The 55,614-nt window shown below is 45.9% G+C and overlaps 1 protein-coding gene across 1 annotated transcript; it reads right to left on the reverse strand.

Moving 5' to 3' along the window:
* Positions 1-237: 237 nt before the first annotated feature.
* LOC148510660 (uncharacterized) lies at positions 238-38,368 on the reverse strand. Its single transcript, XM_088442615.1, has 4 exons — positions 37,977-38,368; positions 8,570-8,806; positions 7,122-7,235; positions 238-927 (listed from the first exon to the last, which is right to left on the reverse strand). The coding sequence occupies exons 1-4, from the start codon at positions 38,062-38,064 to the stop codon at positions 911-913; spliced, it is 456 nt and encodes a 151-aa protein (XP_088298741.1). The 5' UTR covers positions 38,065-38,368; the 3' UTR covers positions 238-910.
* Positions 38,369-55,614: the final 17,246 nt, after the last annotated feature.

Raw genomic sequence — 55,614 nt, forward strand, 5'->3', positions numbered from 1 at the left:
AAACCAGTGGTTCTCAAACTTGGTACTCAGGACCCCAAACAGTTCACATTTTGCAGGTCACCAATCGGACCAACTGTCACAGGTTACCTGGAAAACATGAACTGTTTGGGGTCCTGAGGACAGAGTATGAGAGCTATTGCTTAAGACTAATGCAAATTTTCAACACACTGCATTTTTGCAGATTAGGCCATTAGAGACCTATTCATCTACAAATTGCACTGAATAGATGAAAATCATTGCAGTCATCCATTTCTGTTAAATTACAGTAACTGTTTGCTCCTGTGGTTTCGCCAGGCTATTTCATGCAGAAGTCCTATTTCAAATATCAGCAGGTATTCCAGTAAGTTGTAGAATTCAGTATAATTATTTTAATTAGGCAAAGTTTTTAAGTAGCGTTACCGGGTTACCCTATTAATCCTAGATGGTTTCTAGCTACAGATGAGAGGAGATGAGAATAATTACCCGTCTTTCATACCTAGCTGATCAAGCTTTGCTGACATCCATACTGGAGAACAGAAAATGGGAAATAGCGTTCGTATGAAGGTCTAGAAAATGACAACACATTTTTTAACTCTATATTATAATGTGATCATTACTACATCAAACCACAAGGGGGCGACATTTCTATTCATCTTGAAGAATAAGGCTTCTTAGTGCTTGAGGCTACATAGAGAATAATCTCACACAAAAAGGTTCAGTAAATCTTCCTTGAGTTGAGTTTGTACATAAGGCACAACATTGTAGTGTAGCAAAAGTATGCAGCCTGTAACTAAATGATGAAGTCTTGGCAATGTCACTTGCATCAGGAGATGAATTTGGATGAGCTTCGCTCTTGCACAGCTTGCAGATCTACATTCTTCAGTAACACTCCGTCACCTACATAAGAGTCCATGTGTATCACAGAATTCATTTACTCTTCTACATTAGCTGCATTGGAGAGAAAAAAAAAAACACAGTAAGTTAGAAATCTCCCCAAACCGATCATCTATTTAAATATGTGTGTGAGCATGTGATAGGGACCATAGATTGTAAGCTCCGCTGGGGCAGGGACTGATGTGAATGGACAAATATGGGAAAGCACTGCAGAATATGTGTGCGCTACAAATAACTGGTAATAAATAAATAATACACACACACTGTGCAAAAGTTTTAGGCAGGTTTGGTAAAAATGCTGCAAAGTATGAATGCTTTCAAAATATAAATGAAATAGTTTATTTTTATCAAATAACAAAATGCAAAGTGAATGGACAGAAGAGAAATCTAAATCAAATCAATATTTGGTGTTACCACCCTTTTACCTTCAAAACAGCATCAATTCTTCTACAGATGTGCCCCCACACATCTATCCTCCATGCGCTACAAGTCGTGCCACACAACGCAGGAGCTTAGTGTGACTCGGTAGTGCTGAGCGTCTTTTTGTGCATCTTTTTTTACCTTCAAATGCGTCTTATTTGCACAGCAATGCGACTAGATAGCACCAGCAGCTTCTGCTGATTAAAATGATATGCAGCATGCCTCTGCTCTGTAAGTGAGTGCGGGTGTTTCTGCATGCAAAACTCTACGTTACAGTGTTACTGACACAGTATTTTGGCGCTACCGAGTCACGCCACGGCATGGCACGACTAGAAGGGCTGTTTAACACGCAAGGAGGCTAGATGTATGTGGACGCATCTGTAGGTACATGTGCACAAAGGCAGGAATTTTGTAGGATTATAGTCAGGCGTATGATTAACCAATCATACCAAACAGGTGATAATGATCATCATTTTCATATGCAGGTAAAACAGTCATTAACTGAAACAAACAGCTGTGCAGGAGGCTTAAAACTGGGTGTGGAACAGCCAAACTCTGCTACAAAGACGAGGTTGAGGAAGACAGTTTCATGTCACAGGTCATACACCCTGGTAAGACTTAGCACAGCAACAAGACACAATATAGTTATACTGCATCAGGAAGGTCTCTCCCAGGCAAACATTGAAAGCAGACTGGGGTTTCAAGATGTGCTGTTCAAGCTCTTTTGAAGAAGCACAAAGAAATGGGCAAAGTTGAGGATCGTGGACGAAGTGGTCGGCCAAGGAAACAGTGCATCAGATGAAAGACACATGCTTACTTCCCTTTGAAATCGGAAGATGTCCAGCAGTGCCATCAGCTCAAAACTGGCAGAAACCAGTGGGACCCAGGTACACCCATCTACTGTTCGTAGAAGTCTGGCCAAAGTGGTCTTCATGGAAGAATGGCGGCCAACTATGCACAAAAACATAGGAACTGAGGTGCAGAAAAATGGCAGCTGGTGCTCTGGACTGATACGTCAAAATTAAGAGTTATGGTAGACTTCCCTTTTGTTAACTCAATTTCTTCGAAGTCCATAGGGTCCACAGGGATACCATGGGGTGTGTGTGATTGGAGTGATCCGGGCACCAAACAGTGAAAGCTAAAGCTACCAGGATGCAACGTTCCTCCTCCACAAATACCCCACCCGCAGCCACAGGCAGACAGTGTTGTAAACAAGCCCAAGGCAGGAGTAGGAAAGAGGAGAAGGAAGAACAGTACACTCAAGAAATACTCTCCCATAAGATTAAGGAATCAGTGATCAAGAGAAAAAATATGAGGCCAGGTGAGTCAGGGTGGGTGCCCTGTGAACCCTATGGACTTTGAAGAAATAGGGTTAACAAAGGCAAGTCTACCATAACTCTTAATTTCTTCTTCCATAGGGATCCACAGGGATACCATGGGGATGTCCCAAAGTAGTTTCCCGTAAGGGTGAAGACACTCCTGAGCAGAAAGGAGAATCCGATGCCCAAAGGAGGCATCCTAAGAGGCAAAAGTATCAAATGTGTAGATCCTGAGAAAGGTGTGGACGGAAGACCATGTGGCCGCCTTGCACAATTGTTCAGCAGAAGCGCCACGTCGAACCGCCCACGAGGGTAACACAGACAGAGTAGAATGTGCTGTAACCCTATTTGGAACAGGAAGGTTAGCTTGCTTGTAGGCCTGAGAGATTGTAATGCGGAGCCATCGAGCCAGAGTCTGTTTGTTAGCTGGCCAGCCTCGCTTGTGAAAGCTGTACAACACAAAGAGAGAATCTGATTTCCTAAAGGAATTAGTACGATCCAGGGATGAACACTGCCGCGATTGGCGGGAGATGACATTTGGCCCAGACCAGGATGTGTGCTACTTCCCACTTGGCTGCCTGACTTCGTGTGGCTCCTTGATGGTTGAGGTAGGCTACCGCAGCCACGTTGTCGGACTGGACCGGCCTGCCCCGGAGGAGATCTTGTGCCAGAGTGACCGCTCTGTACACTGCTCACAGCTCCAGAATGTTAATGGGCAAGCGACTTTCCTGGGTTGTTCACCATCCCTGAAAGGTATGGTGATCGTTTATAACACCCCATCCGCGAAGGCTGGCATCTGTAGTGAGAAGTTTCCAATTTGGAATCCAGAAGAGGCAACCCTTATCCAGATGGGACATCTGTAATCACCATGACAAGTAAAGCCAAACCTCCGTAGAGAGGAGGATCATCTGGGACCAGATCAGATGTTGAAGGGGCCTGGAGTGGAACTGTGCGTATTCCACCATATCAAAGGTGGATACCATGGACCCCAGGACCTGCATTGCTGAGTGAATGGATACCCTCCGATTGTGGAGCCAGTTGAGCACACGCAATTGCAGTGCCAAAATTTTGTACGCTGGCAGAAAGATCTTTTGTATTAGAGAATCCAGGAGTGCCCCCAGATGTACCATCCGCTGTGTTGGAGATGGTGAGGACTTTTTCCAATTGATGAGCCAGTCGTGTGTTTGTAGGCAGTCCACGGTCACCTGGAGACTGGTAAATGCGCCAAGATTAAGAGGTCATCTAGGTATGGCAGGATTCTGACTCCCTGGCGCCAGAGGTGGGCTGCCATAACTGCCATTATTTTGGTAAAGACCCGAGGAGCTGTTGGCAGACCCTAGGGCAGCGCCCAAAACTGGTAATGTTGCTGCAGGACAGCAAACCGTTGCAACCGTTGGTGGGTTGGAATAATAGGCACATGCAGGTATGCATCCTGAATGCCCAGAGAAACCATGAAATCCCCAGGCTCCAATGCCAGGACAATTGATCGTAGAGGTTCCATGTGGAACTTGGGCACTCGGATAAATTTGTTGAGAGATTTGAGATTCAGAATAGGCCGTGAGACCCATTCTGCTTCTGAATCAAAAAGAGAGTGGAATAAAAACCAATTCCTTGCTGAGCCGAAGGAACCGGTATTATCGCACCTGAACGCAGCATGGAGTGAATGGCTTCCTGGAGGCCCAGTGCCTTGATGGGGGACCTGTACAAAAAAATAGCTGGGAAGAACACCTCAGGAAGGTGAGGGCGCACCCCTGAGAGACCACTTCTTGGACCCAGGAGGCCCGCCCAATCGGGCGAAGGGTTTGTTGTCAGACTTAGAAGCTGGACGTCTGGCCGACCAAGATTGCTTGGATCGCGACTTGGTAGTCTTGTGAGAACTAGACTGCCTGGAAAAGGACTGTCCTCTTGCCTTACCCTAGGGACGATAGGACAGAGAAGAGGACGGCTTATGGGCAGCTGCTGATGGCAGAAAGGCAGATTTTGAGGCTACCACAGTAGCCACGATTTTGTCCAACTCTGCGCCGAATAGCCTGTCTCCAGAGAAATGATGTGGGACAGGTATGTGGAGGTGTAAGTGATGTGGGAAATATACGTGGAGGTGTAAATGATGTGGGTCAGGTATGTGGAGGTGTAAATGATGCGGGACAGGTACGTGGAGGTGTAAATGATGTGGGACAGGTACGTGGAGGTGTAAATGATGCGGGACAGGTAGGGGAGGTGTAAATGATGCGGGACAGGTACGTGGAGGTGTAAATGATGCGGGACAGGTACGTGGAGGTGTAAATGATGTGGGACAGGTACGTGGAGGTGTAAATGATGTGGGACAGGTACGTGGAGGTGTAAATGATGTGGGACAGGTATGTGGAGGTGAAAGTGATGTGGGACATATACGTGGAGCTGTAAATGCTGTGGGACAGGTATGTGGAGGTGTAAATGATGTGGGGCAGGTATGTGGAGGTGTAAATGATGCGGGACAGGTATGTGGAGGTGTAAATGATGCGGGACAGGTATGTGGAGATGTAAATGATGCGGGACAGGTACGTGGAGGTGTAAATGATGTGGGCCAGGTACGTGGAGGTGTAAATGATGTGGGACAGGTACGTGGAGGTGTAAATGATGTGGGACAGGTATGTGGAGGTGTAAATGAAGTGGGGTAGGTACGTGGAGATGTAAATTATGTCGGACAGGTATGGGGTGAATGTGTTCTACTATTGCATTAAATAACTCCTTTTATTTTTTTCTTAGCCAATCAATGATGAATATGCACAACTGCAAGCAGAATTTTTGTAAACTATAGCAACCAATAAGATATTAATCTATGTTAATTTAATTACTGTAGATTTCTAAAAGCTGAGTTGATAGGCTGTTGTGGGTTAGAACACGTTATTGCCTTTTATAAGCCAGTCAATTACTATTATGCACAAATAAATACAGAATTTGCTGTAACTCATAGCAACAACATTTAAATAATGGCTTTTGTCCAACTACAGCGGACTTCTAAAAGCTGTTATCTGGTTGCTGAAGGTTATAGTGTGTGATTGGTCTATGCCGTAGTGCTAGTGTAATTTGCTTCCAAGCTTCACAAATAAACTACACACACACACACACATACATATATTCACACATATACATACATACATACATACATACATACATACACATTTACATTTCATGGTCAGACTTCTTACACCTGCAGCTAGTAGCACTCATCACCCAAGATCTACCTCCAGAAGAGTATTCATTTCAATAAGGAAACTGTATGCTCTGCCTTCTCCTTCCAGGTTACCAATTAATGGAACAATGTACATCATTCACTTAAATCCGCAACCTGCCTGAGATCTTCCAAAGCTTGAAACATGTTTATAATAGCAGTGCTTAATGCCTTCTGTCTGTATATAGGCCACAACTGTATATGACGTATGCAGGAAATACTTGAAAACCAGAGACAACTGTGATTCTTTTCTTGATAATACACTTTAAAGAATATATATATGAGCAGTATCCCAAAGCGAAAATATCACATTCGTTTTGATTAAACTAGTGTAACATCAGCAGGCCTAGCCACATGGGGCTACGCAGATGCTTGGTCCAAGCGACAGCGGCCATTTCCAACATGGCTACATACAAGGGTGGCCAAGTAAAACACATCTGGCTACAGAGTGCAGACGGAGCATTTAGATCACGTATTGGCCAGTCGGCACATGACAGCATACCCTGCAAGAGGGATGCGGTCTTAATACAGACCACGGCGATTCCGGTGTTCAGAATCCCGGCGCTGGCATCCAGACCGCCAAAGGTAAGTAGCAGGCATCCCCTACCCAACCCTTGCAAGATACACAAGCAGTGCTTCTTCATGATAATAAAAGATGCCAGTATGCACCTAAAGTTCCAAAGTTTATACAAGATTAATTTTAGCTTCTATACTCTGGATAAAAGTGCAAATATATCTATTAATTTATGTATTATTTCACCGATTGTAAACCAATAAAAAAAAACACAAAACTGTGCAGGTACGATGCACCACCGCAAGAAAAGCACCGTACGCAGGTACGACTTCTGATTGCAGACACTGCTTGGTACGAGGCCACACGTGGTGAATATTCTCATACCGCTGTCTCTATTGCTGAATGTGTGGCCAGTGTTAGCCCGGTGGCTCTGCATTGCAACACATTTGTGCTTACTGCATGTGGTGACTGCTGGTTTTAATCCAGGCCTCACCTGTAGTTTAAGCTGGTGACTTCGTTACCATAACGGGGTCAAGTTCACAGTCGCAAAAAAATAGGAGGCCTAAAAAGCATGACATTTTAAAGTAGAGAACATGTATGCTTGGCTCACTTGCAAGCAAACCAGTTCACATATAGACGCTGGACACGTGTAAGACCCTGTATCTCGTTACATAACTGTTAACGGGAACCAGGTAACCAAAGACCAGCAGGGACAGATCTGCTCATTGTGTCACCTGAGTAATAAAAAAAAAAAAAAAAGACATTCACTCCCCTACGGACATACTGATCTCTGGCTGTGCCGCGTCTCCTGGGTGTCCCGTTTCATTCTCTTTTGTCTCCGGTCTCTCGCTTGCTATATCTTGTCTCCTTTCGGCTCCTACAGCATCTTCAATCTCACCTGGTTACAGTCACCATAGAGATATCATTAGCAGTGTTTGGTCTATCCATAGCATGGTTGTCAGAGGCCAGTGTAACCTGACTTCTCAGAGCAAGCTACCATACCACAGACACAGGAGGGGAGAGAACCATTTCACTTTACTTCTATCTTAAAATTAAAATACAGGTAGAGTCTTGACTTTATGACGTTCTTCGTGTAGGTTTGGGAAGGTCTTTATTAAGCAATCACTTTGGGGTGAAATATATTTGAATATATTTAAAGGGGATGTCCAAACAGGATCCCTACCTCTGGCGGATCTTAGCTATAGGCGTATGATAAAACTCATTGATAAATGATGTATGACCAGTTCCCCTGTGAGTAGTTGTAGAGGAGGGTATGCAATCGGGAAGCCGACTGCCTAAATACCGGCAGCCGGCTTCCCGACAGTCATATCCCGGCAAGGGTGAAATGACGGGGGTCTAGATGTAGACGCCCGGCATTTCCCCGACGCCGGGAGACCGGCGCCAGGCATCCTGATCGTAGTGATGCCGGGCGCCGCGAGTGGACAGCCGCGGGGGGGGGGGCAGGGTTAGGTTTAGGACTCCCGGGGGGGACTTAGGGTTAGGCACCCCCCAGGAGGGTTAGGTTTAGGCTAGGGGGAGGGAGTGTCCCTGTGAAAACACTACACACACTTTTCACTTTACCCCCCCTCCCAGCGTGTGACCACGATCGCTTCCCACCACACACACTCACACTGAAGACTTTTAACATTAGTCAGCTAGTTTGTCTTTTACTAGACAGTATATTCACATTGGTTGCTCAGTCTTGTATGCTATAATCCAGAAGCAATTATGATTATCACAGAACTAGCGGGAAGTGTTCACACAGTATCGGCTGTGGAGTTTGGGATGATTATTGAACTCGGAACTGCAACCCGGCAGAAGGGTAATCTATAGTTATCTCCCCATCCAACCAGAGATTGACTTGTTACCTAGTCCATGAAAATGCACTGCGCTCACTGTAATGTCAGATTCACTAAGAGACGTTACTTTCGTCAGAAGGACCTCGTGACCCCTTGGAAGACCCTTGGGTGTTGCCCACCACTGCCTAACGTAAATATGATTATAACTGAATCGCTGCATTGCATTCATGAAGAACTGGGCTAGTTGTACACTTTTTTATTCTTGTGCAGTTGTCAAACTTTTACCAATGTATATGTGTGAACGTTACTATTAGTCTTTCTTATACAGCAACTTGTATCTTAAGTCTTTAATAATTAAATACCTCTACAGAGTACAGCATTTTAGAACAAGCATTTAAACCAAACAGGTAAGGAAAAGCAAGGAGGTGCTGACCTTCAACCACTGAGTTGTCCTGGTCAGTAATCAAAAGCGCTGGCTCCTCCGCTGGTGATGGTGCACAGGTGGTATTGCTTTCTTCTGGCGCAGGCGCCAAGGTCTCTACTCCATCGCATTCTATAGCTTCTACGGCTTCAGTCAGCTCCTCCGCTGTCGATGGCTCATTTTCTGTCAGCTTTGTCTGGTCTGGAATAGTTTCAATGTCGTCTATGATTTGGTCGCTGCCCTCAGATGCTGAAAGCACACATATGGTTCATGAGCAATTGTGTGGTTAAATAAAGTTATCATTACACAGGTGTTTTCCTAATGGTGCACACAACATCCTCCTCCACCATTTGGCCCAGGTGCGATTCCTAGTGTGGCTGAAGCCTTCTGAAATGTAATATTGCTGTCTTACAGGAGCATATTGCTGTCTTACAGGAGCATTACAATCTAACATTAAATTATCTGTTTTTGTCGAATAACATATTGAAATCTCCTTGGGCTCAATCTTATTAGGTGCGAGTTGGGTCCTGTGAGCCGTTCTCATGACGATTTTGCAGTGCAAATTCCATATGCGATCCAATTTCAAAACGCATCAATCTTTCAGAGGAAATTGCTTTTTTTTAGTGCGCACCCCCCTGAGCAGGAAAAAAGGTAAGAAAAATTGTTATTTAAAGGGGTTGGGTATGCCGCTGTTCAGAATGCCAACAGCCAGATTCCCGACACCCATAGAAAAGCAAGGTACATGTTTTCCCCACCCCTACCTAACCCTCCCTCTCCGATGCCTAAACCTACCCCCCCCTTCCTAATGCCTAAACCTAACCTCCCCCCCTAGTGCCTAAACCTAACCTCCCCCCCTAGTGCCTAAACCTAACCTCCCCCCCTAGTGCCTAAACCTAACCTCCCCCCTAGTGCCTAAACCTAACCTCCCCCCCTAGTGCCTAAACCTAACCTCCCCCCCCCGCACCATAATCCTACCCTCCCTCCCCGGTGCCTAACCCTTCCCCTAATGCCTAAACCTAACCCCGCTACCTAAGGCTAAGCTCCCCCTACACCCCGATACTTACCCTTTGAGATGCCGACGGACGGGATACTGGGATTTCGGTGCCATTATTTAAACCGTCGGCATCCCGCACGCTGGGATGCTGACTACATCCCATTTAAAGGTACAAACATCAGGACATAGAACCTCTGGTACAACCCTCCCAATGAATATTCATGCACTAGGAGGGTTTTAAATAGCATAATGTGGCCAATAAAGACATGTCAGTTTACAGTTGAATTTCTCTAAAAGAAAAAAAAAAAGCTTAATAATGGGTTAAATGATGTTGGACAGGTATGTGGAGGTGTAAATTATGTGGGACAGGTATGTGGAGGTGTAAATGATGTGGGACAGGTATGTGGAGGTGTAAATGATGTGGGACAGGTATGTGGAGGTGTAAATGATGTGGGACAGGTATGTAGAGGTGTAAATGATGGGGGACAGGCATGTGGAGGTGTAAATGATGGGGGACAGGTATGTGGAGGTGTAAATGATGGGGGCAGGTATGTGGAGGTGTAAATGATGGGGGACAGGTATGGGGAGGTGTAAATGATGTGGGACAGGCATGTGGAGGTGTAAATGATGTGGGACAGGTATGGGGAGGTGTAAATGATGTGGAACAGGTATGGGGAGGTGTAAATGATGTGGGACAGGTATGGGGAGGTGTAACTGATGTGGGACAGGTATGGGGAGGTGTAAATGACATGGGACAGGTATGTGGAGGTGTAAGTGACGTGGGAAAGGTACGTGAAGGTGTAAGTTATGTGGGACAGGTATGTGGAGGAGTAAATGATGTGGGGCAGGTATGTGGAGGTGTAAATGATGGGGGACAGGCATGTGAAGGTGTAAATGATGTGGGACAGGTATGTGCAGGTGTAAATGACGTGGGACAGGTATGTGGAGGTGTAAATGATGGGGGACAATCATGTGGAGGTGTAAATGATGATAGACAGGTATGGGGAGGTGTAAATGATGTGGGACAGGTATGGGGAGGTGTAAATGATGGGGGACAGGTATGTGTAGGTGTAAATGATGGGGGACAGGTATGAGGAGGTGTAAATGATGTGGGACAGGCATGTGGAGATGTAAATGATGTGGGACAGGTATGTGGAGGAGTAAATGATGTGGGACAGGTATGGGGAGGTGTAAATGATGTGGGACAGGCATGTGGAGATGTAAATGATGTGGGACAGGTATGTGGAGGAGTAAATGATGTGGGACAGGTATGGGGAGGTGTAAATGATGTGGGACAGGTATGTACAGGTGTAAATAATGTAGGGCAGGTATGTGGAGGTGGTGTATTGAATGGAGAGGGGTTTTTGAACTTGCACATGAGAGGTAAAAGTGTATATTCTATGAAAAATTGCTACTATTGCTGAAAAACACTTGCTGGCTATCATTTTACAACCATTAATAAAAAGTGCAAAAATCATGCTTTTGACACCTTTAAAAACCTCCAGTACTTTCCTTATGGTTACGTATAAATATGCACACCTAATGCTGAGTGCTGAGTGTATGCACTGTGATTTGATTGATGGGACAGTGAATGGCCAGTGTCCAACTGATCTAGCCAGGGAATGTAGCCATAGGTGTACAACTGATGAGACAAATTATATGCGATCTCTACTGATGGTGTATTTAAAAGACTCCGTGAGTTAGTGTAAATTCTAAAGCTGGGTATACCTTAGACGACCCGTGTACCCAGCCGACGGCAAATGTGGCAGATCTGAAGATGCGACGGATGATGCCGCGGTAGAGCAGATAGTGCGTACACACTGGACGATTTAAATGATTTGTCGTTCTGATCCGTTGGAAAACATCAAAACGTTTAAAAAATCGTCTAGTGTGTACCCGGCTTAACACTTCAGGGTTTATACAGGCTACCTTCACGACAGGCTTCGCATCTAAATTCCAGACAGCACTGTTGTTAAAAGTTAAACACACTTGGCCAGATCTCAGTCTGTCGGATCTCCTAGAACGGACGCAAATAGCGAGTGTCTGCATACAGTGCATGTGCAGAAGCGGATTTACGCATTTTTGCATATCTCCATCCTATTCCGAGTCAGGTGGAACTTGGCCGGATCTGTCTCTCTGTGAAATAGGGCGTTTCAGGGCAGGTACGGAGCAGTGACAATGCGATCGCACATAATCACCCTGACTTGAGGGAGTGTCATAGGAGTATATTAAAAGCACTGTGCGGGGAAGGGAAACTGTTTATTGTCATATCTCTTGCTCCTAGTATGGGGCTGCCGCAAGTGCCGATACTAATAATCAAATTTTCTGTGGCCACTGTAAACTCGATGTGTGCTCCAATTTATTTCCATACTCCAAAAACATACTGGCTAGTTAATTGGCTTCTGGCAAAAATTAACCCTAGAGTGAATTTATGTCCATGTATTAATGAATATAGAGAGACTGATGTGAATGACCAGAGGCGTAACTAGGGGTGTTTGACTAGTGCTGCTGTACAGAGCTATGTGGGTGGCACTGTTGTTGCTCCATGGCCCTTGCTTCCGGCCAGCAAGGTTTCTGGAATGGCACCCTGCAGCCAATAACGCTGCGGGCGGCAGTGCCTCCTTTAGACGCTACAGGCAGGCACCCTGCCATGTATACAGCTGCACGGAGCGTCTAGAAGACTGCCGCTCTTCCAAGTGCTGGCTGTGCCCACCCCCTATGTGCGACGTCATGCGCAAAGGGGGCGGGACCAGCACAGGACACAGTAAAGCCCTGGTACAGCACTGTGAATGACAAATAGCCTCTATAAAACTGCTCCATATGTGTGCACTATATAATAATCATTACTGAATAAATATTCCCAAATGGAGGGTACTGCAGCCGAGATCTATATCTTGTAGCCAACTGTCTATGAAATGTAAATAGGATGTCAACTGTCTTGATATAAGGAGACTTACTTCTAAATATCATAATATACAAAGCTGTTTTTTATATAGCAAGCAATGTGAATTTTAGGTTTAGTTATACTTGCCTACTCTCCCGGGACTGCCGGGAGCCTCCCAAAAACCGGGTGCTGCTCGCGCCCCCCCGCAAGAGTAGTCAAATCTCCTGGAATGTTAGACGGACCCCCCCCAATGGGTAGGGCCACGTTGACGTGATTGCTGCGCACTCCCCCGCAAGTAAGTATGGGTTTAGTATTCCTTTATGAGGCAAGGCTCATTTCTTATGCTGGCCATACACTGTCAGATAAAAATATCTGTCTGACCGACAGACCAATTTAAAAGCAACAGATATCTTGCCCATACACTGACAGATAAAAATATCTGTCTGACCAACAGACCAATTTAAAAGCAACAGATATCTTGCCCATACACGGACAGATATTTTAACACAACCAACAGATTTTTTCAAACAAAAATCTGCCAGGCTCTGTCATATTTTTGTTCCCTCACAGGGGAGGGACAAAAGAATTTGCACTTTAGCAACTATAAAATATGCTGACCCCATTTTCAAGAACCCCAAATTTGCTGGGCATAGTTATTTTCACCCCAAAAAATTCTAAATGCTCTTCTGCATCACTTTCTTCAAAGTCGCATTTATGCACTTTCCGCGGCAATTATAAACCACGACTTCGTTCAGTAGTTATAAATGGAGGACCCATAGTGATCCCCCATGTCTACACATCTTTAGGGGGGTCCCTAGAATATTTCCCAAAAATTCCCGTTTTTGTTGAACCTGTAAAAAAAAGTAGCAAAAATTTACAAAAAAAATGACATAAGGTCTCCCCCCAAAAGGCAAACCAGCCCCAGGCTTGCCAGCCAGTGGTGGTTTCTAAAAATACGGGGAACAAAATGTGTAGGGTTCCACCGTATTTTAGAAACCAACACCAGGCTGCAGGGACTAGTGCTGGTTTTAAATATAGGGGGCAAAAAAGACGTGGGGTACCCCCTATATTTAAGACCAGCACCAGACCCAACCGACCGGGGTGTAATGCCACAGCCCGGAGACCCAATCACCAGGGCTCCAGGTCCAAAGCATTACACCCCAAGTCGGTCAGCGCAAGCCGGTGATCTCGGGGGAGTCGGGGACCCCCCAAAAAAGGGTCCCCCCTCTCCCGAGCACCACCGGCTTACGCTGAAGCCTGGGGCTCATCCCCATACCCCTGGAGCGGTGGGTATGGGGGTAATAGGGGGGCCAAATAATGTAGCACTATTGTACTTTACAGTGGAACTACAAGTGCCAGCATGCCTGCCATTTTGCACTTGTGGAACTACAAGTGCCAGCAGACATGCGGCACGTGTAATTTCACTGTAAAATAAATAGGTAAAAAAATCCAAAACACACACACCGTGCCCAGTATAAGTTTATTACATACACCTACCCATTCACACATACTTACCTATACCAGATGTTCTGTCCCCTTCTCCACGTAGAATATCCAAAAAAAATGGACCTGCAAAGAAAGATTTCATACTCACCTACATCCAGCGCTGGTCTCCGCAGTAATCCATGGGTGTTTAAAAACAAAAAAACGTCCTTACCCGATCCACGAAACACAGCTATGTGTATGTGTGTTGTCACACATACACATAGCTCCCGAATGGCAGCTCTCGGCTCTTCACGGGGCATTGCAGTCCCGTGAGCCAATCAGCGGCAGCGCTCACTGTAGAGCGCCCGCTGATTTGCTCCGGCAACTGACAGTTCCCACGTGGGCTGAGTCACACCACGTGGGAACTGTCAGTAGCCGGAACCAATCAGCAGGCTCTCTACAGTCAGCGCGACCGCTGATTGGCTCACGGGACTGCAATGTCAGAACAGCGCTGTCTTACCATCTACTCACTGCCTAGACTTCAACTAATCTATGATGCCGGAAGTGAACAGCGGCTACCCGGAAGTTCTTCGGCTCAGCGCACAGCTCTGCAGTCGCTGGGGATAGAAAGGTGAGTACATGCACATGGAGAGAACTGGGGGAAAAGTTGGTCGCTCGGGCAGTGACCGCATACACTGCCCGATGCGGCCGACTACAAACTTGCAAATATCGCATCAGTCCGACATGCTGGTCGAATCGGCATGCCAGACCGATCGATATTTTGATATTGGTCGCCCCCACACACAGTACAATTATCGGGGCGATCCGCGGATATCGGCAGGATCGGCCCGATAATTGTATAGTGTATGGCCAGCATTAGCTGTAAGTGATTGAAGAAAGATGAAGTTTGCAATTTGTTTTGTAAAAATATAAAAAAGTAAACAAAGGTGTAGATTTACTAAAGCTTCTAAAATTGACAAATGGAGGTGTTCCCCATAGCAACCAATCAGATTCTAGCTATCATTTCTCTATTGCATCCTAGAAAATAATACACAGCATCTGATTGGTTGCTATGGGTAACACTGCTCCTATTTCATTTTTCAAAAATTTTAGTAGATCTATCCCAAAAACCGCCAAAATGGTGACACAGTTAATGGTCCATGCAACCATCCTTAAGGATTTTCAAAGAACGTTATTTAGAAAAACATCATGATATAATTAAGTCACTGGCAATATTATATTTTGCAATGATATGGGGTATCAGTAGTATAATTCTTTGATAAATCAGGTGACAAGAAAATAAAAAAATCATTGTTGTGACTCCTGAATTGAAAAAAAGAGGACAACTAAAAATGTTTTTATAAATGTGATGTGGTCCCACTGCTCCAGTTCCTGACTTCCCATGTTAAACATTTACTATCTCCTGACCTGTGCTTGTTCTGCACACAATGATGTCACGTCAGCCTTGGACACCTAATTATCCATTTACAACAAAAAAAAAATCAAATCAAACATCTAAATCACCACTTTTATAATGTACAGTATTAAAAAAGCCTAGAGGAACCTGCTTAGGTAAAAATGCTAACAATCCAACTGGCAACAGAATGCAGGTGAGAAGGCGGCCATAACAAGCCATTTTTACAAGTGTTCCCTCATATAATAAAAGCACACAAGATGACAATATTATAATAATGTTCTAGATAATATATCACAGATATTTGAATAAATATGGGTCGACAAAAGGAAACCTTTCTGCAGAACGTTCTTGTGCCTGCTCCAGACTTTCAAAAGCTGGAAGAAAATCCTGTTCCCTAGAAGTCCCACTGAATTGCCAGATTTGAGTGGCACAGTTTGTAACATTTGCCTATTGGATCAATCATTAGTTCAGTGTGCACCTTGTACATACTAAGGGGTACATTTACTAAAGTGAGAGTTTTTAGAAGTGGAGATGTTGCCCATAGTAACCAATCAGATTCTACTTCACATTTAACTAGCACCTTCTAGAAGATAATAGCTAGAATCTTATTGGTTGCTATGGGCACCATCTCTACTTATAAAAACTCTCACTTTAGTAAATGTACCCCTAATTATAGTTCACTTTGTGCTTTCTTCCAGGGAATCAGGAGGTCGGGGACAAAAAATTCCGACCTCCTAAACCGACCATTGCAAGAGCGTTTGAAACCGCTTATTAGCTAACGCTCCTACATATACAGCTCTGCAATTATTGGGCCAGATAATTGCATAGGTGTGTGCAAAGCTTTACCCTACATTAAAATGCCTGTTATGTTATTATAGATTGGCGACTTTCATAGATTAAATGGAGTTTCAACTTATTACTAACACTGTGGGTGATATGCTGCCATTTAGAAAGCTAGAATGCCATACTTGCAGACCGTGAAGAGGATCAGGATGCCTATCATTGTTTTAAATAAACATTTCTGCATATAAGGTCATATATATTTCCCAAAGTTTGATGGAACTAGATCTCCAAGAGCTGCATAAAACTTTTTATTGGATATTCTTGCTGGTCTCTTTTTCCTCCGTAAAGATCAGAACTTTACTTTGCCAAGTTATTTTTGCTGGTTTATTTGGTAAATTAGACCCAGATTTATCAATAAGTGATACTCTTGTTATCACTCGTTGCTAATCTTAAATGGTGCTCCAACCAAACAGCTCCTAACTGTCATTTTTCAAACGCATGACAGTTAGGAACTAATTGGTTGGAGCACTATTTAAGATTAGTAACAAAGTATAACAAGGATATCACTTGTTCTGGGCTTTAATCTTCTGTAATGGGAACATTCTGGGTCTCTCACAGAGTTAAATGTATGCCCACTTGCAGAGCGCATCTTTTGCATATTTGCACAGCAATGCTTCGAAAATGTCAGCACACAAGTAAGGGCGAGGCAGAGTCTATGGGCCTGATTCAGAGCCGGACGCTATTAGCGCTCGCTCGTTCAGAAAAAGGGGGTGGCTATTCAAATGAACCGTTCACTCTTTGCGGTCTGTTCCGCCTCCATGTCTGAACGAGCGAACAAAACATGCGGACGTTTATTTGAAAAATACGCCCCCTGGCCGCTCGCATCATACGTCATGTCCGCTATTTATTAGATTAATCGAGTACATCGAACAGCGTATGAACTGCTCGCTATTCTTGTGGCTGGTTTTTCCTACCATTATATTGCGAGCAGTTCTGACTATAAAACAACCAAGTGACGTGGTCAATGACGCTGCTGTATTAATTATGCACACCCATAAAACGCCCGCTTTGACTTTTAAGCACGCCTGCGTTCTGATCTCCACTCCCCGTTTTCAAGCACCTTCCCCTGTTACCACCCACATACGCCTCATTCTGTCACTCAAAATAGCAGGCATTCGCTATATAGCGAACAAACGATTTTCGGCCACACTGACTAAATCGCGCATGCGTATTAAAAACCGTACGCATGCGCAGATGGGCGAACATCGCTCAGAACGAGCGTACTGCCGCTTACGAGCGGCTCTGAATCAGGTCCTATGTCCCAAGGGATGGGACGTAAGTCTATGTTCTAGGGGGGGGGGATTGGTCTGTGTCACAGGTGGGGGGGAAGGGGGTCTATGATGGGAACTAGTAGCAAAACATGCCTAAATATAGTGGCAGTCGCATCGCAAGATGGGTACAACTCAGTATACGGGGAGCTTCCACTTTATTTTCCATATGGCGCAAAAGGGATAGGTATGAGTACACGTCTGTATTTTCTTAGTTGCTTGAAGTGTTGAAATTTTGGAGAAACAGTCTGCAGCAAGAAAATAACTTTAATACAGACATAATACAGACATAATACAGACATAATACAGACAATAATACAGACAATAAGACAAATCATCCCTGGGATCCCAATCATATTCAAGTGAAGTCAAGCAAGTTATTTCAAGTTGTTTTTTCAACACATAACCAGTAATGGCTGTGCTGAACGATGTCTGTCATGTACATGACAGATTTTGTCAAAAGCCGAGCGATGAAAGATATCGCATGACATCATTCAGGGAGTGGATTTTTTTCTCTCCAGTGCTTTGTAGCTGCTGTAAATATCGTTCGTCGTTCACCGCATATAAACTGCCAGATATTTCGAATATCTGGCAGCGATATGCGATAATTGACCAACATGTTGGAGAGACGAAAGATAAAATTTATCGGCTGCGGGAGCGCGCATCTGTCATCGTTCAGGGCCTACCCATTAGCAGATAAATTGAACGACTGAACGATATATCGTTCAGTCGTTCAATTTATCTGCTAATGGATAGGCCCCTTAAGGAGGATATCAGATGATCAGAAGAGACCACGGGCCAGACATACGGGATATAATCGGGAAACCGGCTGCCTTAATACTGACAGCCGGCTTCCCGACTGTCATATCCCGGCGAGGGTGAAATGCCGGGCGTCTAGATGTAGACGCCCGGCATTTCCCCGACGCTGGGAGACCTGCGCCCGGCATCCCCATCGTAGTGATGCTGGGCGCCGCGAGCGGACAGCCGCGGGGGGGGGAGGGTTAGGTTTAGGGCTCCCGGGGGGGACTTAGGGTTAGGCACCCCCCCGGGAGGGTTAGGTTTAGGCAGCGGGGAAGGGGGTGGTTAGGGTTAGGCCCTTAGAGTGGGGATTAGGGTTAGGCACTTGGGGGGGAGGTTAGGGTTAGGCACCCCTAAGGAGGGTTAGGTTAGACAATACTTACCTATCCATGATCGGGATTTCCAGCGCTGTCGGGCTTCCGCTGCCGGGATCTCTGCTGATGTCGGGCTGCCGCTGCCGACGTCTGACATTTTCCTGATGCCGGGCGCCGCGAGCGGACAGCCGCGGGGGGGGGGTGGGAATTAGGTTTAGGGCACCCGGGGGGGACTTACGGTTAGGCACCCCCCCGGGAGGGTTAGGCTAGGGGGAGGGAGGGTTAGGGTTAGGCACCCCGGGGGGGACTTAGGGTTAGGCAGCTGGGAAGGGGGGGGTTAGGCACTTAGAGGGGGATTAGGGTTAGGCACTTGGGGGGGATGTTAGGGTTAGGCACCCCTAAGGAGGGTTAGGGGGTTAGGTTAAGTTAGTTTATACTTACCTTAGGAATGATCGGGATTTCCAGCTTCTGTCGGCCAGTGGTATTTCATACCGATTCCAGACATACACCTTAGCTTAGAATAGCCAACTTTCCCTTCCAGATGATCTCTTTTGTATTCAAATGCCACCAGCACATAAAGCTGCTGAGACCCAACGTGGCAGCTAGTCCAAGCATTTATATACAGATGTAGGAAGTCTAGACAAAAATCAGGGTTAAGGCATAACACAGGGCATACTTGCCAACTCTCTCCGATTGTCAGGAAGACTCCCTGAAAGAGCAGCTATATCCCTGACTCCCTGAAGAGTCTAGCAAGCTCCCTGATTGTACCTTACCCCCATTATGTAGCTGTTATATGCTGGGAAAAAGAAATCAGAGATATATATACATTCAAATGGTATAATCAGTGCCATTACCCTGCATTGGTTATAGGCACAATGATCCCTTTGGCTACATGCATTTTCATATAAGGTTTCTCTTGATCACTTTTATGGAAACCCATGTTAAACGAAAATACATGAGCAAGCCCTGAAAAAGTATCAGTGTGTTTTCATCAACAAATAGATCTTACTAACTGCCTAACTGCTTTGGTGTTTGTTTACATTTGGATGTAGAGGTGCGTACACACTAGACGATATTTTGCCCGATTTCGACGCATCGAAACGACAAATCGTGTAAAATATGTTCAAATCGTGTGTGTCTACTCACGATAACGATGCACGTCCCCGCGGGTTGTACAATGCATCTTCAGATCTTGCCTACAGCAGGCAAGATCTGCCAATCTCGTTAACAAGATTAAGGTTGTTGGTCAGATCATTTGTCAGATTAGATTGAACAGTTTAAGCAAGATATGGTTTGGACATTCGTGATGCATGCATCTGTCGGTAATAAAATAAGCACAGATGCATGGATGGTTCAGTGAGAACCATCGTGCATCTGTAAAAAAAAAAATGCGTGCACCCCCCCCCCCCCCCCCAAAAAGGAGCAACCAGCCCCAGGCTTTAAGGGACCCAGTGCTGGTTGGGCAACATACGGGGGGCAAATGATGTAGGGGTCGCCCGTATGTAAGCACAACCAACACCGAGCTAGTCAGAGCCAGCCCTGGTTGCCAAAATATGGGGGACAAATGGCGTAGGGGTCCCCCAAAATTATGCGCAACCAGCACTGGGTTCTGATCCGGGCCAGGGGGAAAAAATGAGTAGGGTTCCCCTGTATTTTCCAGAACCAGCACCGGACTTTTTGTAGCGGGGGGCCTCTTTAGAAGCTTGAGATATCTCCCCCACATTCCTGCTCTTGCAGAACGAAAACAAAACAAAAAAAAACAGACAATTCTGGATTTCTAGTCATAGTTCCTTTAAGCTAAAGCGCCACTGAAAACTTTGAAATGTTGCTGCTTGAGATGAGCGTGTGGTCTGGGGGCCGCCTGCGGAGTATTCTACTAAGTGCTTTACCATACAGTATCTATGTTTTGACAATAAATGGTTAGGGAGTCACCTGGGCTTAATAAAGCATCTCTAATGTCACACATGTTTGCATTCACAGTTGATAATTGCATCAGCTAGAAAAATGAATTCCAAATACACAGCAACTGTTATGGTTCCTAAATAGGAACTGCGTAATTGCAGGGACGCCAATTAGTGTAATAACCTGTACCTTGAGAATTGGGCTTCTAGCAGTACAGGGTATTTAATTAGTAAGTTGGCTTCATTGGCTTAAGATAAGCTGAAGATATGAAGACCTTGAGTAACATGCGCTAATGTTTATTTAAATGATACAATTAATTGCTTACCAGAACAGAGAGCAACACCCCAGTCAGGAAAGAGGAACTGAATGGGCGCAGGGTGTCGAAGCCGGATGATTGGCTGAGACCAGATCTCAAGTTAATATCGGGCAACGCCATCTTATGTTGCCCCTGGCGACGCCATCTTGCGTCGTCAGCATGAAACCATTGTGTGCGATGCTAATATGCTATTATTAGCATTGTGCGTCTACATTGCTACCGCATATTGTTAAAAGTCCTACCATACCCCATACGCACATTAAATCATACATATAATATATAAGACGCACAGCGCAGTTGCGCTGTTTATCAAAGCACTCTACACATAAACGCACCACGCATATTAGCGACTACACGCAATATCCCCGCACTTACACTAAAAGGTTCCCTAGCGTTAAGGTTACTTATAGAGGTTTTATTCGTTATCAATTATGTTGAGAAATTAATGTATTTGATATCTAAGGTTTAGTACATGATAAGCAGGCCGTGTTTGGTGCTAATCTAAACCACTGTTTATTTGCAGATCTCCGGTTCCATCGGCAAGGAGATCGCAACATGCGTCTGCAAGTTATGAATTATAGAGAATTAGGTGATAGAATGTACTTTGTATGTAGAGTCTATTGATTAGTTATTCGGCGGGAGAACACACACAAAGAGCCGTTGGAGGGCTGAACCACTACTGTACAAATTGACCTATGAACTGTATCATAACAGAAGAACCAAGAGGAAGAACCAATGGGATTATGCCAACTCGTTCCTATTGTATTGCCCACTCTCTGTACAGTATATATTCAAGCGCTTTACGTCCAGTAGTTAGTCATCATTTCTTTTGACGGAGGCTTCGCCTTTGATGCCGGGAAATCTGGATCCAGAGCGCTTGCGTATGTATCGACTGTACCTTGCGAATGTATAATCTTTTGTGCAAATTGTATTTAGATCAAGGCGTGTAACTGAATTCTTTTATGTGAATAATAACTTTTTGTGCTTTGGAACCACACTCAAAGTCTGGACAGCAATTATTTCTTGTGCGACTTTCAACGCTAAATAGCATCATTTGGGTATAAAGATTATTAGGTATTCATAAGGGTACTAGAATGAACACTACATTACTGGTTACTCTATACCAAAGGTTCTCAAACTCGGTCCTCAGGACCCCAAACAGCGCATGCTTTCTAGGTCTCCTCACAGAAACACAAGTGAAATAATTACCTCCTCCTGTGGATCTTTTAAAATGTGTCAATGCGTAATAAATACACCTGTGCACCTGCTGAGTGAGCTGGAAAACGTGACGTGTGTGGGGTCTGAGAACAGAGGCCTGATTCAGACCCGCTCGCAAGCGGGTCGATGGTGGCCCAGTGCGCACGCGCGGCGTGCGCGAGCCCCGGAGTGAGCGCAAAAAGCACTTGCTCCAGGACTCACTACAAAAGGGGCGGCTGTCGATGTTGATCGACAGCTCGCCCCATTTTGTAGGCGTGGCGGGGGGTTGGCTTCACAAACGGAGGCGTTCCCATGCGAATCCCAGGCGAACGCCTGCCGTTTGTGGGCGGCCCCACTGACATCACCAGTGATGTCAGTGGGAGAGCTTCCAGCTCTATTTGAGCCAGAAGCTCTCTGGGGCTTGCGGCCACGAGACCCTACCACAAGGGTCTCCTCGCAAGCCCGATGGTCGCAATGGTCTTGACCATCGCAACCATCATCATTGCCGCTTGCTATAGCTGTGGGTGGTCTCCCACAGCTATGCGAGCGGCCAAGAGGTCGCTCCTAAAAAAAACAGCGCCCGCCCTGATTCAGAGCGAATCAGGCCCAGAGTTTGAGAACCACTGCTCTTTACTAATAGGCACCTCTGAAGTAGTTGCTGAGCGAAAACGGTCATTTCTATTCCTTTCCCCTTGACACAACCAACCTACTCTCTAATAACAATGACTGGCAGAGTATCTTACCTGCAATGTCATTATATTGCAGTCCCATGTTCATTAGAATAGCTTACATGTGCAGGCCAGGAAGCCCAAAATATGGTAGGATATCTTCTAAGACAGAGGTTCCCAAACTCTGCCACTCCAGTCTAGGTTTTAAGGATATCCATGCTTGAGCCCAGATGGTTAAATCAAATTGACTGAGGTACTAATTAAGTCACCTGAGCTCAAGCAAGGATATCCTTAAAACCTGGACTGTAATGGCGGAGTTTGGAAACCTTGTCCCAAGAGATCATAGTTCTGTATGTAGGCCTATATGCTAATAAATAACATGAAGAGTTTAATACACCCCATGATTCCTCAATACGCAATTCTCCCTACTCTTTTCCCTGAGCAACAAGTATAGGCCAACCCTACAATGGGCTCGATTCAATAGAATCGAATGCAAATTGAATAGCGCCAGAATGAGCTCCGTGGAGCTATTCAATTCAGCGCGCTATTAAGCCCGACTAAGGATTTCTTCTCGCACCCCTCCAGGGGCGAGAAGAAATCCAACAAAACTACCAGCGAGATGCTGTTTTCTGCCCTTAGTGCTGCGGAAAGAGCATTGCGCCAGGTAGTTTAGTAGGAGACTGCCCGTTCTCACGACTAAACACCATATTCAAGGCGCTAGAACCAGCATTCCCCGACATAACAACACGCTGGATTGAATACTGTAGGTCCGGGAGCTCCTTCCCAGTGCTATTCATTTCACGTTGAATTGAATCTAGCCCAATGTTATTTTACTACTGCCTGGAAGTGCGCACCTATTATTACGAGGTTCTGGGTACATCTCCTACTATACAGAACTGTCTAAGGGTCATTTATAGACGGCAAAAATTGTGGAACTACACTCTTACTCTTTTTACAGAATTGTCCAATTGTGTAAAATTGCCCCATTGTCCACCAAGCACATTTGTATTTTCAAAATGTCTGTAGACCATCCCAGTAAACTCAATCAATGCCTTAATTTGCAGGTATTCCAGGAAATGCACGTGCTGGAAACAGTGAAAATACAAAAGAAAATATAATAAATATTGTGTTATACCCCCCCCAACATAAAATCGTTCCGACGCCCCTGGAGATCACAAAGGGGAGGGGTATGCCCTTTTGTAGATGAGGTTTTTGTTGTGTAAAGGAGGCGCTGAGGATGGTAGAAATCTTCAGATAATCTACGCACAAGTGGAAGTTCCAAATGGAATTAAGATATTGTTCAAAGAGAGCTAAACAACTGAGGCTTGTGTGTGGGAAGAGGGGATTTAAAGCATAGATTATACAAGTGTAATCTATGAGGATTTGTATTGCTTCACCCCTGCTAATATGCTGCTGATCCATATATTGCACTGATGAGCTCTAAATGATTAAAATGGGTGTCATCGCTATTATCTGCATATTGGTGGCTAATGGCACACATCCACTAGAAGACAGGCAAACGACTGCACGATAACGACATTGTAATCGTGCAGTCGTTTGTCAGTGTACAAACACTGGCCCTGATTCAGAGCCGGGCGCTCTGACAGAGCGCTCGCTCTGAATCAGGGCCTCCTGGCCGCTCGCATAGCTGTGGGTAACCACCCACAGCTATAGCGAGCAGCCAAAATGATGGTCGCGATGGTCAAGAACATCACGACCGTCAGGCTTGCGACGAGACCCTTGTGGTAGGGTCTCATTGCCGCAAGCCCTGGAGTGCTTTCGGCTCTATCAGAGCCGAGAGCACTCCCACTGACATCACTTGTGATGTCAGTGGGGCCGGCTCCAGACGGTAGGCGTTCCCATGGGAACGCCTCCGTCTGGCCAGCCACGCCCACCAAAGGGGGCGTGCTGTCACTCACCATCGACAGCACGCCCCCTTTGTAGCGAGACCCGTCGCTATCCGGGTCTCGCACGTGCGCATGCACACGACGGAGCCGGCTCCCTCGTGCGCATGCGCACTGGGCTAACATCGACCCGCTTGCGAGCACTCAGCGCTCGCGTGCGGGTCTGAATCAGGCCCACTGAACGCTATGCCTACACTGAACGAGCAGTCGTTCAGTGTAGGCACATCAATCATCTGCAAACATGTTAAAGCTGACGTTATTGTCAGGTTGTACAACATATTTGTACAATGATAGATGTCTACATGACCAGCGGAAGCGCACATCGCTGGTCGTTTTAGACATTGTTTTTTAACAATATGCAAACAATTTTCAAATGGTTATTGAACAATTACGATATCGTTATCGTTCAACCGCTCAACTGAATCATCTAGTGCAGGAATGGCCAACCTGTGGCTCTCCAGCTGTTGTAAAACTACAAGTCCCAGCATGCACTGCTTCAGTTTTGCTATTAGGGAATGCTAACACTGTGGCAGGGCATGCTGGGATGTGTAGTTTCACAACAGCTGGAGCGCCACAGGTTGGCCAGGCCTGGTTTAGTGGTTGTGTGCCATAAAGGATGCATAATGGCCAATTCTGTCTTGTGAGATTATGTTATTGCAGAGATCATGCAAACAGTGGTGGTTCTAGGGGCGGGCTAACAGGGCCGTCACCTGGAGCGCCGGCCCCTAGAGGGCGCCACTGAGTCCCCGGGAGAAAAAAAAAATCACCGGTCTTCCCCCCGCTAGCCGCCGCAGGGAGGCTTCATTTGCCGGGCGCCCGCTGATATTTGTTATCAGCGGGCACCCGGCTCGCTCCCTGCAGCAGCAGATGAAAGCCGGAGCTCACTCCTGAGCTCCGTCTTCCGGCAGAAAGCACTATGGGAGGGACGTTGTGACGTCATGACGTCCCTCCCATAGATCCAAGGAGCCGGAGCTCCCACCTGAGCTCCGGCTCCCGCAGAGAGCGCTATGGGACGAACTTCGTGACGTCATGACGTCCCTCCCATAGATCCGAGAAGCCGGAGCTCCCACCTGATCTCCGGCTCCCGCAGAGAGCGCTATGGGATGAACTTCGTGACGTCATGACGTCCCTCCCATAGATCCGAGAAGCCGGAGCTCCCACCTGAGCTCCGGCTCCCGCAGAGAGCGCTATGGGATGAACTTCGTGACGTCATGACATCCCTCCCATAGATCCGTGGTGGAACCGCGGTCGGACCGGACGGCAGCGGACGGATGAGCGGAGCTTAAGGTAAGTATTGTGTTTGTTTTTTAATTGTATTTTTTTTTTCAGATGCACCAGCACTGGGGGCATGGCTATAGGGGGGATTTCTATAGGGGGCATTACTACTGGGGGCATGGCTATAGGGGGGATTTCTATAGGGGGCATTACTACTAGGGGCATGACTATAAGGGGGCATTACTACTGGGGGCATGGCTATAGGGGGGCATTACTACTAGGGGCATGACTATAAGGGGGCATTACAACAGAGGACACTACTAATGGGGGCATTACTACTGGAGGCACTACAATAGGGGGTATTACTACAATGGACACTACTAATGGGGGCATTAATATAGGTGGCATTACTACTGGAGGCACTACTATAGGGGGCATTACTAATGGAGGCATTACTACTGGGGGCACTACTAATGGGGGCATTACTATAGTGGGCATTACTAATGGGGGCATTACAACTGTGGGCACTACTATAGGGGGCATTACTACTTTGGGCACTACTATAGGGAGCACTACTAATGTGGGCATTACAACTGGGCACTATTATAGAGGCATTACCACTGTGGGCATTACCACTGCTGGCACTACTAATGAGGGCATTGCATGGGGGGCACCACTTGGGGGGCCATTGTGTAACGGGCACCACTGCTGTGGGCATTGTATAAGGGGTACTACTACTGTGGGCATTGTATTAGGGGCACTACTACTGTGGGCCTTGTGTTTAAGGGGCAGTAATGTGGGCATTGTGTAAAAGGGACACCACTGTGAGGGTTATTCAATATGAAACGTTAACTTCACTGTCGAAGTTAACATTTCATATCGGAGTTTTTACCTGCGTTAAAGTATGGTGCGCGCTCCCGCTTATCCCCGTATTCAATATAAAATTAACGAAAACGGGAAACTCCGAAGTTGGATATGCGTAAAGTTACGAATTTTTCCTTAAAATAATTATAAGACCCCCCTAAAGTTGTAAAAACATGGGGGAACACCATGGGTACCCCCGTTTTAGCCTTTAATTGAAAGTCGGGGATTTAAATAGCCGCAGCGGGTGTTTTTTCCCCGACATTGAAGAAGTGTTGCAGAAGAGCACTTAGGTTATTTTTTTCGTTTTTTTAAGTGGCCCCATCAAATTTGGGGTACATGAAAATGGGTACTAGCATATTTTGATGTCCCTAAAGTAAGTTTTTAAAAATTCTGCATTTCTGCACCTGCCGCTATAATTCTATTCTTCAAAACACCTGCCGCATACATGCAGAATAGCCCTGAACCTATTTCCCTATTTTTAAACAATTTTTTCCCATTTTTTTTTTCACCCCAATTTTTAAATTAATTATTCTTTTAAACTTTTTTTGACACAGTTCTTTTTTAAATGTCATTCCCAGGGGTGCAGGCTATTTTTTTTAAGCCTGCACCCCTAAACCCCAATTCTGCACTTTTTTTCGACACCTATTCAATGGTGAAAAGTTATCACCGTTTTTTATCAAAGACTTTTCAAAACTGCGATAAGTCTTTGATATTGAATACAGTGTAAAACTAAAACCTGCGATAATGACGTCATAGCTCCGATATTAACGAAAAACGATGTTATCGCACCCATATTGAATACCCCTGTGTGTGTCATAACATGAATAAGGGACTACTGTGTGTTATAACTTCAATTGGGGATAATGTATTATAAAGGGAAAACTGTGTGTGGCACAATGTATTATACAGGGCATTACTGCGTGTGGCATAATGTGTTATACAAGGAATTACTGCGTGTGGCATAATGTGTTATAAAGGGCATTACTGCATGTGGCATAATGTGTTATACAGGGCATTACTGCATGTGGCATAATGTGTTATAAAGGGTATTACTGCATGTTGCATAATGTGTTATACAGGGCATTACTGCATGTGGCATAATGTGTTATAAAGGGCATTACTGTATGTGGCATAATGTGTTATACAGGGCATTACTGTGCAAGACATACTGTGTAAGGCGCATTACTGCACATGGCAATTATTCGCCATGAGGGGAGAGCTTGGGGGAAGCCCAGCACCTTTGTAAGTGCCCCACAGTGTGGTGAATTGGGGGTGTTCCGCAAGGACACACCCCCATTCCGGAAGCGCGTGCACAGAGGAACGCCATCTAAAAAAAGGTTTGGGGGGGGGGTTTGGGGGGGAAGGGGGCACAACTTGGAACTTTCGCCCTGAGCTCCGTAATGTCTAGAACCGGCCCTGCATGCAAATACATACTGTTTGAAGAATTTGGTGTCATAAGAACTTAATAAGCTGTCCATTAACTTTACAGTTAATATTTAATCCATTATTTCCCAGCAGTCTGTGCTTGACACAAGATCAAATGAGAGAATATAGCAAATAAATGAGTGTAGCTTTCCAGGCATCACGCACTGAAATTAGCATCTTTTACAGGGCTTTTAAAGTGATAGTTCCAAACTCCCCATAACGTATATTTGAACACTATATACTTACTAGTAGTTTACGACCTGTCTTACAGGTCCAGGTCCGCCCATACTCTACTTCCGTACTTCGTCCTCACCCCTGTCTCTCTATACTTACCTTGAAGAGGGGCCTTCATTCGACTGTCATGTCTCTAGTGCCAGCAGTGGAAGTCGTTGTGGGGGGTTCATGCTTCCTGGCTCCCAATGCACATGTCAGAGACACAATAGCCATCCTCAATTATTATATAGATCAGGAATTGCAATATTGCACCTAGGGAGGCCAATCCCGGGATTTTGGCCTAAAAATGGCTGAGCTTGGAATTCCGATCCCAGAAATGGCCATAAAGGTTTTGTTTTTATTTTAGATGCGGGGCAGCGTTGAGCACCTCCAGCAGAGTGCTCAGACCCTTCCCGGCTCCCCCTTCCCCCGGCTGTGCACACTGCGCAGCGTGAAGTGAGGACACGGGTCATGCTGTGCAGCTCTGTGCCACCTGGAGCTCCCACCTCTCTACAGGACACCGCCGCCAAAAACCTTGCCAGCGAAAGCCCCAGCTGCCCATCGGTAAGTCACCGGGAGGCTTTTTTTTTTTTTTTAAAAACCAACCCAATGCCAGGTATCCTAGGAATCTCGGGATTTAGGGATTTTTTTTCAAGTGTTTAGGTCAAATCTCAGCAGAAGTATAGAAAATTCTGAAGGGTTCACAAACTTTCAAGCAATATATATATATATATATATATATATATATATATATATAAATTCATGCAGGATAATGTACTTGATTAATAATACACCATTGTCCTGTATAATGTTACATATGTAGAATTCAAGTGCACAGTCTGGGGCCTGATCCCTAAACGAAGGCCCTCAGGCAGTGGGGTCCACTGGCGGTTTCCCCTGTACCCCTGTGGGCCAGTCCAACCCTGCCATCAGTGGTCCACCCCTTCACTTGCACTGATACAAATCACTGCACGCTGTCTTCTTTCGTGCAAATCACAAGTGGGGCAGCCATTTTTTCTTGCACTGCAGTCACAAATGAACTGACGTAACACGTTCAAACCTGCACAGAAGTGACTGGGGAGACAGCGCCCTAGTACGAACAGCGTTGATAAGACAGTGCGGCCAACAGAAGATTTTAATATGACTGGAGTGCGGATCATTTTTGACTCACCCTCGTATATACTGCAGGCATGACATATTAACTCATTTATTAACATTATGCACGTTTTTTGTGCACATCTGGAATTCCTGACTATAAGAAATATTATATTAATAAGCAGTATATGGGTCAATACTAATAAGTGATGCTGGCAAACTGGACATGTACATTATATTGATGTACAATAACATTGGTCTATCCTATTTCTTTATTTTTTATCAAGTTATATGATCACGTTCATCTAGATCAGTGTTTCTCAACAGTTGTGAATACTATTCTAGATGAATAATTATGGGAATAAAGAATCAGGGTTTCATTTCCTGTTGCGCTGTGATTCCAATCTGTGCTGTTCCCTAAACATAACATGTAAATAAAGATTATAGTATTTGAACACAGAGATTTCCATTTACATTTTCCATCAAAATAAGGGGTTGGAACTCCCTCCTTATAACACAATAAGGACATTTATGAACCAGCAACAAACAGAGGAATGGTGGTGGCATTTGTTACTGGATGGATGGATGGATGGATGGATGGATGGATGGATGGATGGATGGATGGATGGATGGATGGATGGATGGATTTTAATTTGGAGTCAGCTGCAACTCTTCACCAAAAGACTGTCACTATATAATATAGTTAAGTATGAAGACACTGCAAAGTTGTGATTCAGCAATGAGGAGAGGGCAAACTGTATCTACACTACTACAGGCAATGAGAATATGAAAAGCAAAGTAATAATAATGAGCCAAAACATTTGATGTATTATAAACACCAGCCCACCACCAGCAAAGTATGTGACCTTCTGGACTAATCACTACTGGATTCTGTCCAATAATAATAATAAATACACATTTTTCCTGTCTGTCTTACCCTTACAGAAAACTGCACTGTGATTCCATATTACCGTTGCGCAAGTTTGGATCTGGGCTAACTCCTGCAACTGTAATGATATACTCTGTGCACCATGCAATGAAAGTTTAGTGTGACTTTGGTAACAGAATTAGAACGAGAATATTATACTATATACTGTAAAGCACCGTAGATCACAAGCTCTTTACCCAAGACATGGATCGCATATAGGGTATGCCAAGAATGCAAGGATCACATACCTCATACATGATATGAATGCAAGGCTCACATACATAAATACATGCATCCCATACGTGATCTGAATGCATTACTCACACACATCAAATAAATGCATGCATCCCATATGTTATATGAATACATGGCTCACATACATAAAAGCATTCCATGTCACATGAATGTATATCTCACATACATAACAAATGCATGCATCCCATACAGTATATGAGAATGTATGGTTGAGGCTCACATACATCCCATAAAACACCTGATTTCCATACAGGATAGAGCTGTATGGCACAAATACATCACATAAATGCCTGATTTCCATACAGGATAGAGATGTATGTCACAAATACATCACATAAATGCATGTATTCCATATAAGATATGAATATATGATGTTTCACAAAAATATGAGATATGGTAAGAACTTACCCTTGTTATCTCTATTTCTACGAAGTCCATAGGGTTCCACAGGATACCTTGGGGTATAGGTGTGACGTCAGTCGCAGGGCACCAAAGAGTTAAGCTTTCAGCCTCCCAGGATGCACTAGGTCCCCCTCCTATACCCCGCCCCCGGGCCAAGGCACCTCAGTTAGTTACCAAGCCATAGGCCGGAGGAGGAGAAGGAAGAGAGAGAACAAAGATCTGGACACATACAAGAATCACATTCTCACCAGAGGGAGACGGAAAACCGGTGACCAGAGCAAAGCCCATCTGCAGCACAGGTGCGACAGGGCGGGAGTCCTGTGGAACCCTATGGACTTCGTAGAAATAGAGATAACAAGGGTAAGTTCTTACCATATCTCATATTTTCTACTTCAGGGTCCATAGGGTATCCACAGGATACCTTGGGGATGTCCCAAAGCAGTATCCTTTAAGGGTGGGGACGCTCCTGTGCAGAAAGGAGAATCCGCCGCCCGAAGGAAGCATCCTGAGAGGCGAAGGTGTCAAACCTGTAATACCTCACGAAGGTATGGACAGAAGACCACGTAGCAGCCTTGCAGATCTGAACTGCCGAGGCACCACGTCGAGCTGCCCACGAAGGACCCACAGACCTAGTGGAATGAGCCTTCAGAGAAGGAGGGACCGGTAGGCCTTCATGAAGATAAGCTTCAGAAATAGCCATACGGATCCAGGCTGCCAAAGTTTGCTTTGAAGCAGGCCAACCCTTTTTACGGAAGCCAAAGAGGACAAACAAAGCGTCCGACTTCCTAAACGAAGAAGTGCGGTCAACATAAGTCCTTAAGGCCCGCACAACATCCAAAGAGGCCTCACCCACGGAAAGACCCGGTGAGTTAAAGGCCGGAACAACTATTTCCTCGTTAATATGAAACTGGGAAATAACTTTGGAAGAAACTCGGGCCGAGTGCGGAGCACTGCCCTGTTCCCATAAAAAACCAAGAAAGGGGGTCTACAAGAAAGAGCCCCTAACTCAGAAACACGTCTGGCCGAAGCAATGGCCAGAAGGAAAACAGTCTTAGCTGTTAGCCATTTAAGATCCACTGAGCCCAGTGGTTCAAACGGCGGTCCTTGGAGAGCCCTCAGGACCACAGCCAAATCCCAAGGCGCCACAGGTGGAACAAAGGGCGGCTGAATGCGGAGAACACCCTGCATAAAGGTGCGCACATCCGGGATTGTAGCAATCCTACGGTGAAACCAGACAGATAGGGCCGAAACCTGTACCTTCAAAGAAGCAAGGCGAAGCCCATGATCTAGTCCCGCTTGCAGGAAGGCGAGAATCCGAGACAGACGAAACTCCCGCGGTGCATAACCTCTCGGTCGACACCACTGGAAGAACGTATGCCACACGCGATGGTATATCCTCGCGGAAGACGGTTTCCGAGCTCGTAACATGGTACGCACCACAGAGCTGGAAAACCCCCGGGACCTCAGCATGGCCGTCTCAACAGCCACGCCGTCAAAGACAGCCGAGTCAGGTCCGGGTGAAGGCAAGGACCCTGAGACAGAAGGTCCGGTCGTAGCGGCAACCGCAGAGGAATGTCCACGGACAGACCCTGAAGGTCTGAGAACCAGTGCCGTCTGGGCCACGCGGGAGCTATCAACAGGAGCGTCCCTCCTTCCTGTTTGAATTTCCGGATTACCCGTGGAAGAAGGGAGACCGGAGGGAACAGGTATGCGAACCGGAACGTCCACCGGACGGACAGAGCATCCACCAGAGACGCCCCTTCGTCTCTTGTGCGAGACCCGTACACCGGCAACTTGTTGTTGTGCCGGGACGCCATGAGGTCGATTTCTGGAAGACCCCACCTGTCCACCAGTAGTTGAAAAACGTCCGGGTGCAGGGACCATTCCCCCGGATGAACGTCCTGGCGACTTAGAAAGTCCGCCTCCCAATTGAGCACTCCCGGGATGAAGACCGCTGATATGGCCGGAAGATTGCGCTCCGCCCAAACCAGGATCCGAGAGACCTCTACGAGAGCCGCCCGACTGCGAGTTCCTCCTTGCCTGTTTATGTAGGCCACGGTGGTAGCGTTGTCCGACTGGACCTGCACCGGGCGACCCTGGAGAAACCGCTGTGCCTGCTGGAGAGCATTGAAGACCGCACGGAGTTCCAAGATATTTATTGGAAGCTCCGCTTCTGTCGGCGTCCACCTGCCCTGGAACAAGTGTGGACCCGAAACTGCTCCCCAGCCCCGAAGACTGGCGTCCGTTGTCAACAGGACCCAATTTGGAACCCAGAACGGACGTCCCTTGTTGAGGTGGGTCGTCTGTAACCACCACGTAAGGGACAGGCGAACCTCCTGGGTGAGCACAATCGTCTGGGACTTCAGAGACTGAGTCAGCCCGTTCCACTTGGACAGGATCAGGTGCTGCAGAGGTCTGGAGTGAAACTGGGCGTATTCCACCATGTCGAACACCGACACCATGGAGCCCAGTAACCTCATCGCCGAGTGTAAGGACACCCGGCGGCTGTGCAGACAACTGCGCACCCTTGACTGTAAAGCAGAGATCTTGTCCTCCGTCACGAAGATCCTTTGCTGTCCCGAGTCCAATAAGGCTCCAAGATGCAGAATCCTCCGAGACGGGATTAGAGTGGACTTCTGCCAGTTGATTAGCCAGCCGTGCCGTTGCAGCAGTGCAATGGTCAGGTCCAAGTGGCGTAACAGGAGCTCTGGAGATCCTGCCACCAATAACAGGTCGTCCAAATACGGCAACATGCGGACTCCCTGCAGCCGCAGAGAAGCCGCCATGACCGCCATCACCTTGGTGAAAACACGTGGTGCTGTTGCCAGGCCAAAAGGTAACGCCCGAAACTGGAAGTGGTCGCTGCTGATTGCAAACCTGAGGAACTGTTGATGGCGCCAAAGAATAGGGACATGCAGGTAAGCGTCCTGTATGTCCAATGACACCAAGTAGTCCCCAGGTTCCAGCGCCAGAATGATGGACCGTAGGGTCTCCATCCGAAACTTCGGGACCCGCAAAGACTTGTTGAGTGCTTTGAGGTTGAGTATCGGACGATATGACCCATTGGGTTTCTGTACCAAAAATAGATTTGAATAGAAACCCTGGCCCCTCTGGGAGAATGGAACCGCCACTATAACTCCAGCCTGGAGCATAGTGTGCAATACCTTCCGCAGCTCCGTAGCCTTGTTCCGGTCTGATGGGAGACCCGTGGTGAAGAAGCGAGCCGGGGGTCTGTGCCGGAAGGAGAGGGCGTATCCGTGGGAAACCACCTCCAGAACCCAAGTGTCTGTCGTAGTGGTCGACCAACACTGGGCGAACTGTAGCAGGCGGCCTCCCACCCTGGGATCCCCCAAAGGGAGGCCCGGACCGTCAGGCCGCAGGCTTGTCATCTGGCTTGGGGGCCGGACGTCTGGTACTCCATGCCTGCTTCCGGGGCTTGACCGATTTCTTAGGGCCAGCCTGTCGAGGAAACGACTGTGGTTTGGGCCTGCCCTGGGCCCTAGATGACCGAAAGGACGATGGTCCCGAACCAGAAGGAGCAGCGGCCGACGGGAGACAGGCAGATTTGGCTGCCGCCAGCGTGGCCACAATCTTATCCAGATCCGGACCGAAGAGAACTTCTCCGGTAAACGGCAACGCTTCCAGACCTTTCTTGGAATCTGCGTCCGCCTTCCAGGATCGCAGCCACAAGGTGCGACGAGCAGCTACCGCTGCTGAAGAAATTCTAGACACCAGAGTACTAATGTCTAGAGCCGCCTCGTTGATGTAGGTGGCCGAATCACGGAGATTGCCAATCAACTCCGCCTGATCGGCCGGACAGTCGGATTCAAAAGAAGCCTCTAATGAATCCGCCCAGCGCTCCATCGCTCTGGCAACCCAGCAAATGGCCATAGCCGGCCGTGCTGCCCCCCCTGCAAGGGAATAAGCGGACTTCAGGCAGATTTCTACCTTGCGGTCCGTAGCATCCTTAAGGGAGGACATGGATGGCATCGGCAATGTGGCACTACGGACAAGACGGGTCACGTGAGAATCCACCTGTGGAGGGGATTCCCACTTAGCAAAATAATTATCCGCGAACGGATAAGCCACCGCCAGGCGTCTCTGCGGCTGGTATCTTTTGCCAGGTTGTTTCCACGCCTCCTCTAAATGGTCCACCAACTGACCCAAAAGAGGAAAGACTGTGGCATCGCCCTTCACATCTTTGAAAAAGGCATACTTAGATTTAGCCGCTGGGGGAACTTCGTCCTCAATCACCAAGGCTGTGCGGACCGCCCGAATAAGTCCAGGAATATATACTTTGGACTTAGCATCAGCGTCCTTAGTATGGAGAGGTTCCTGATCGTAAGGATCTAGAATCTCCCCATCATCAGACGTCCCTTCGTCATCCTCATAAGGAGCGGACAGAGACGCCACCGGCCTTTTATGAGACCGCATCACAGACTCCCCTTGCAACACATCCGACAAGTGCTGTACAGAACTTGTCAGGGAGTTAACCCACGCTGGCTCCTGAGAACCCGGGAGCGGGGAAATAGGGAGACTGTGGGGTACCACCAATTGTCGTGGGAACCCCTGCATGGGTGACGACACCACAGACTGCTGGGACAAACCCATCGGAGTAAATGCGGGCTGCGGAGCTAACTGGCCCACTAAAGCTGTTAACGCCTGAGCGAAACAAGCCCAGGGCGGCTCCTGTACCGGTGCTGTAACCGTAATAGGCCGCGCCATGGACAAACACTGCCGGCAAAGGCCCTCCGCGCTACCCTCCCCCTCCGCTAACGGTACTTTGCACGTGGTACACTGTAGCCGGAGGGGAAAATCACTTTCAGACATGATGGCACCACGTATGTGACCTCTCTCACCAATTAAGTATTAAATAGGCGAGAGACCACCCTGCAGCACCGCACCGCAAGGGCTTTAGCAGAAAGAACAGGGACAGTAATAAAGCTGACAGTTTAGAGAAGAAAAGATTACAGGCAGCAGCGCTAGCACAGTCACATACAATGCAGAAAAATAACAATTCCTGCACTAACAGCGCTGATCACTCAACTACACAGACACAGGGCCTGGTAGGACACAGCGCTGCATACACAGACCTGACCACAGCGGAGGAGAGGTATGCGGGGGGACCCAGACCACGATGCTTCCGTCCAGCGCTTCCAGCAGCGTTCACCATGCGTTCTGGAGAAGATGGCCGCCGAGGAGCAGAGAGGAGGCTGGCCTGGGGGAGGAGCGCTGCCACAGGACCAGTCGGCAGCATGCAGAGAGGGCTGTGTGCAGCGGGGGAGGCGCCGGCTGTGAGACAGGGAAGGCGCGCTCCCCTGGCATGCATTTAACCCCTGGGACGCCGCAGCGCTACCGCTCTGCTGCGGTCCGCTGTCCCAGGGGGTAGTGGAAGCGCAGGTTGGTCGCCTGGCTCCACGCTGCAGCCAGTCCCCAGGGAGCCCCCTGCCTGGGGACTTAGGACCATGTGATCAGCGGGGACCCACCGCGGGACCCCGCTGCTTACCTCTGTCCCCCTTGAATCCGGCCATGGTCCGGAGCATCTGGGGTCACCGCTAGCTGTGACCCCAGACGCCCACCAGCATCCCCGGATCAGTACCGGCGTTCTGGTACCGGCGGGGTGTAGGGAAGACAGCATGGACGTCAGGACTGACTGTCCATGCTGTTCATCCAGATGTGCAGCCACAGCTGCATGAAGAATAAGCTTCAGGGGCTCTTCTAGCCCCCACTCCAACAGGTGCACCCGACTCCGGCCGGGCACCAAACTAAACTGAGGTGCCTTGGCCCGGGGGCGGGGTATAGGAGGGGGACCTAGTGCATCCTGGGAGGCTGAAAGCTTAACTCTTTGGTGCCCTGCGACTGACGTCACACCTATACCCCAAGGTATCCTGTGGATACCCTATGGACCCTGAAGTAGAAACATACATGCATGCATCTCATACAGGACATACATACATACATGCATACAAGATATACATACATGCATCTCAAACAGGATAACAATGTTTCACAAAACATACATACATGCATGCATCTCATACAGGATATACATGCATACATCTCATACAGGATACAAATGTTTCACAAAACATACATACATACATACATACATCTCATACAGGATATACATGCATACACCTCAAACAGGATACAAATGTTTCACAAAACATACATACATACATACATCTCATACAGGATATACATGCATACACCTCAAACAGGATACAAATGTTTCACAAAACATACATACATGCATGCATCTCATACAGGATATACATGCATACATCTCATACAGGATACAAATGTTTCACAAAACATACATACATACATACATACATCTCATACAGGATATACATGCATACACCTCAAACAGGATACAAATGTTTCACAAAACATACATACATACATACATCTCATACAGGATATACATGCATACACCTCAAACAGGATACAAATGTTTCACAAAACATACATACATACATCTCATACAGGATAAAACTGTTTCACAATACATACATACATACATACATACATACATCTCATACAGGATAAAACTGTTTCACAATACATACATACATACATGCATCTCATACAGGATAAAAATGTTTCACAAAACATACATATATACATGCATACATCACATACATACATATATCTCATACAGGATAAAATAGTTTCACAAAACATACATATATACATGCATGCATCACATACATACATACATCTCATAAAGGATAAAATTGTTTCACAAAACATACATATATACATGCATGCATCACATACATACATACATCTCATACAGGATAAAATTGTTTCACAAAACATACATATATACATGCATGCATCACATACATACATACATCTCATACAGGATAAAATTGTTTCACAAAACATACATATATACATGCATGCATCACATACATACATACATCTCATACAGGATAAAATTGTTTCACAAAACATACATATATACATGCATGCATCACATACATACATACATCTCATACAGGATAAAATTGTTTCACAAAACATACATGCGTGCATCCTATACAGGACATAAATGTTGATCTCACAGGCATGTTATAGACTCACCACTTTTCTTGGGCCCGTTACTTTCCGCTGCTCTTGCAGGTGGTCTGTTACCCTGAGGGAGAGTCTGAGTGCTGCTTGAACAACCCATAACTCCCAATGTGTGAGTGACGGGCAATAAGAGCCGATGAACTAGGTATTTCCGATAGGGCACACAGGGATACAGTGTATCCAGAGGTCACATCCAGCAGCCAGTGGCAGCAGAGTGTACTGCAGGTCCGACTCAGCCTGCCGGCAGGACTGGTGCTGGGAGTACACCTGCAGTAAGTTATGCAGAGGATGATGTGCACAGAGCGGTTGCCATATGAGCAGCAGTACACAGCCCTCAGTCTATTCCAGTGCTGCAGCCAGAGCAGAGGGTTGCACTGTGCCACTGGGTACAGGCAGCTTTTGCGCATGCGTCATCCAGCCGTCAGTCACCCTGAGCCCGGGGCTGATACTGTGTTACACTGCATGTACTAAAGCTCAAGCAACATTAGAGCGATGCTATAGCAACAGGCCACCGCAATCTATGCTTAAGGTGTAACTTTTTAGTCTACTTTATACTTTGTTTTACTTCATGTGGCTATAATTAAAAGTAGATTAAAACTTTATTAACATTAGGATACTGGTGCTAATATCATATATACAGGCACACAAGGAGTCCAGATAGCCTTTATTGTAATTATTATACTGTACTTGTGGAAATGATCTTCATGCTGCATGCCAGACTTTGAGGAACAAAAAATAAATTTTCACTTAACATAACATTTCAGGGAATTATCTGGAATGATGGCTCAGAGAATTTTATTATTATCATTTATATAGCACACATATATTCCGCAGTGCTTTACAGAGAATATTCAGTCATTCACATCAGTCTTTGGGGCCCATTTATCAATGATCGCTTTTGCAATGCGATCAGGGCATGCCAGTAATGCCCCTGATCGCATTGCAAAAAGCGATCCTATCAGCTGGATGTATCATCCGGGACATGCAGGGACACGGGCTCCGAAAGGAGAGCTGCCGGCCAGTGCAGGGGGTGGTGCACATGCATAGTCCCGTGGACAGCACATGCACATCTGCCATAGCCATGGAGGTTTCCAGCTAATAGTGCGAGGTGTAGCCCATAGGGTACAGCGGCTAATGTCATCTTCAGATGGCGTGAGCTCCAGAGGCCAATATCCGGAATGCATCGCATTCCGGATATTGGTAAATTTGGCAGCATAGAATCCCCCATAGAAACCTATGGGGGAGGCGGCTGCCAGCGGCAACGGAGGGATCACAGCAGGTATCAGAGATATCAGAGATACCTGCTGCGGTCGCTCCTTCATACATACAGGGGATACTTAGTATTTGAGGTAAACCCTACCACAAATACACTTTGATAAATGGGCCCCTAAGTCCCAGTCTAGTGGAACTTTCAATCTATATTCCCTACCACATACACACATGCATTTACATGCAGCCATCCAGCTGCTGTGGAACTACACAACCCAGCGGGTGTGGTACATTTTGTCGACCTGCAGCATTTTGTCATGTTGACATTGACCAGGTCAACAATCATCATGTCAACACTGATGAAATGTCGACGTGATTAGAGTGTCATCAAAACGTCCCTGGTGGTCAAGCAGTAAGTTACCTGGTCCGGCGGTGACTTCCGTGTCTGGCAGTGACGTCCTTATGACTTCCTCCGGTATTGCTAATCCTAACCCTCCCCCTAGTGCCTAAGCTCTGCTCCCACAGCCTAACACAAACTATCCCCTTAGTGCCTAACCCTCTCCTTCCGTAGCCTAACCCTAACCCTCCGGTCCCTGTATAATGTCCATATTTCACATGTCAACACTGTGAACATGTGGACATTCTTCAGATGTCGACATTTCAACAAGGTCATCAACATTGTGGTGTTATTTCAACATTATGACTACATTCCCATCCCAGCATGCCCTGCCGCCGTTTTGCTATTAGGGCATGCTGAATCTGTTGCAGGGCATGCTGGGATGTGTAGTTCCACAGCAGCTGGAGGGCCACATGCTGAATACTCCTGCACTAGGGCTAATTTTTGTCAGAAGGCAATGAATCTACTTGTATGTTGTAGGCTCAGAGCATCTACAGTTATTGGGCCTGATTCAGAGTTGTACACAACCTTAATGGTTTTCGTACAACTCTAATGATTGCCAATCGACGCATGAGCTGATCTGTATCTATGATGACAGTAGCAGTGCCCCCTAACCCGCAGCGCCCTAAGCCGTTTGGGTGTGGGGAAGGGGCGGCGACATCCAGCGTCAAAGAAAACGGTGGTGTGTTGAGGCCGGTGTCTGCATCTTTAAACGCAGCTTCACTGGCTCTGGAAGCGTTAACTTTATGGCCATCCTGAATAAACTGAGGGTTACTCAGATGGCCGATGTTCACGCAAGATCATATGAGCAGGGGTGCCGAGAAGGAGGGGGAGCGGTACTAATTACTCGGGCACGGGCTTGCTGGAGGAGCCCGGGCCCAGTGACCGCCCCCCCTTTTACTTCACAGCAGCCCAGCACACGCTGCCGAGTGCTGGGCTGCACTGGGAGACTGCTCGCAGCTGCATCACACTGATCACGTCCCCCACTGGCTATGCACCGGGCTGAGGGGCTCACAGCACCCCCCTGCAAACATCTTTTTTTTACCTAAGGGGGCGTGGTCATGACTACTGCGATTAGGTCACGCCCCCTTCACCCGGGCCCGGCGCGGCTTTTGGCGTGCTTGCATATGAGCCGCATGGGGAGTCTATTTACACAAGACGCCTCATGCAGTATTGGCATATTATTGCACAGCCGCTGCATACAAAGTTGCAGCAACTGTGCAATAGCGTACAAGTCTGAATCTCTGAAGTCTTGTTACATACTGGAGTATCTCTGATGTCTTGTTACATACTGGAGTATCTCTGATGTCTTGTTACATACTGGAGTATCTCTGAAGTCTTGTTACATACTGGAGTATCTCTGATGTCTTGTTACATACTGGAGTATCTCTCATGTCTTGTTGCATACTGGAGGATCTCTCATGTCTTGTTGCATACTGGAGTATCTCTGATGTCTTGTTACATACTGGAGTATCTCTGATGTCTTGTTACATACTGGAGTATCTCTGAAGTCTTGTTACATACTGGAGTATCTCTGATGTCTTGTTACATACTGGAGTATCTCTGATGTCTTGCTACATACTGGAGTATCACTGATGTCTTGTTACATACTGGAGTATCTCTGATGTCTTGTTACATACAGGAGTATCTCTGATGTCTTGTTACATACTGGAGTATCTCTGATGTCTTGTTACATACTGGAGTATATCTGATGTCTTGTTACATACTGGAGTATCTCTCATGTCTTGTTGCATACTGGAGTATCTCTCATGTCTTGTTGCATACTGGAGTATCTCTGATGTCTTGTTACATACTGGAGTATCTCTGATGTCTTGTTACATACTGGAGTATCTCTGAAGTCTTGTTACATACTGGAGTATCTCTGATGTCTTGTTACATACTGGAGTATCTCTGATGTCTAGCTACATACTGGAGTATCTCTGATGTCTTGTTACATACTGGAGTATCTCTGATGTCTTGTTACATACTGGAGTATCACTGATGTCTTGTTACATACTGGAGTATCTCTGATGTCTTGTTACATACAGGAGTATCTCTGATGTCTTGTTACATACTGGAGTATCTCTGATGTCTTGTTACATACTGGAGTATATCTGATGTCTTGTTACATACTGGAGTATCTCTGATGTCTTGTTACATACTGGAGTATCTCTGATGTCTAGTTACATACTGGAGTATCTCTGATGTCTTGTTGCATACTGGAGTATCTCTGATGTCTTGTTGCATACTGGAGTATCTCTGATGTCTTGTTGCATACAGGAGTATCTGATGTCTTGTTACATACTGGAGTATCTCTGAAGTCTTGTTACATACTGGAGTATCTCTGATGTCTTGTTACATACTGGAGTATCTCTGATGTTTTGTTACATACTGGAGTATCTCTGATGTCTTGTTACATACTGGAGTATCTCTGATGTCTTGTTACATACTGGAGTATCTCTGATGTCTTGTTGCATACTGGAGTATGTTACATACCGGAGTATCTCTGATGTCTTGTTACATACCGGAGTATCTCTAATGTCTTGTTGCATACCGGAGTATCTCTGATGTCTTGTTACATACCGGAGTATCTCTGATGTCTTGTTACATACTGGAGTATCTCTGATGTCTTGTTACATCCTGGAGTATCTCTGATGTCTTGTTACATACTGGAGTAACTCTGATGTCTTGTTACAGTAGATACTGGAGTATTTCTGAAGTCTTGTTACATACTGGAGTATCTCTGATGTCTTGTTACATACTGGAGTATCTCTGATGTCTTGTTGCATACTGGAGTATCTCTGATGTCTTGTTACATACAGGAGTATCTCTGATGTCTTGTTACATACTGGAGTATCTCTGATGTCTTGTTACATACTGGAGTATCTCTGATGTCTCGTTACAGTACATACTGGAGTATCTCTGATGTCTTGTTACATACTGGAGTATCTCTGATGTCTTGTTACATACTGGAGTATCTCTGATGTCTTGTTGCATACTGGAGTATCTCTGATGTCTTGTTAAATACTGGAGTATCTCTAATGTCTTGTTGCATACTGGAGTATCTCTGAGGTCTTGTTACATACTGGAGTATCTTTGATGTCTTGTTACATACTGGAGTATCTCTGAAGTCTTGTTACATACTGGAGTATCTCTGATGTCTTGTTACATACTGGAGTATCTCTGATGTCTTGTTACATACTGGAGTATATCTGATGTGTCTTGTTACATACTGGAGTATCTATGAAGTCTTGATACATACTGGAGTATCTCTGATGTCTTGTTGCATACTGGAGTATCTCTGATGTCTTGTTACATACTGGAGTATCTCTGATGTCTTGTTACATACAGGAGTATCTCTGATGTCTTGTTACATACCGGAGTATCTCTGATGTCTTGTTACATACCGGAGTATATCTGATGTCTTGTTACATACCGGAGTATCTCTGATGTCTTGTTACATACCGGAGTATCTCTGATGTCTTGTTACATACTGGAGTATCTCTGATGTCTTGTTACATACTGGAGTATCTCTGAAGTCTTGTTACATACTGGAGTATCTCTGATGTCTTGTTACATACTGGAGTATCTCTGAAGTCTTGTTACATACTGGAGTATCTCTGATGTCTTGTTACATACTGGAGTATCTCTGATGTTTTGTTACATACTGGAGTATCTCTGATGTCTCGTTACAGTACATACTCGAGTATCTCTGAAGTCTTGTTACATACTGGAGTATCTCTGATGTCTTGTTACATACTGGAGTATCTCTAATGTCTTGTTGCATACTGGAGTATCTCTGATGTCTTGTTACATACTGGAGTATCTCTAATGTCTTGTTGCATACTGGAGTATCTCTGAAGTCTTGTTACATACTGGAGTATCTTTGATGTCTTGTTACATGCTGGAGTATCTCTGATGTCTTGTTACATGCTGGAGTATCTCTGAAGTCTTGTTACATACTGGAGTATCTCTGATGTCTTGTTACATACTGGAGTATCTCTGATGTCTTGTTGCATACTGGAGAATCTCTGATGTCTTGTTGCATACTGGAGTATCTCTGATGTCTTGTTACATACTGAAGTATCTCTGATGTCTTGTTACATACAGGAGTATCTCTGATGTCTTGTTACATACTGGAGTATCTCTGATGTCTTGTTACATACTGGAGTATCTCTGATGTCTTGTTACATACTGGAGTATCTCTGATGTCTTGTTACATACTGGAGTATCTCTGAAGTCTTGTTACATACTGGAGTATCTCTGATGTCTTGTTACATACTGGAGTATCTCTGATGTCTTGTTGCATACTGGAGTATCTCTGATGTCTTGTTGCATACAGGAGTATCTGATGTCTTGTTGCATACTGGAGTATCTCTGAAGTCTTGTTACATACTGGAGTATCTCTGATGTCTTGTTACGTACTGGAGTATCTCTGATGTTTTGTTACATACTGGAGTATCTCTGATGTCTTGTTACAGTACATACTGGAGTATCTCTGAAGCCTTGTTACATACTGGAGTATCTCTTATGTCTTGTTACATACTGGAGTATCTCTAATGTCTTGTTGCATACCGGAGTATCTCTAATGTCTTGTTGCATACCGGAGTATCTCTGATGTCTTGTTACATACCGGAGTATCGCTGATGTCTTGTTACATACTGGAGTATCTCTGATGTCTTGTTACATACTGGAGTATCTCTGATGTCTTGTTACATACAGGAGTATCTGATGTCTTGTTACATACTGGAGTATCTCTGAAGTCTTGTTACATACTGGAGTATCTCTGATGTCTTGTTACAGTACATACTGGAGTATCTATGAAGTCTTGTTACATACTGGAGTATCTTTGATGTCTTGTTACATACTGGAGTATCTCTGATGTCTTGTTACATACTGGAGTATCTCTGATGTCTTGTTACATACTGGAGTATCTCTGATGTCTTGTTACATACTGGAGTATCTCTGATGTCTTGTTACATACTGGAGTATCTCTAATGTCTTGTTACATACTGGAGTATCTCTGATGTCTTGTTACATACTGGAGTATCTCTGATGTCTTGTTACATACTGGAGTATCTCTGAAGTCTTGTTACATACTGGAGTATCTCTGATGTCTTGTTACATACTGTAGTATCTCTGATGTCTTGTTACATACTATAGTATCTCTGATGTCTTGTTACATACTGGAGTATCTCTGATGTCTTGTTACATACTGGAGTATCTCTGATGTCTTGTTACATACTGGAGTATCTCTGATGTCTTGTTACATACTGGAGTATCTCTGAAGTCTTGTTACATACTATAGTATCTCTGATGTCTTGTTACATACTGGAGTATCTTTGATGTCTTGTTACATAGTAGATCAACTGTACGGTGTCGTTCCTCTTATATTTTATTTTAGGTGTAATTCTCAGTATATATTTTTATTCTATGGGTGTTATAAGTTGGTCTTCACTAAATATTTGGATGTAAAATGCATTTAATATTAAAACCAAGTTTAATAATCATGCTATGATGGGGATTTTAGTTCCCTATGGTCTGCCTTGGCTGCACTGTATAACAATATTAAATTGTCCTGTCCAGCAGGTTTTGCACAAGTCTATAGGCCACCATACAACAGGCGACGTATTATCCGATCCTGTGATCGGATCGGAAGCGCAGATGGCGGCCATCGATGTTCTGCGATCCGACGGAGGATCGGTGAAATCATACATGTTAAATGTCACCAATTTGCAAATCACGATCATATTTTTGATCATGATCGGCAAATCAATGAAATCCAAAATGTATGATATCACCAATCCTCCAACCCGGCATCTCTGCATCGCAGGATCCTGACAATCCGTCACTAGTGCATTGGGGTATTATATCCTATAACAGAGAAAATGTTCCCTTCCTCAATCCGATTCACCCAGAAGGATATAAAGATATTATGCTCAGCTGTTTAGCAGGGATGGGTACGGGATGACGGTGCTCGGGATCCCGGTGGTAAGAATCCCAACGCCGGCATCCCGACCAGGTTACAATCCCGGCGCCTAAAGCTGGATACACACTAAGTGCTGCCGGTGACGATCCCAACGCTGACGGGCCAACATATTGGGTGGTCCGTACACACTGGGCGATCCGGTGCCTGACCGCCCGATATGCCGCCCCCCGCATAGCGCTGCATGGGATCGTCGGCTGCATTGTCTGATCTTACATGCTGCACATAAGATCAGGCGATGAGGCCGACGATCCCACGGGAGCACGCACTACACAATGTAGTGCATACACCAACGATTTGTCATTCTGATGTGTCGGAATCGGCCAAATTGTTAAAGATATCTTGTAATGTGTACCAAGCTTAGCCTTCTCCCTAACCCCCCCCCCCCCCCGCAGCCTAAACCTGACCTCCCCCCAGTGCCTAAACTTAACCCTCCCTCCCCGCAACCTAAACCTAACCACCCCCGCAGCCTAGACCTAACCCTCCCCCTAGTGCCTAGCCCCGGTACTTACCTACGAGATGCCAGCAGTCGGGATGCCGGCGTTGGTATTGTAATAAGTGTCAGGATTCTGGTGTCGGCAATATAAACACCGGAAGCCCTGTCATTGGGATTCTGCCCGCATCCCATTTATCATGCAAAGCATCCAAGCAATGGTGCTGCTGGCAGTCAAATGAGGAGAGTGATGGAGGCTTAATCAAAGTCTGCAGCTATTATAGTAGACCTGTCCTGGACCTATCAGGTAGCATTAAAAAAATTTAATAAATAAACAGAGTAAGAGCATCAGGTGAATCTGGGTTTGGTTTATTAGTACTCCTAGTTTAATCATATAGGGGCCCATTTATCAAAATGTATTTGAGGTAAAATCCCTGCAGTGGCAAACACAGGATTTATAGAGGGGGGTTTCCAAATGCTTGATTTTAGAGTGAGTATGGTGAGTCCAGGAGGAGGGCATAATTAGCACTTAACCTGCTCTTTAATATGCGTCATACAAAGTGTATTGTGTGTCATAAGTTCTAGCATATACAGGACCAGCGATCACTGTAACCCATAATATGTGTCATACATAGTGTATTGTGGTTTATAATTCCAGCATATACAGGACCAGCGATCACAGTAAGCCATTACGTGCGGCAGTAGGTCCATCCTGCCTGAGCTGAATGCTTTTATTTTAGATGTGGGCACCATTCCAAGAATATGCAGCAATAAAATTCTATTATATTACTATTTCTATTGTGGTAATGGTGTGGGCTGGGAAGGGGGGTTTCCAGGCAGACGGAACCCCCCCCTGCGTTTGCCTATGCCCTGAAAACACATGTTTTCGGGGGTTTACCTCAAATACTAAGTATCCCCCAGATGTATTAAGGAGGGACCGCAATACCTGCTGTTATCCCTCCATTACCGCTGGCAGCCACCTCCCCCATAGGTTTCTATGAGGGAAGCGATGCTGCCAAATGTATCAATATCCGGAATGCGATGCATTCCAGATATTGGCCCCAGCAGCTAACGCCATTTGAACATGCATTAGCCGCTGCAGCCTATGGGCTACACCGTGCACTATTAGCCGGCATAGGGATCCGCCGGAACCCTCCCCGGTTATGGCGGATGTGTATGTGCAGTCCATGAGACTGCGCATGTGCACCACCCCCTGCACTGGCCGGCCGCTCTCTGGAGACATCGCAGTGTCCCTGTATGTCCCGGATGATACATCCGTCCGAAGAGATCGCTTTTTGCAATGCGATCAGGGGCGTTACTGGCATTGCAAAAGCGATCAATGATAAATGGGCCCCTTAGAATGATAACCAGGTGATACATGGCATTTACATTGTAACCTTTCCTTTTGGTTAATATTTTGAAGTGACAAATTCCCATCACCATCTATCATGCAAACAAAAGCTAAAGAGAAAAGCAAAATGGCATTAGATTAATTACTGTATTAGGTATAAATGGATGATAAACACCATCAAACACAGGGCCTGATTCAGACCCGGTCGCAAGCGCTGAACGCTCGCAACCGGGTCGATTTTTGCCCACTGGGCATGCACACGACGGAGCCGGCTCCGTCGTGCGCATGCGCGAGACCCGGCTAGCGACGGGTGCTCCATCGCTCCGGGTCTCGCACCAAAGGGGGCGAGCTGTCGATGGTGATTGACAGCTCGCCCCGTTTGGTACGCGGGCGGGGGGGGGGGGTGGCTGCCCAAACGGAGGCATTCCCGAAGGAACGCCTGCCGATTGAGGGCAGCCCCACTGACATCACCAGTGATGTCAGTGGGAGAGCTTCCGGCTCTATTAGAGCCAGGAGCTCTCTGGGGCTTGCGGCCACGAGACCCTACCACAAGGGTCTCGTCGCAAGCCCGATGGTCTTGACCATCACGACCAAAATCAAGGCCGCTCCAAAAAAAAAAGCCCAGCCCTGATTCAGAGCGAACGCTATTTCAGAGCGTCCGTCTCTGAATCAGGGCCACAGTTTGCTATATTATTAGTTTAACTATGATTTTAAGATATAAATAGTATTTATATTATATCCGTGTACTATAATACTCCTGCTGCCTGTACATAGTTTTATTCATGCTGTATACATTCAACAAACTGTAGTCTGAGCCGTTACAAACAAAAGCAAAACAATGTGGGTCTCGGCAATGCCGTGTTAGTTTGCACCTTTCTGCAATTCCTGGTATTACAACAATAAATACTTTAAAAGTTTTCAAACAGCTCCTGGGGACGTGTGAATGAATTTCTATTGATATACCGACCCCATTCTTAGCAAACACAATGCCCCTATGGTGACAATATACTAAACACAGTGTGTAACTAGGTGTTTAACCATTACAGTACAAAAAAAAACTTTATAGAATGTGACATTAACAATATACATGGCAGGAAAGAACAATAGTACTAACAGTAGAGTTGTCATAGAATGGACTGATAACACTGCCTGCAGCCAGATCAGTACCAGTGGGAGTTGGTGACTGTAATGTTCCATAATGCATAGGGAGTGGACCCCAGTGACACTAGCAGCACATTGATCATTGGTGCCTGCACATTACCTGTGGGAGATTGTGACTGTAATGTTCCATGTATAGTGAGTGGACCCCAGTGACACTAGCAGCACATGGATCATTAGTGTCTGCACAGTACCTGTGGGAGGAGGTAACTGTAATGTTCCATGTACTGTATAGTGAGTGGACACCAGTGACACTAGTAGCACACTGATCATTGGTGCCTGCACAGTACCTGTGGGAGATGGTGACTATAATGTTCCATGTATAGCGAATGGACACCAGTGACACTAGTAGCACACTGATCATTGGTGCCTGCACAGTACCTGTGGGAGATGGTGACTATAATGTTCCATGTATAGCGAATGGAAACAAGTGACACTAGTAGCACACTGATCATTGGTGCCTGCACAGTACCTGTGGGAGATGGTGACTGTAATGTTCCATGTACTGTATAGTGAGTGGACACCAGTGACACTAGTAGCACACTAACACTGGTGCCTGCACAGTGCCTGTGGGAGATGGTGACTGTAATGTTCCATGTATAGCGAATGGACACCAGTGACACTAGTAGCACACTAATCATTGGTGTCTGTGGGAGATGGTGACTGTGATGTTCCATGTATAGCGAATGGACACCAGTGACACTAGTAGCACACTGATCATTGGTGTCTGTGGGAGATAGTGACTGTAATGTTCCATGTATAGTGAGTGGACCCCAGTGACACTAGCAGCACATGGATCATTAGTGTCTGCACAGTACCTGTGGGAGGAGGTAACTGTAATGTTCCATGTACTGTATAGTGAGTGGACACCAGTGACACTAGTAGCACACTGATCATTGGTGCCTGCACAGTACCTGTGGGAGATGGTGACTATAATGTTCCATGTATAGCGAATGGAAACCAGTGACACTAGTAGCACACTGATCATTGGTGCCTGCACAGTACCTGTGGGAGATGGTGACTGTAATGTTCCATGTACTGTATAGTGAGTGGACACCAGTGACACTAGTAGCACACTAATCACTGGTGCCTGCACAGTGCCTGTGGGAGATAGTGACTGTAATGTTCCATGTATAGCGAATGGACACCAGTGACACTAGTAGCACACTGATCATTGGTGTCTGTGGGAGATGGTGACTGTGATGTTCCATGTATAGCGAATGGACACCAGTGACACTAGTAGCACACTGATCATTGGTGTCTGTGGGAGATGGTGACTGTCATGTTCCATGTATAGTGAGTGGACACCAGTGACACTAGTAGCACACTGATCATTGGTGCCTGCACAGTACCTGTGGGAGATGGTGACTATAATGTTCCATCATGTATAGTGAGTGGACACCAGTGACACTAGTAGCACACTGATCATTGGTGCCTGCACAGTACTTGTGGGAGATGGTGACTGTAATGTTCCATGCATAGAGGATAGAATGGATAGTGGTGACACAGCACACATAGAATATTTGACTATTGGGATAGCAGACTTTAATAAATCAAAATTCTATTTCTATTTTAGTAAAAAAAATATATTAAACATGAAATAAGCTTTAATTTCTGTATTATAATCTACCTCCTCTTTCACAATGTAATTACTACCTATATGGGAATTTTGGCTGCGCTAATAAACCACCAATGACAATATTTTATATACTGTATATATAAAATTAATTTAATGTGAAAAGAAATGTATATATATATATATATATATATATATATATATATATATAACACATATCAAAACATTACCACACAATCGGTTATAGAATACAAAATACTATAGATGGCCAATAAAAAATCTAAAACAATGGACAATAAAAATAAAAAAGAAACATTAAAAAACGCAATAATGAAATTAAAGATAAAGGGGCCTATCCATCATACCTAACCTTTCTCTGGAGGTAATTAGGTTTAGAACTCACATGGAGTTCTACCTAATTACCGGAGGAATTCATCATTCCTCCTCCCCATAACTATCTATTCCGAAAAGCTGTCAATTTTGCGATGGCAGCTTTTCAGGAAATAGATAGTTATCCCTATCTACACTAACTTACCGCAGCTGGACAACAAAGGTAATAGAGTACTGGAGCGCAACATGATGAACAATTACTAATGAGAAAAATATGGTATAAATGTTTTACTGATAACCATACAATAAAATTTCATATACATTCACAATGAGAAAATAAATCAAATTAATACATGAAAAGCTAATAAATGAACTCAGGGCCTGATTCAGAGCCGCTCGTAAGCGGCTGCTCGATCGTTCCGAGCGATGTTCGCACATCTGCGCATGCATATGGGTTTTAGTACGCATGCACAAACCAGTCAGTGCGGTCGGAAATCGTGTGTTCGCAAAATAGCGAATGCCTGCTAATTTGAGTGACAGGATGAGGCATTTGTGGGTGGTAACAGGGGAAGGTGCTTGAAAACGGGGAGTGGAGATCCGAACGCAGTTGTGCCAAACGGTCAAAACGGGCGTTTTAAGGGTGTGCATAATTAACAAAGCAGCGTCATCGACCACGTCACTTGGTTGTCTTTTAGCCTGAACTGCTCGCATGATTGCGGTAGGAAAATGCTACCACAAGAATAGCGAGCAGTTCATACGCCGTTCGATGTACTCGATTAATCTAATAAATAGCGGAGATGACGTATGATGCGAGCGGCCAGGGGGCGTTTTTTTTAAAATATCGAGCGCATGTTTTGTTCGCTCGTTCAGACATAGAGGCGTCAACAGACCGCAAAGAGCGAGCGCTTAATTTAAATATCCGGCCCCTTTTTCAGAACGACCGTCCGCAAATAGCGTTCGGCTCTGAATCAGACCCTCAAAGCAATATCTTGCTCAGATATTGATGTAAAAATTTATGTAATATTGATGTTTAGAGACGGGACATCTCTTTTTCTGGAGCAGCTCCCCTTCATAAACACGATTTATCTCTATTAAGCGCTGGCTCTCTTCCCCTATTGATTACCACAGCTGGAATCAGTGCTGCGCATGCACTGTTACAGCTGTAAAACCAGCGCATGCCCAGCACTGCCTTCAGCTGCGGTAATTTTGTGTGCCCCCCCCAAACCCCGTCCCCCCTCCGCTCACCTCCCCCCCGTCCCGCACTTACCTGCCCGCTGCAGCGCCTCCGGCTCCGTCTGCTATGCTGATACATGTTCTCCCGGCAGAACACAGTACAGTCTAGCAAAAAAAACGTTATTGTGTTCTGTTGGGAGAACACAGGGCCTGATTTAGAGCCGCTCGTAAGCGGCCGCTCGTTCGCTCCGAGCGATGTTGGCACAACTGCGCATGCGTATGGGTCGTAATGCACATGCGCCAACCAGTCATTGCAGTCGGAAATCGTGCGCTCGTAAAACAGAGAGGGCCTGCTAATTTGAGTGACAGAATGAGGCGTTTGTGGGTGGTAACAGGGGAAGGTGCTTGAAAACAGGGAGTGGAGATCCGAACGCAGGCGTGCCAAACGGTCAAATTGGGCGTTTAATGGGTGTGCATAATTAACAAAGCAGCGTCATCAACCACGTCACTTGGTTGTCTTTTAGCCTGAACTGCTCGCACTGATTGCGGGAAGTAAAACCTACCACAAGCACTTTGAGCAGTTCAGACGCCTTTCGATGTACTCGATTAATCTAATAAATAGCGGAGATGACGTATAATGCGAACGGCAAAGGGGCGTCTTTACAAAATAGCGAGCGCATCTTTCGGACGCTCGCTCAGACATAGAGGAGTCCACAGACTGCAAAGAGCGAGCGCTCAATGTAAATATCCGGACCCTTTTTCAGAACGAGCGTCCGCAAATAGTGTCCGGGTCTGAATCAGGCCCACAGTGTCAGAGCAGTCACAGGAGCCAGAGGAGGGAACAGAGCAACAGAGGGAGACGTCGGGGGACCTGCTCAGCTAACCACAGGTAAGTGTAACCTACTATACGCCACCTCGCAGTGGCGGTTAGTAACACCATCAAATTCCGAAAATACATAATTTTCGGAATTTGATGAATACCATAATTTCCATATCCCCATACTAATGTATGGGGAGTGTGGAAATTAACGCAGGGGGACTTAACCAGGAGATATCAGTGATATCGCCTGCGTTTAGATACTTCGTGAATACTAAAATAACGTTAATTAAGGAAAATGTCCTTAAAAATGTTATTTTAGTGTTGATGAATAGGCCCCAGAGTCTTTAAAGTATATTTCAAAGTTGCTTGTATAGAGCCTGTGTATAAATAAAAAGTGTGTTTTAAAGGCTTCCGTTATACTTACTTGTGAACAATGAGCTGATGCACATATTGTTCAAATATTTCAGAGTCACTGAGGGTGTATAGTTCAATTTGAATTATTATATTTATACGCTCATTCAAAAAGCTCATTGGAGCTTAGAATAATGTATCGGCTGAAAAAATCTTGGTTATGTCGGCATAATATAAATATAGTTTTGTAGAAAAAAAAGGGAGCTCATCCGTTTCTGTAATAGCCGCACAATATCTGAGGGATATCCCTTTGTTTGTAGGCAGATCGATAGTCAGGAACTCAATACAATGAGAACGTTGTAGTGAGTATTCCTTGGTAGGTGTATATGTTTATAGTGGTCGTCGGGCTGCCGCGTCTGGAATCCACTTGGGCTCTCAGTCGGATCCCTGTTTGAAAAGTGTGCTGACGGGTGCCCGGTGGACCTACAGATGGAAAAACAGCTATGCCCCAGTTTTTCTATGAACCTGGTAGGTAAATTCGTTTGTAGTATGTCGGGCTGGCGCGTCCGGAATCCACTGGGGCACTCAGCAGGATCCCTGTTTGGAGAGTGTGCTGATGGGTTCCTGGTGGGCCTTCGGATGGTATGACAGCTTGCCCCCGCTTTTCTATGGACCTGTAGGTATGGGCGGCATGTGCAGTGGGTCTGTTCTTGTCGCAGACTAGAACATTGCTTTGGCAGCTAACAGGTTAAAGCTGACGCTATGTGAAAGCCAGGAAGTTAGAAAGCTATAGCTGCACCTAACTCAGTCTTAATCTGACCCCATCATAGGAATAGGGGTAATGAAAGGTTCGTGCCCTCTGCCATGTTTGGTCCAAGATAAGAAAATCATGGTAAGGCTAAATTACGTATTTTATTTTTTCTCTTCTTTTCTCTTCTTGTGGCGGTGGGTACAAATGTTGGCATTGAAATAATGGGAAGGGAAAAAGGGGTTGGGTACGGGATGCCGGCGCTCAGGATCCCGACACCGGCATCCTGTCTGGGTTACATGGCTGACACCTGCAGGTAAGTATACTAACACTAACCCTGCCCTTAAACCTAACCCTCCCTCCCAGCAGCCTAAACCCCCCCACCCCCCACTTGCAGCCTACCACCCCCCCAGCAGCCTAACCCTAACCCTCCCCCTACAACCATGGTCAAAAGTTTTGAGAATGACACAAGTATTGGTTATTATCACAAAGTTTGCTGCTTCAGTGTGTTTTTAGACCTTTTTGTCAGATGTTACTATGGTATACTGAAGTAAAATTATAAGCATTTCATAAGTGTCAAAGGCTTTTATTGACAATTACATTAAGTTTATGCAAAGAGTCAATATTTGCAGTGTTGACCCTTCTTTTTCAAGACCTCTGCAATTCGCCCTGGCATGCTGTCACTCATCTTCTGGGCCACATACTGACTGATGGCCGCCCATTCTTCCTAATCAATGCTTGGAGTTTGTCAGAATTTGTGGGTATTTGTTTGTCCACCCGCCTCTTGAGGATTGACCACAAGTTCTCAGTGGGATTAAGGTCTGGGGAGTTTCCTGGCCATGGACCCAAAATTTAGATGTTTTGTACCCCGAGCCACATAGTTATCACTTTTGCCTTATGGCAAGGTGCTCCATCATGCTGGGAAAGGCATTGTTCATCACCAAACTGGTTTTTGGATGGTTGGGAGAAGTTGCTCTTGGAAGAAGTTTTGGTACCATTCTTTAGCTGTTAGCCGCTGGGGAGGGGGGGGGTTAGTTTTAGGTACCCTCGGGGGGACTTAAGGTTAGGCACCCCCCGGGGAGGGTTAGACTAGGGGAGAGGGGGTTAGGGTTAGGTGCCACTGGGGGGAGGTTAGGGTTAGCCCCCCCCCGGGGAGGGTTAGGTTTAGGGTGCAGGGAGAGGGGAGTTAGGGTTAGGCGCCACTGGGGGGAGGTTAGGGTTAGGCACCCCCCAGGAGGGTTAGGTTTAGGGTGCAGGAAGGTTATGGTTAGGCACCACCGGGGGAGGTTAGGGTTAGGCACCACTAAGGGAGGGCTAGGGTAAGGGGGGGAGAGGGGAGCGTTAGGGTACTTACCAGCTCCAGTCGGGATCCTGACGGTTCAGGCTTCCAGCTTCGTGGACTTGCAAAAATAAATTTCTTTAGATTTCAGACATTCTTAACATGTATAGTACTGCACTTATGTCTACCCAGAGCAGAATTGTCTCAGTTATATCCAATGATGTCATCAATACCGTCTTCTGACCACTATGACTGCAGATAGCTTGCTGCAGACCTGATGGCATAGGCTTCCAGCAAACTTCAAATAATTTCCTCCATGGATGCTCCTCTGGAGGCTGAAACCATCACCAGAGTGATCATCCGTGGAAAAAAAACAAGCATCACTCTAAGAGGAACAAGAGTGAACTCCCATGTGTGGTGGAGCAGAGCCAATTTTAGCTTTATATCTGCCTGCCCATTGTTATCAGCATCACATTTGTGTCCCCTATCATGTGAAGACAGCAGGAAACAAAAACTTTATAACTATAGTAGACCTTACTGGTCACCCTTAACAGGAGCAATTGGGGCGGCGTAAAGGACCCTATTTGCCAATTGTTCAGTAGACATAGGAATGGTAACTGAGGGCCAGATTTGCTGTGCCCACAAGAACGGTGATGGGTTGGCCCTATGACTTGTACCAGATACACTGTGACCTGCAGAACATGGTCAACAAAGGTCCACTCACAATAATATTCTTGACTGTTATCCATTTGCTAGTAGGAGAAAAAGCATATACAATATGTCTTACATTGAGATGATATAGTAAACATACCTCTATGGCTTATTTTAAAGTAACACAT

The sequence above is a fragment of the Taudactylus pleione genome, unplaced genomic scaffold, assembly GCF_031769625.1.
Source record: "Taudactylus pleione unplaced genomic scaffold, aTauple2 ptg000314l, whole genome shotgun sequence".
Taxonomy (NCBI): Eukaryota; Metazoa; Chordata; class Amphibia; order Anura; family Myobatrachidae; genus Taudactylus; species Taudactylus pleione.

Coding starts and splice junctions, on each gene's coding strand:
- LOC148510660 (XM_088442615.1), bottom strand. CDS start 38,064: ATGGGTTGTTCAAGCAGCACTCAGACTCTCCCTCAGGGTAACAGACCA. Junction 8,807..37,976: donor TAACGGGCCCAAGAAAAGTG/GTGAGTCTATAA, acceptor GTGTGCTTTCAG/CATCTGAGGGCAGCGACCAA. Junction 7,236..8,569: donor GGACAACTCAGTGGTTGAAG/GTCAGCACCTCC, acceptor GACTGTAACCAG/GTGAGATTGAAGATGCTGTA.